This window comes from Homo sapiens, chromosome 8 (assembly GCF_000001405.40).
Source record: "Homo sapiens chromosome 8, GRCh38.p14 Primary Assembly".
NCBI lineage: Eukaryota > Metazoa > Chordata > Mammalia > Primates > Hominidae > Homo > Homo sapiens.
This window is the reverse complement of record NC_000008.11, coordinates 91,672,470-91,744,558: the sequence shown is the minus strand read 5'-3', so window position 1 is coordinate 91,744,558 and position 72,089 is coordinate 91,672,470. Positions and strand designations below refer to the sequence as shown.

The 72,089-nt window shown below is 36.4% G+C and overlaps 3 annotated features.

The window, feature by feature from the left end:
• Window positions 20,583–21,084: an enhancer, noted in NCBI's record as "NANOG hESC enhancer chr8:92735703-92736204 (GRCh37/hg19 assembly coordinates)". NCBI's record gives its function as "activates a minimal SCP1, AML or CMV promoter by ChIP-STARR-seq in primed H9 embryonic stem cells {active_cell/tissue: H9 hESC(primed)}" and the evidence as "EXISTENCE:reporter gene assay evidence [ECO:0000049][PMID:30033119]".
• Window positions 21,137–21,638: an enhancer, noted in NCBI's record as "NANOG hESC enhancer chr8:92735149-92735650 (GRCh37/hg19 assembly coordinates)". NCBI's record gives its function as "activates a minimal SCP1, AML or CMV promoter by ChIP-STARR-seq in primed H9 embryonic stem cells {active_cell/tissue: H9 hESC(primed)}" and the evidence as "EXISTENCE:reporter gene assay evidence [ECO:0000049][PMID:30033119]".
• Window positions 23,907–24,614: an enhancer, noted in NCBI's record as "OCT4-NANOG hESC enhancer chr8:92732173-92732880 (GRCh37/hg19 assembly coordinates)". NCBI's record gives its function as "activates a minimal SCP1, AML or CMV promoter by ChIP-STARR-seq in primed H9 embryonic stem cells {active_cell/tissue: H9 hESC(primed)}" and the evidence as "EXISTENCE:reporter gene assay evidence [ECO:0000049][PMID:30033119]".

The window sequence follows — 72,089 nt, the reverse complement described above, 5'->3', positions numbered from 1 at the left end:
CAAGAACTGTAAACCGTAGAAGCCAAAGCAGAAAGCAGATCCTCTAACAGGAATAGTCACAGGCAGCTGCTGCCCCACAAAGAAGCTGCAATTGCCCCTGCAGAAAGAAGCCTAGAGATGTCCAGTAGGAATAGTCACTGGGAGTTCACCAACAGTTTCATTGTTAAAATTTATCCATGGGAAAAGAAGATAGAGTGTCTGACTGAGGAGGCCATGCTTGGCCTTCTTATCCACTGCAGAATCACTACCCTGGTAGGGCAGTGTGAATGGCCTTCAAGGTTACTTACACTCAAGAGAGGTAGAGGTTGTATTTTTTTTTTTATTGCTTCTGTGACAAATTACCACAAACCTAGTGGTATAAATCAACAGGAGTTTATTGTCTGCAGGTTAGAGAGTCTGCAGTTCTGCAGGTTAGAAATTTGACTTGGGTATTACTGGCTAAAGTTAAGGTGTTGGCAGAGCTGCATCCTTTTTGGAGGCTCTAGGGAACATCTGTGTCCTTGCCTTTCCTAGCTTCTAGAATTTGCCTACTCTTGACACCCTTCCTCCATCTTCAAAGCCAACAGTGGTGGGTCAATTTCTTCTCCTATCTCATCAGTTGAATTTTTTTGTTTGTTTTCTTTTTTTTTTTTTTTTTTTGAGATGGAGTTTTGCTCTGTCACTCAGGCTGGAGTGCAGTGGCACAATCTCAGCTCACTGCAGCCTCTGCCTCCCATGTTCAAGAGATTCTCCTGCCTCAGCCTCCTGAGTAGCTGGGATTACAGGTGTCTTCCACCATGCCCGGCTAATTTTTGTGTTTTTTAGTAGAGATGGCATTTCGCCATATTGACCAGGCTGTTCTCAAACTGCTGACCTCAGGCAATCTACCTGCCTCAGCCTCCCAAAGTCCTGGGATTTCAAGTGTAAGCCTGGCCTCATCACTCTGAACTTCTGTAGCCACATCTCCCTCTGACTGACTCTCTGGCCTCCTTTTACTTACAAGGACCCTTGTGATTACACTGGACCATCTGGATAACCCAGGATAATCTTCCCTGTTTAGGATCTGCTGATGAATGAACAACTTTAACTTCATTTGAAACCTTTATTCCCCTTTGACATTTAACACATTCACAGGTTCAAGGGATTAGGACATAACCATCTTTGGGGGCAGGTGTCATTCTACCCACCACACCAGTCTTTTCATATAGGTATCATTGAAGAGAGAAGAAATATCCACCAAGAAAACTGACAAAAGAACCAGAGATTCTGGCTGAATGCTCCAGACAACTATAGACACTTTGAAGAATGACCTGTGCTAGATATGTTCTGGGCAATATAAAAAAACATGGCTCTACCCTCAGTAAGCCTGAAGGGAGGGGTTGAGAATAGATTCTAGTCACAGAATCCTATAAAAGATGTAAAATTTCACTTGTGACAAATGTCACAATGATGAGAGATGTGGTGTCTAAAAGAAGGATCAGTGACTCACTTAGAAAAGGCTTTTCTGAGGAAGTGTTGATTGAGTTTAGCTGTAACAAGAGAGTTAAACTAGATGGAAAGCAAGCAAGGGAGAGAAAGGATGATAACAGCCCTGGTCAAGGCAGGCACAGGGTTGAACAGAAAGAAGGATAGAGATTGTGAGGAGCATTGTATGTGAGGAAACTAGAGAGAAAAGCAGGGTCAGACCATGTGGGGCCTAGCAACCACATTCATTCATTTAACCTTTATCCTAAATTCAGCAGATTGTCATGGGTGTGTGCTAAACACAAGCCTGAAATAGAGTATGTGTATGTGATTATTTTGGCCTTTTGAAGATATCACTGTTGCTATAGTTTGAAGAATGGATTAGAAAGGATACGTCAGCAGGAGGAAGCTGAATGAGTAAGCAAGGATCAGTTGGGAGGCTGTGGCACGTTGCTGGTAAGAGAAGTTGGCTGGTTTGGATTACAGTAGAGACAGCATAAAGGGGAGGACAAAGGACATGTTGAGAGATCTGTCCGTGGCGAAATCATCAGGGCCAAAGGAAGGATTCAATATGGGGAGATAATGGAGAGCGACATGCTGAGTATTATCCTGGCTAAGGGATTTAGCCAGGTTGTTACTTGCTTGGCGCCTTCAGTTGTTGCTATTATTTCCAGAGCCTTGATACACCTGAGACTGCATCTGCCCACCTTCCCAGACCATCATCTCTAACTGTCTTAGAAGCTGTTTCTTGTTTTGGGCTTATGTTGAACTACCTCCTGGTCTTTAGGTTGGCCTCTGCTCACTCTGCTGTGGATAACCACATTTCATCTTTCTTGATGCCAAATTCTTGGGATTCCTGCTGTTATTTTTTCTTTTTGTGGACCCCACCCAGAAGACTTCTGATACAGAAAACACTTCTTCAGTGGTGACAGAAGATGATCTCCTAGGCCTCACTGTTGCAATCTTGCCTCAAGTTTCCCATTTGTTTATTGAATACCACATTTGAACTTTTCCAGTTTGCCTATGTCTATTCCTGCTATCTCTCTATGCTGTTTTTGGGATTGTGGCCCCCTTGCCACCTGATTGGCTTCAAGGTTTCGCAGTGTTCAGTATTACACTGCCTCCTTATTTTCCTTCTTCCTGTCCAAGGACATGCTGGCCAGGATGATTTGATTTTCCAATTGCCATTGTAATCATTGCATCATTGCACATTGTGGCCTGGTGAAAGCCTCTAGTTTGACTATGACAATCTCTAGTGTAAATCTGTTTTTCCGTGGGCTGCAATGATTTAAATTTTAACCAATATATCCTCAAAATAACTGATCAAGGACTTCCAATTAGCATTTTGCCTTCAAAGAACTTCATAGTCTTGTAAAAAAAAAAAAACAACCAGATTCCTTCAGGACTATAACTGCATAAAATAATCTGTAGTGATAGTAATTGATAGTATTGACTGTGTCAATAACTTTATAGGCATTTTTCCTTTTGCTTCACAACTCTGAGAAGATGTTATTATACCCATTTTGCAAAGGAGAAAACTGAAGCTCAGAGCAGTTAAAAATATGAAAGCTAAATATTATAACTTAGAGCAAGGCAAATCATTTTCCTAAAGTTACATAGCTCATAACTGATGGAGTGGATACCAAGGGTCTGTGTTTTTTAGCTGGGATGCTTTCCCTTAGGCTATATGTATACCTTTGGGTAATACTGAGACTATTTGATAGCCCTACCCTTGTTAAAGTCCTCAGTTCCTTTGGCACCAGAAAAATAGCTGCATGGGACCATGAACCTTAATGGGCCTAGGTTAGGCATGTTAGGTTGATACAAGTTTTGGTGCCCATTCTTTTAATACTGGAGCAAGTGGCTGAGCATGCGGCTGCTCCATCCAGAACTTGGAAGTGGCTGTTGGTGCAGCCATTGCACCAGGGATCTTCTCAGCTTTTATCCTCATAGTCCCTGCTTTCAGGCCTCTCCCCTTAGACCTACTGCCTCCATGGGCAATTCTGACCAAGACAGGCTCATGTATGGAATTGCTGAATGATCTTGGAGAAATACTCTTTCACTGATCCCAGCAGCCTTATTATTGTGCTTTGCATTTTGTTTAAATTGATTACTTCCCAGGTTTGTCCTCAGACCTGCTGAGTGAACATGTTTCTGATTACCTCCCCCAAGATTGATTAGTTGCACTTTTCTAAATGGAATCTAATTTTCCTCTTTTCTTTCTGTATTTGTAATCTCATTAGATCCATTTGTATTAATTCTTAGTCTCCTGGTGTGTGCAACAGCTTCCAAATTTGTAACATCTGCAAATTTTATTAGCTTGCTGTGTGCTCTGTCTTTCAGATCATTAATGCTAACCATCAATAATCCAGATGTTAGAGAAGACAAGAGCTTTACGCCAACCCCTGTGGCCCTCCACAAGAGATCGCTCCACACCCTGAACACTGTCATTTATCATCAACTATTATTTATGACCATTCTGCCAAACTGACATTCATGTGATCACAGGTTTTGCAAATCTACTGGTCATTTAAAAGCAGAAATTCAAAGTTTTATTTCATATTTTAAGGTCAGGAATGTAGTTTTTTGCATATTCTTGACTGTTCTATAGCAATTATTATTTAAAAAGTTTTCGCTCTGTGATAGTCTTCAAAAATATTAATAAGAAAGCATTTATGTAGCATTTTTTTATTCCTAACTTTTCTTGTTATCATTAAAACTCATTTATAATTACTCACTGATTTGGAGCAAGTATTTTTCAATGTAAAAAACCCAAAAATATCTAATATTTATTGAGCATCAATGTGCAAAATATAGAGGTCCCTAAATTTAGATGAATGAGAGCTGGGGTTTTATGAAATTTTAGTTGCATTCACTGGCAAGTTATCCCTTTGTGGTTTTTATATTCATTTTCTTGCTTAAATTTCTCTGCAAAAGATACTTAGTGGTTTTAAAATACTTTATTCGGACAATTATTCAAGTGTTGCTATCATATTTGTGATAACATTATTCATAGGGTAATTATGTTCACTTTAATGAGATCTATTCTTAATTAATAACTTTAATCCTGTATTTGGGAAAATTCTTCCTTCTTAAAAATCCTATCCTGCCCTTTGCCTGTCTCTATTTCTCTCCTTTTTCTCATTCTTGCTGTCTTTCTATTTTATCTTACTTCTAGAACTAATCTTTTTTTTTTCTTTTTGGTCTAATTCTGCTTAATTCTGGTGTCTACAGAAACCCACTGATTGCATTCATATTCATTACAAAAAAGTAATGCCATGTTCTGGAGGACTTTTACTCATAATTCATTAAAATGTTCATAACATTTTTCATATTGGAAGAGTCTTTAACAAATTTAAAATAGCAGGCAGTAATCAGAGCAAACTATTAATGCATTACTAATGATTGTATTTTATATGGAAATAGTCCCATTCTTCAAGTATGACTTTCCATATTTTTAACTCATTCTCACATGAGGCCTTTGGGTAGAATACCCATAAGAATGACTAATTTCATTCTAAATGGGAGGAAAATTAAATTTTAAAAGTTCAGCTTATTTGTCCAAAGCCTTGCCATGTGATATTTAAGAGGAAGCTAGAGACCTATAGTTGTGTGTGCTCATGAGTGAAGGCAATAGCTAAGATTCACTCTAATAAGGAAAATTTTTAACTTTTTCCCTAGGTCACAACTGACAACAAATACAGGTATTGAAGTAAGAATAAGATCAGGAACTAAATAATTTGGAAGTACATGTAATATAAACATTACTAGAACTGCCTATCGAAATGAGAATTGAGTTTTTCACTTTTGGAAATAAACAATTCCAGGCTGGTGTATCTGCTCAAGCAATTAAATAAGGACCCACATTTCTGGTAACTCCCTGCTCTGTCAGCTTTACTGAAAAATTTGCTACTCACAGTCACAAAACAATTGTTCTTTCTCTAAGCATCACATCTACATTTCAGATAGAAAAATGAAAGAGCAAAAGGCAGAAAGAAGTATAGCTAAGGCTGTCATCTTTCATCAGGAAAACAATGGCTTTTCCCAAAGCTTCACCCAGTAGACTGCTGTTTACATCTCCCTAGCTGAGATGAATACATTTAACACACCCCGAACAAGATCTAGTTTTAGTTAATAAGGTAAGAGGGAGAATGGTTTGGGATGGCAACAACCAAAGTCTACCCCAAGGAGTATGGCATGCCCATCATGTACCGCTTATATGACCTCTGCCTCTGGGAGTCGTAGCAAGCAAGGCACACCAATAGCTCCTTCTCTGAAAGCTCCAGTCACTCGTCTGTCCTAGTGAAGCATCGCCATGTCTTACATCATAGTCTCGGTGGTGTAGGCTTCTTACTGCACAGAATTTGAACTGGCTTTCTTGTCCTTCTAAATTAAAATTCTACAGAAGATCTCTTTAATTGTATGCATCAAATTAAATGGGATCAAGTTGGGTAGAAAAAGAATACAAAAGTCTTGAGCTGTGTCTCTCTGTTTATCCAGAAAGCCGTTAGGAACTCACAGGTTCAGAAAGCAGTAGTAGGCAGGGTTTAGGGGCATGAAACACTTGGGACTGAACCCTGCTCTGTCGTTTACTATCTCTGGGGACTTTGGCAAGTTAATTAAACTCTATGAGCTTCTATTTCATTTTCTCTAAGGTATAATAGGGATAATAATTCTTATCTTAAAGGGTTGTCTGGGAATTGAAGGAGATAATGTATGTAAAGAGTTTGGCACAAAGTAACTGATCAATAAATGACAAGAAATGACAGCAGTGTTCCAGCCTACCACCATCTCAGAGGTCAGAGGAAGAGGAATAGGCAGTTTATGATTTCTCCTCACATCTGCATCTCCAACAGAGCAGAGAAGTAAGTTCCAAGTCAGACTACTTATTACTTAATAATGTCTCATTTAAACTGAAGGCTGTCTATGGGCCAGGTGTGTTGTATTCATTATCTCCAATCCACAATAAGTTTAACCAAAGAAGAAACAGAGACTTTAAAAAACATTAAGAGCTGTTTAAATGCTCTTGAAAAGTTAGATTCTCTTACCCTAATCATAATTTAACAGTCTTGCCAAATCAAAGACATTTAGACAGAATGAATTGAGATTTCTCACTTCTTGAGTAGCTAATAGTGGAAGATTATGAAGAGTTTATTGAAAAGAAAACAGTTTATGGATGAATGGCCTTCAATACTCATCCATTTCTTCTTATATCTTGAATATGCTAGTCTATTGAATTAATAACACTATGTTAGCTGCAAACTCAGAAAAGATGGAAAAATAAAATTTTATCTACTGCCTAAAGATTATCTCTTTAATAAAATAAGCTACACATCAACCCCCATAGAAATTAATCTTATAGTTCACTCCTGTAACCCCAGCTACTCGGGAGGCTGAGGCAAGAGGATCACTTGAGCACGGGAGTTGGAGGCTGCAGTGAGCTATGTTCTCACCACTACACTCCAGCCAGGGTGACAGAGTGAGATACTGTCACTTAAAAAAAAAAAGAAAAGAAAAAGAAAGAAAGAAATTGATCTCATAAAAGAAATGAAATGAGAGCTCTTTGGCCTTTGTGAGGAGTGAAGAGATGTGACCTCAGAGTGTTCTCATGTTGTTTATAACACTGTGTAACATTCTGCTCACTTGTCAGTCATCCCCCATGAGACTGTGAGATATTTAAGGACAGGGATGGTATTTTATTTGAATCTTTGGCTTTTAGCACAGATTCTCCTATACTGTAGGTGTTTAAGAAATATTTAATTGAAGGAATTCATAAGCAAAATACAATAATAAATAACAGTGACTAGTATTTAAAAGAAAACAAAGTGGGCAATCTCTAAATAAGGCTTCATATTGCATTTCAGGCTTTACAATAGTTGAATTTTATGGAATTTTTATGAAACTCGCAAAGTTCAGTGACTATAAATGAAGCATGCTCCATAGAGCCACTTATAATGAAGAGTCTCCCCATTTACGTTCCAGAGCCTCCCCACTTCTTTCTCCTTTATCAGTCAACCCAGTCCATTGCAAATCATGCTTTCTTCATGAAGCTTTTCCTTTTTTTAAAAAATTTTATTATTATTATACTTTAAGTTTTAGGGTACATGTGCACATTGTGCAGGTTAGTTACATATGTATACATGTGCCATGTTGGTGTGCTGCACCCATTAACTCGTCATTTAGCATTAGGTATATCTCCTAATGCTATCCCTCCCCCCTCCCCCCACCCCACAACAGTCCCTGATGTGTGATGTTGCCCTTCCTGTGTCCATGTGTTCTCATTGTTCAGTTCCCACCTATGAGTGAGAACATGCGGTGTTTGGTTTTTTGTCCTTGCGATAGTTTACTGAGAATGATGATTTCCTATTTCATCCATGTCCCTACAAAGGACATGAATTCATCATTTTTTATGGCTGCATAGTATTCCATGGTGTATATGTGCCACATTTTCTTAATCCAGTCTATCATTGTTGGACATTTGGGTTGGTTCCAAGTCTTTGCTATTGTGAATAGTGCCTCAATAAATATACATGTGCATGTGTCTTTATAGCAGCATGATTTATAGTCCTTTGGGTATATATCCAGTAATGGGATGCCTGGGTCAAATGGCATTTCTAGATCTAGATCCCTGAGGAATCGCCACACTGACTTCCACAATGGTTGAACTAGTTTACAGTCCCACCAACAGTGTAAAAGTGTTCCTATTTCTCCACATCCTCTCCAGCACCTGTTGTTTCCTGACTTTTTAATGATTGCCATTCTAACTGGTGTGAGATGGTATCTCATTGTGGTTTTGATTTGCATTTCTCTGATGGCCAGTGATGGTGAGCATTTTTTCATGTGTTTTTTGGCTGCATAAATGTCTTCTTTTGAGAAGCGTCTGTTCATATCGTTTGCCCACTTTTTGATGGGGTTGTTTTTTTCTTGTAAATTTGTTTGAGTTCATTGTAGATGATGGATATTAGCCCTTTGTCAGATGAGTAGGTTGCAAAAATTTTCTCCCATTTTCTAGGTTGCCTCTTCACTCCGATGGTAGTTTCTTTTGCTGTGCAGAAGCTCTTTGTTTAATTAGATCCCAATTGTCAATTTTGGCTTCTGTTGCCATTGCTTTTGGTGTTTTAGACATGAAGTCCTTGCCCATGCCTATGTCCTGAATGGTAATGCCTAGGTTTTCTTCTAGGGTTTTTATGGTTTTAGGTCTAACGTTTAAGTCTTTAATCCATCTTGAATTAATTTTTGTATAAGGTGTAAGGAAGGGATCCAGTTTCAGCTTTCTACATATGGCTAGCCAGTTTTCCCAGCACCATTTATTAAATAGGGAATCCTTTCCCCATTGCTTGTTTTTCTCAGGTTTGTCAAAGATCAGATAGTTGTAGATATGTGGCGTTATTTCTGAGGGCTCTGTTCTGTTCCATTGATCTATATCTCTGTTTTGTTACCAGTACCATGCTGTTTTGGTTACTGTAGCCTTGTAATATAGTTTGAAGTCAGGTAGCGTGATGCCTCCAGCTTTGTTCTTTTGGCTTCGGATTGACTTGGAGAGGCGGACTCTTTTTTGGTTCCATATGAACCTTAAAGTAGTTTTTTCCAATTCTGTGAAGAAAGTCATTGGTAGCTTGATGGAGATGGCATTGAATCTGTAAATTACCTTGGACAGTATGGCCATTTTCATGATATTGATTCTTCCTACCCATGAGCATGGAATGTTCTTCCATTTCTTTGTATCCTCTTTTATTTCATTGAGGAGTGGTTTGCAGTTCTCCTTGAAGAGGTCCTTCACGTCCCTTGTAAGTTGGATTCCTAGGTATTTTATTCTCTTTGAAGCAATTGTGAATGGGAGTTCACTCATGATTTGGCTCTCTGTTTGTCTGTTATTGGTGTATAAGAATGTTTGTGATTTTTGTACATTGATTGAAGCTTTTCCTTTAACGCTATTAAATTGTGATGTTCTCGCTTGTTCTTGTATGTGTCTGTGTGTGTAACTCGTAGATTGTATTCAGACCAGAAATATATTTTAAATTGGCTCTTCTTATTTTCTAATTGGTTCATGTGTCTTGTCGCATTCATTCATTCATTCACTTCATAACCATTTATTGAATGATTTTATGTGCACACATTGTTCTAGGTGCCTGGAGTATAGTGATGAAGAAATGAACTAAGAAAACTTCAAATGCAAACTCAAGAAGTCAAATGTGGCTCTAGGCCGGGTGCGAAGGCTCATGCCTGTAATCCTAGCACTTTGGGAGGCTGGGGTGGGTGGATTGCCTGAGCCCAGGAGTTCGAGACCAGCCTGGAAAACATGGTGAGACCCAATCTCTACTAAAAGTACAAAAAATTAGCTGGGAATGGTCGTGCACACCTGTAATGCCAGCTACTTGGGCGGCTGAGGCACAAGAATCGCTTGAACCTAGGATGCGGAGGTTGCAGTGAGCTGAGATTGTGCTACTGCATTCCAGCCTGGGCGACAGTGAGACTCTGTCTCAAAAAAAAAGTGGCTCTAATATGCTATGCCAGAACCCACAAGTATGCTGCAGCCTGTTTTGTTGGACTGAATTGCATCATTACCTAAGAAAGCATATACCAAAGAGTAGGCACAAGGACTCCAGAGAGGACTCTCCTCTTTCACACCCATTGCTTATTTCTAGGCCTGTACTTGGCACCATATCTTGAAAGTCAAAGGCCTTGGGACTCATTCTCATTTGAGAATGCCCCAGATAATTGTAATTTGCTCTAGATCTTTCAAGGGGGTAGGAGTTATCCTAATGAGACATTTGAGGAAGACGGCTAAACATGATGATACCTATACAATTCATGATGGGTATGAAAACCTAGATTATCATGCCCTTTTTCGCATTTCTGACCAATACGCATAGTTGGCATTTATTTGTAGAGTGGTTACAGGGGACTATGCAATTTACATTTTCATGCAGCTTCTAGCAAACCGGAAAATCTGGAATTGATATAGTTGGGAACACATGCTCCATCACAAAGTTCAAGTACATGCACCAGATGCAGCCCTTCAAAATTGGGGTTTTCACTTTTCCTCTACCCAGCATGAAATACATAAACCAGTATTGGGAGGCTTCCTAACACACTGACATATAGCAAAAAAATAGTATCCCATGGTGGTTTAATTGCTAGACTCTCATTTAATATAACAAGAAGCAAGATAACACATTGAGAAAACCATAAAGTTCACAGGATATGGGGCCTCTTTGAATATAAACATCTTGAGGGTAAATAGTTTTTTCATGTTTGTTCCTGGAGCTAATGGGTAGCCATAAGTCTGTGACAGTGCATCAAGATTCATACACAAAGTGAAACAATTTGCCAAGTCCAAGGATCAAGTGTAAAGAAAATTTTCATTTGGAGCTTACAATAAAGAGTCAAGCAGGAAGCTGAAAAATTATTTAAAAATTATTTAGAGAGTGAAAACATTGCAATTAGTAAGGATACCTTCATGAGATTAAAAAGTTAAATTTTCTGTTTGCTGTTTATGGATTTGTCTTTAAAGTTCAATAGATACTTCAAAAACTAATGTCATTATAATTTAAACCTTGATGTTAAGTTATTTCTGAAGCTTATCAAGTCAGTTTATTGACTCCTTTTTACATGGAACCTACACAAATGTTCTGATAACTTGGCTATGGGAAATAAATGTGATAATTAGTAATTCTGAGTAAGCTGAATTTTGTAAATTGAATCACAATGTACTAGTTTTAGGAAAATTTTTTATCAAAATAAATCTCGATGAATATACTTACCACTGCCTTCACATTCTTTGTAGCATCAGAATCTGTGCAGTGAAAAGGACACATGTAAATAGGTATCAGATGGCCATGCGAATGCCATTGCTCCCAATTGTGGTTTCGAACTCTTTCTTGTGACTGTGTCAGGGCTAATTCGGTTTCTATATTTGAGAATAGCCAGACCCTGCTTATAGTTAATGTTTAAGATACAACCTTCCCAAATTACTTTTACATGCAACATGCATCAGGCATTATTCCTGGATTCCCTAAACTAAAATCAGGCAAGTCTGTGTGTATTTGAGGCTGGATTATATAAAAATTAGTTTTATGACTCTGATTAATATTCATTAGCGCTAAACTGGTCTCATTAAAAACAAAATATGAAAAACATTTCTAAGAAGTATGATACTTTACAACTATCAGTTAACCAATTTTTTCTCTATCATAAGATATAACTAAAATTAAACCTGTCTGGTTAATAATTTCTTTATGTGACTAATGTTAATAGAGAAATTTAATATTCTCAGCAGGTATAGTATTCATTTCTCATGATACTATATCTTGCCATTCCAAAGTAATTAATAACCACAAGTATTTTAATTTGGGTATATCTCTTACTTTATAAAGCAAAGATCCAGTTTTAGCCTACATGTTTATGCACATAAAACTATAAATAACACTTAAATCCTTACTTAAACTGTGATTATTATTCACTGTGAAATGTTTAACATTTTTTTCCAGTTTTGAATTAGTGGAGACCAACCTTTGATTATAGGAAAAATATGATTTCATGAGTTCCACTCATGAAATTGATTTGCCTTCTAAATAAATTGCTCAGCAAAAGTCTAGTATTTTCAACAAAACAATGACTCAGAACTTTAGGGAAAATGGATATTCTGTACCAGAACATCCTATTAACATCTTTACACTGACAGCAAATAAGTTATTGTCATGCTATTAGTAAAAACATCTGCTTAAAATATACATGGATTTTCTTTTTTTTAAAGAAGTTAGCGTGTATGGCATATAGTGAGAGTAGTGCCATAAAATTATTCAAAATTTAGAAATAGGCAAATGAGGTTACTGAGTATTCTTTCATTACAGTACTTGGCTTGACTTTCTCTTGGCTGGGCAATTTTCAGCATGAAGAACAGAGATTAACTTGTAGAGTCTTTGTTTTTTCATTTGACATGCAAATAAGGCCTGTCCAGTGAAACTACCAAAAATGTTGCAGTGTTTGGCCTGGTTGGGCACTAATCAGTTTTATATCTAACATTGCAATCATATCTAAAAATTTCTTTGTTAAATTGCCTATATATACTACCTTCTAAAAAATTTTGACCAGATTTAACATCTTATTAGTTCCCTTATTAATTTCTAAATTAAATCAATCTTTGATGTGTTTATTTCACAGTTGCCTGGTGTCATAATTTACATTTAAAAATTATAGTTTAACAATCAGCAAACACAATGACTAAGAACAGAGACAGGAGAGCTCTCATATTCCTTTTGTTATTTCCCTTTCATGGGAGTTTCTCTTTATTTCCAAGCTCTTATTCTATTTATAACTCTAATTTATTTTTTTCTCATTTCTAACTTGCATGTGAAGGATTCAGAAAGGATTCGCTTTCCCAAAATGATTTTTAAGATTTTATCTGCAAAGTGCTTTTATCTCTTTTTTTTTTTCTGTAAAAATTAAGATCAACCAAATGACTTATGACCACTGAGACCTAGCAGGGCACTTGAGCATGCAGGAGCATCAGTAAGGATTTTTCAGTCCAAAGTGGGCAGTATGTCAGCTTCTGGAAAATAGCTGAATCCCTGACTTCTTTTTTATTTTAAATATCCTTATAGCTCTAGCTTGAGTAATTCTGATTTCACTAAACCCAGAGCATTTACATGAAAATTGATAGCCAGGTCAGGTGAATGTCACATACCAAGAAGTCAAGTAAACAAAGGAAGTAGCTGAGCTGAGGCTGCTAAATCATATATGGAATGGATCCTTCAGCTAGACACTCCATCCCTAAACTTAACAGTTGGGGTACATTTGTTATCCATAAGATTCTCCTTTATCTAAGACTCTGGAACTAGTCTTGTCTCTAGTCTTGGGCATAGACAGAAGGAGCTCTGGGTGGGTGGTACAGTGATTTAGGTTCAGTAGGATTGGCTGCTGCTTCTAACAAGAAACTGGTACCCTATTCTCTGGAAATTGGGCCCTTGCTTAATCTTCTAATCCTTCTGTGATTGCTTTACATCTTAAGTCCTTCTTTTTTTTTTTTTTTTTGAGATGGAGTTTCGCTCTTGTTGCCCAGGCTGGAGTGCAATGTGCAATCTAGGCTCACCGCAACTTCTGCCTCCCGGGTTCAAGCGATTCTCCTGCCTCAGCCTTGCAAGTAGCTGGGGTTACAGACATGTGCCACCATGCCCTGCTAATTGTGTATTTTTAGTAGAGATGGGGTTCCTCCATGTTGGTCAAGCTGGTCTGAAACTCCCGACCTCAGGTAATCTGCCCGCCTCGGCCTCCCAAAATGCTGGGATTACAGGCATGAGCCACCACGCCCGGCCAAGTCCTTCCTTCTTATATGCCATCTCTGTGGAGGCAGGTTTCTACCCTACACTCTGGTTCTCCAGTGACTTATTTTTTCTCTTACTCTTCCCTGTATTTTAGCTGGTGAATTATCTGAGGAGCAAGTACCCAACATCTCTTGCTTCTAGTGACTGCATCCTGTCCCTGAAGTTCAGGCTTCACATTAGTCTTTAAGTTTTGACACTGCCATCTGCTTTCCTGTCCTTCTTCTTTTGGTTTTGGAAATTCATTGGTTGTTTTTATTACCCTAGCCTTCTATATTCTTTATCCACTTGGATTTTCCACTAAGTTTGAGACATGTTCTGATGGTGATATCCCTTCTTTGTCTGATTTTGTGACCTGTAATTGAACTCATATTCATGTGTGCCTGTCCTATCCTAAAAGCTGAACTCGTTTGAACTTTCAGAGCTGTCATTTTTGAAGAATGTTCTCTTCTCCATTCTCCAGTATCAATTATGACACTTTCCCAGAAATAGGAAAGGACAATTATATTTTTTATATTTTCTGCTTCTCCTGGTATGATGCATGAGTGGATACTTAGTTAAAAGAGTCCTCACTCTTGAGTCACAATTTGTGGCCCACAGAACTCCAAATAGTCTATTAGCAAACTCTTCTAGCATTTAATTTCATAGTATAGAAATACCTATAGTTCTTTGGGTATATACCCAGTAATGGGATGGCTGGGTCAAATGGTATTTCCAGATCTTGATCCCTGAGGAATCGCCACACTGACTTCCACAATGGTTGAACTTGTTTACAGTCCCACCAACAGTGTAAAAGTGTTCCTATTTCTCCACATCCTCTCCAGCACCTGTTGTTTCCTGACTTTTTAATGATCGCCATTCTAACTGGTGTGAGATGGTATCTCATTGTGGTTTTGATTTGCATTTCTCTGATGGCCAGTGATGGTGAGCATTTTTTCATATGTCTTTTGGCTGCATAAATGTCTTCTTTTGAGAAGTGTCTTTTCATGTCCTTCGCCCACTTTTTGATGGGGTTGTTTGTTCTTTTCTTGTAAATTTGTTTGAGTTCACTGTAGATTCTGGATATTAGCCCTTTGTCAGATGAGTAGGTTGCGAAAATTTTCTCCCATGTTGTAGGTTGCCTGTTCACTCTGACGGTAGTTTCTTTTGCTGTGCAGAAGCTCTTTAGTTTACTTAGATCCCATTTGTCAATTTTGCCTTCTGTTGCCATTGCTTTTGGTGTTTTAGACATGAAGTCCTTGCCCATGCCTATGTCCTGAATGGTAATGTCTAGGTTTTCTTCTAGGGTTTTTATGGTTTTAGGTCTAACATTTAAGTCTTTAATCCATCTTGAATTGATTTTTGTATAAGGTGTAAGGAAGGGATCCAGTTTCAGCTTTCTACATATGGCTAGCCAGTTTTCCCAGCACCATTTATTAAATAGGGAATCCTTTCCCCATTGCTTGTTTCTCTCAGGTTTGTCAAAGATCAGATAGTTGTAGATATGCAGCGTTATTTCTGAGGGCTCTGTTCTGTTCCCTTGATCTATATCTCTGTTTTGTTACCAGTACCATGCTGTTTTGGTTACTGTAGCCTTGTAGTATAGTTTGAAGTCAGGTAGCGTGATGCCTCCAGCTTTGTTCTTTTGGCTCAGGATTGACTTGGCGATGCGGGCTCTTTTTTGGTTCCATATGAACTTTAAAGTAGTTTTTTCCAATTCTGTGAAGAAAGTCATTAGTAGCTTGATGGGGATGGCATTGAATCTGTAAATTACCTTGGGCAGGATGGCCATTTTCACGATATGGATTCTTCCTACCCATGAGCATGGAATGTTCTTCCATTTGTTTGTATCCTCTTTTATTTCCTTGAGCAGTGGTTTGTAGTTCTCCTTGAATAGGTCCTTCACATCCCTTGTAAGTTGGATTCCTAGGTGTTTTATTCTCTTTGAAGCAATTGTGAATGGGAGTTCACTCATGATTTGGCTCTCTGTCTGTTGTTGGTGTATAAGAATGCTTGTGATTTTTGTACATTGATTTTGTATCCTGAGACTTTGCTGAAGTTGCTTATCAGCTGAAGGAGATTTTGGGCTGAGACAATGGGGTTTTCTAGATATACAATCATGTCGTCTGCAAACAGGGACAATTTGACTTCCTTTTTTCCTAATTGAATACCCTTTATTTCCTTCTCCTGCCTAATTGCCCTGGCCAGAACTTCCAACACTATGTTGAATAGGAGTGGTGAGAGAGGGCATCCCTGTCTTTTGCCAGTTTTCAAAGGGAATGCTTCCAGTTTTTGCCCATTCAGTATGATATTGGCTGTAGGTTTGTCATAGATAGCTCTTATTATTTTGAGATACGTCCCATCAATACCTAATTTATTGAGAGTTTTTCGCATGAATGGTTGTTGAATTTTGTCAAAGGCCTTTTCTGCATCTATTGAGATAATCATGTGGTTTTTGTCTTTGGTTCTGTTTATATGCTGGATTACATTTATTCATTTGCGTATATTGAACCAGCCTTGCATCTCTGGGATGAATCCCACTTGATCATGGTGGATAAGCTTTTTGATGTGCTGCTAGATTCGGTTTGCCAGTATTTTATTGAGGATTTTTGCATCAATGTTCATCAAGGATATTGGTCTAAAATTCTCTTTTTTGGTTGTGTCTCTGCCCGGCTTTGGTATCAGGATGATGCTGGCCTCATAAAATGAGTTAGGGAGGATTCCTTCTTTTTCTATTGATTGGAATAGTTTCAGAAGGAATGGTATCAGTTCCTCCTTGTACCTCTGGTAGAATTCGGCTGTGAATCCATCTCGTCCTGGACTGTTTTTGGCTGGTAAGCTATTGATTATTGCCACAATTTCAGCTCCTGTTATTGGTCTATTCAGAGATTCAACTTCTTCCTGGTTTAGTCTTGGGAGAGTGTATGTGTTGAGGAATTTATCCATTTCTTCTAGATTTTCTAGTTTATTTGCATAGAGGTGTTTGTGGTATTCTCTGATGGTAGTTTATATTTCTGTAGGATCGGTGGTGATATCCCCTTTATCATTTTTTATTGTGTCTATTTGATTCTTCTGTCTTTTTTTCTTTATTAGTCTTGCTAGCGGTCTATCAAAAGGACTATAAATCATGCTGCTATAAAGACACATGCACATATATGTTTATCACGGCATTATTCACAATAGCAAAGACTTGGAACTAACCCAAATGTCCAACAATGATAGACTGGATTAAGAAAATGTGGCACATATACACCATGGAATACTATACAGCCATAAAAAATGATGAGTTCATGTCCTTTGTAGGGACATGGATGAAATTGGAAATCATCATTCTCAGTAAACTATCACAAGAACAAAAAACCAAACACCGCATATTCTCACTCATAGGTGGGAATTGAACAATGAGAACACGTGGACACAGGAAGGGCAACATCACACTCTGGGGACTGTTGTGGGGTGGTGGGAGGGGGGAGGGATAGCATCAGGAGATATACCTAATGCTAGATGACGAGTTAGTGGGTGCAGCACACCAGCATGGCACATGTATACATATGTAACTAACCTGCACATTGTGCACATGTACCCTAAAACTTAAAGTATAGTAATAATAAATAAAAATAAATAAAAATAAAGATTTACTTAAGTCACATGAACTTGGAAAAAAAAAAAGAGAAATACCTATAGTTTAAATTCTGGTACAACAATATTTTCCTTGTAACATGCTTTATCACAGGCTTATTAGATGTGTTGCTCTCTTCCAAAGTCCTCTTACCCAGAAAGTTGGAGTGAGGAGCTCATGCAATCCATTGCTTTGATAAACTCATCTGTGTGCTTTAAAACACTGAAAACCGTGAATATAAGAATAGTCCTTCTATATTTCTTTTATCAAATAAAAAACTGGAACTACTTCTATGTACATTGTAACTAAGAGTTTATCAAGGTGTTCCTGAATTTTTTCCTGAATCTTGCCTCTGGTCTCTTTGCTTAATGTATTTTTGGTAGATACAATGATAATAAATTAATAGCTACCATTTAATGAACCAGATATTAAAGCACAAAATTAATACATATAATAACATTTAATTCTCAGGAAAACTTCTTTTTAAAATAAAAAAGCTAATTCTGAAAGAAGTGGGGCTGCTTCCCCACACTCACAGAAGCCAGAAGGTGGGAGCACATGTCCACATTCTCTCCACTATGCCAGACCACCTGCTTGCATGCATGTCTCATGGAGAAGCCTGTTAATAGTTTTCATAGGGGTGACATTTCCAGGAGGGTGGAATTAGCTTCCTCATTTTTACACTTCACAACTTCTCCTTTTTGTGCCTCATAGAAACACAGGGATCAGGAAAATAAGAAGCCATTCCCATGTCTTCACTTAGGAATAAGTATCAATAATCTAAAGAGATAAAAGTAATCTTCTGTCTAAAAACTTTTAAGAGTTTCCAGTATGTTCTAAACCTTTTTTTCCAGAAAATATCTTTATTATATTTCACTTGAGAAATTTCAAGTCTTGAGACCTTAATAGCGGTAGCAACAGCAGCAATACATGTACCATGCTTACTGTAAAGCTGGACTTCTTTTAAGGCTTTTACAAAATTGAATCACAGCTGGGCACAGTGAGCTCATGTCTGTAATCCCAACACTTTGGCAGGCTTAGGTGGAAGGCTCACTTGAGCCCAGGAGTTCAAAAACAGCCTGAGCAACATCTCTCAAAATCTGAGACCCCATCTCTGCAAAAAATACAAAATTAGCCAGTATGGAGGTATGTTCCTGTAGTCTCAACTTCTCAGGAGGCTGAGGCAGGAGGATTGCTTGAACTCATGAGTTTGAGGCTGCAGTGAGCCATGATCATGCTACTGCACTCCAGCCTTGGCTACAGAGCAAGACTACCTCAAAAAAAAGAAAAAAAAAAAAAGGATCCCATAGCCCTCATAACAACCTGGGGAGGTTGGTACCATTATTGACTTTGTTTTATATATTAGAAAACTAAAGCAGAGATAGTAGATAATGTGCCTAAAATCATACTGATCTGGGCAATTTGCTTTCTCTCTTTCATAAGTTTCCTTAGAAATAAGAATGGGCAGCATCTCTGTCTTAGGAATATTTATCTCTGGAGTAATATGGCAGCTCCTTGCTTTATTAATGTGAATTTGGTGATTACGTAAAATCTTTTTTAAAAAATGTGTTTTAATCTCATGACTTTATGAGACTGAAAATGCTAACTTATCTAACTGAATGGCTGAAAAGTGATATAATGCACCATTCAGTCTGTCTGAAAAACAAAAGATAGATATATAACCAATCACTTCTCTGTCTGTATCTATCACAGTGGTGCTGACCTCCATCCCCTTCCCCCATCTTGTTCACCTTTTATTACCATTTCCTGAATGTGTCCTCTCCACCCCCACCCTAAAGACCATCCCTGGTGTCCAGAAGGCCTTATGAATTATCTTCAACTGGACAGACTTAATTCTAAGGTCCATTAATACTTTGAATATTGGCTAATATGTTTGTCTGATCTTGCATTTGAATGCATTTCCCTAATATTGAATTCCCAAATTGTTTTAAATTCTCCATTAGGATCATTTGGGGTAGTTAAAAATGTATGAAGGTTTGATGCCTCCTGATGTGAACCTGTCAGTCACTGCTGATGGCTGCAGTCAGAGACTCAGGTGATGAGGATCTGAGTTGCTGCTGGACTTAAGTGGAGCACTGTAGAGTCTTCATGCCTGAGTAGTATCTTAACATGCCTCTAATTTAATGCTTTTATCAGCTAATTCAGTTTCCTATCTAGATTGTATTGTTTTCTTCTGTTACAGTAGATAGCTGGGATAAAATGGAGAAGCAGGATGAGACAAAGCATTTCTAAGCATAACTCTATCAGCTTCTGAAATGTGCACTAGAAATGAGCTTGGCCCCTAAAATGAACCCTTTTCAAAAGGGATTTGAAAAAAAAAATTGAGGAGAAATTATTGAGATAAAACTTTAAAAACCCCAAACCTCAGCATCATACAATATACCCAGGTACAAACATGCACATGTACCCCCTGAATCTGAAAGAAAAGTTGACATTTTAAAGACTAATAAAAATAAATAAATAAATCCAGAATTTAGTCTTTTAGAAAACATCCAGATAAACTCAACAAGAATTGAGGTGGTAGTGGTTGAGAAGAGTTTGGAAGTCTATTCTGAAAATCAAATGATGAGCCATGCTGGGCTGCAAGCTACTTCACTCTTCTTTTGAATTATAGCCATGGAGAACCAGACTGGACCAATCCAACAAACTGTGACATTTGTAAAATTTTCTTTAAAGAGAAAAGAAAAAAAATATATAGATCTTTATTTCCACTGCAGTATGAGACCGAAATCTTTCAGAGCCATTTACGACTCCCAAAATAAAGCAATCCCATTGGTAGCAATTCGTTGCTCACACATGCTGAGATAAGTTTACCAATGCAGGGTGTTTGGATTATATTGAAGTTTGAAGTATTTGTTTGGGAAAAAAAATGGTTCCAATACATGGTCTGAGTCAAAGATTTCAACCTATGTGGACCAAACGAATATTGTTTGTAACACTGTTACAATCATGTACACTTCTGTATGTCTAAAATTAAATGTATCACATGTTTAACATCTATCAGTTATCATTTAACATTAATATTCCAAATTGGCATTATTTAAATTAGCTCAAGATGGCTCCAATAGTCGCCATTTGTTGCCATTTTTATGGCATATATCTTTAAACATATATTTGTCAGTTAATATTTTGAAGCTGAGAAATCATCTAGCCATTATATATTTCTCATTTGAGCATAATGATTTTGAATTACTTTAAAATCAGATGATAAATTGGAATAATTAAACCAAAGCATTAAAATAATTGTGGGCAAAATACTTCTTTGTATTATTATTTTTTCACCCTCAAGAAATATCTTTCTATCTGACAGGAAAACGGAAGATAGTTTGGCTCAAGGCTTGGAGGAATTCAGTGAGGTTAGGCAGGAGAGGACTCCATGATTCTTGAGCCTATGCCGGTGCTCTGACCAGTGAAGGACACCCCTCCCTATGGCTCTCCTTTTAAAGAGAGACACTTCAGTGGGCACAATACAGCTCTCAGCCATGGGTTCAGGGTATTATAAGCCACAGCAGGACTCCTTTTCATCCTGCAGGGAAATAGGTTTCCATTATAACTCTCAACTCTCGGCAAGAACACAGTTAAGGACTGAATTAAGCTATTGCCCACAATTGCAAAAAATTGGATACAACGTCTTTTCGTTCCTTTTGAAGATATAATGACAATACATAAGGCTTACTTGAAGTGGAACAAATGTACTCAGCAGGCTGATGGGAGCATAAATCTGTCTGTGACAACTGTAATAGAGTTACGCAGGCTACTGCTTGTTAATCAAGAGTTTAAGTCTTAGGCTGAATAACCAAATTCTGTTGATTTTTGTTTTTGGAAGATCACATCAAAATTTAGTTTTCCACCACAGATTTGACACAGCTCATCTCCTGATTCTTTTTATCTCTCCTCATGTTTGCTCATCTTTAATGTAAATGTACCTTATGGATTGTTGAACTTTCTAGAGACTCCTGCTGTGTTGATTAATTGCTAATGAATGCTAATGAAGGAGTGAGGTGAATCTACACTATGATGTATTTAAGGGATGATTGATTAGATTTAGCACTGGCTGTCAGGAGAGTACTTACCACCAGAACAACAAGTCCATAAATATGCACGGAGTGGCTGGCAGTCTCCCTCTGTGACGCTCTCTGGCCTTTCAAGTCAAGTTCCTGGGTTCATTGCATCAGAGAAGAACTAACCTTTTAGCTTTTGTAACCAAAATACATTTTCTTATTAAGAAATATGGTAATTTTCCTAATGGGATTTAATGAAAAATTCATAATCAGTGTATATTTAATTGTTAAAATATTTGATGGAGTTTTTAAGAGATGAAATGAATTCCTAGTGAAAACAGGCTTTACCAAATACCATTGGAACCCTTGTACTTAAATAGCAAATTAACTTTACAAATATAATAATGTGTAGCAGTTGCTTAATAAATATTTTTATATTGGTTCATTTAAGAAAGGTACTATTGTCCTAAAATCAAATTCTATGACACGAATGAATTTGACACTAAAAGTGAATATCTATTTTTCCCCCCAGTCATGATCCTTATGCTTTTAGAACTTTCCTACATTTCTGGAACTTTTAAAATCTACTTGGTGGAAAAAGTACTTTCTTGAGTCCCTCTTCCCTCTTGCTGAAAATGTAACCGCCTGACGGGTTCATCTTGACCACTGCTCAGATACACTCAGTCTATCAAGACAGGGAAATTGCAATAGAGAAAAAGTGTAATAGAGGGCCCACTAAACGGAAGACCAAACTTTTATTATTACTCAAATCAGCATCCCTGAAAATTTGGAGGCTAGGGTGTTTTAAAGATGGTTTGGAAGGCAGGGGCTAGGGAATGGGTGCTGCTGATTGGTTGAGGATACAATCATAGGGGTATAGAAAATGGTCCTTGTGCACTGAGTCTGATTCCAGGTAGGGCCACAGGACTGGTTGAGTCTTGTCTTGGGTCCCAGAGGAGTCATTTGGTCCTCGGTAATGCAAAAGTCTGAATAGGCACCTTAAAAGGCCACTCTTAGGTTCTATAATAATGATGTTATAGAAATAATTGGGGAATTTACAAATCTAGTGACTTCTGCAAAAATGGCTGTTGTTTATGCCTACATCTTATCAAAATTCAGGCTCCTCTCAAAATTCTAAACATGTGGCCTTTTCTTAATTTATAAAGGCAATTTAGTTTTTAGAAGGGCTATTGTTATTTAAATTATAAACTACATTTTTCCTAAAGTTAGCTAGGCCCTCACCCAGGAATGATGAAGGGCAATTTGGAGTTAGAGGGAAGATGAAGTTTGTTAGGTCAGATCTCTTTCACTGTCATAATTTTCTCACTGTTAGAACTTTTGCAAAGGCAGTTTCAAAACAACCATGAAACAAACAAAAATGAATTGAGGGTTCAGAAATGGAATCTTGAGGAGAATAAATAAATTATAACATCCCCTTTTCCTGCCTACTTTCTGAATTATTTGAAAGATAAGATAGAAACATATCAGATGAAGAGCCCTCATTGCTCATAAAGCTGATATTGGATAATGTGATTTAGGTTTGTGGCAATAGTAGGCTTTATAATATTAGGTTGGTGAAAAAGCAAGTACGGTTTTTGCTTTTTTTTTTTGAGACGGAGTTTCGCTCTCTTTGCCCAGGCTGGAGTACGATGGTGCGATCTCGGCTCGCTGCAACCTCCACCTCCCAGGTTCAAGTGATTCTCCTGCCTCAGCCTCCCAAGTAGCTGGGATTACAGGCATGCACCATCACACCCAGCTAATTTTGTATTTTTAGTAGAGACTGGGTTTCTTCATGTTGGTCAGGCTGGTCTCGAACTCCTGACCTCAGGTGATCCACCTGCCTTAGCCTCCCAAAGTGCTAGGATTACAGGCATGAGCCACCATGCCCAGCCAGTTTTTGCCATTTGTTTACGGGAAAAACTGCAATTATTTTGCACCAACCTAATATAAACTACTAGACATAGTCTTCCAGGCACAGGGAGCATTGACAACTCTTGGTGTCCTCCAACAGGAGCCTTCTCTGTGTTTCTAGATTGTAGGAGAAAACTTGCTTCCTGTAGGCAGCTATTGCCCAAAGAAAAAGTGGGCAGCAAATGTTGAGACATGCAACCCTGATTAATCGCTCAAACATACTAATCAAATATGTCATATCTCCTACCCAAGGGAGATGACTGGGAGGTACCAAAATAAACAGGAGAATGAAGCTGCCTCCACGTGGAAGGGATTATTAGGAGGATATTTATGGGAAGAACATTACCCCAAATCAAGGAAAAATTGACATAATCTACCTCAAGCCAGTTGTAAACTAAACATAAAATTCTGGCCGGGCGCGGTGGCTCACACCTGTAATCCCGGCACTTTGGGAGGCTTAGGTGGGTGGATCACAAGGTCAGGAGATCGAGACCATCCTGGCTAACATGGTGAAACCCCATCTCTACTAAAAATACAAAAGAAATTAGCTGGGTGTGGTGGCGGGTGCCTGTGGTCCCAGCTACTTGGGAGGCTGAGACAGGAGAATGATGTGAACCCGGGAGGCGGAGCTTGCAGTGAGCGGAGATTGATCGTGCCACTGCACTCCAGCCTGGGCAACAGAGCAAGACTCTGTCTCAAAAAAAAAAAAAAAAAATTCTAAGCCCTCCAATCAACAGAATCTACCCCCTTCTCTGGGCAAAGGGGATTCCAAAGAAAACCTGAAAAACTAGTTCAGTCCATGATGGGAAGAGGGTTTTGGACATGCCCCATTCTACCCTCCTCCCTTTGGAATTTAGGCACAACAGATCACCATTAACATTAAAATAGAGATCTTAAGACTGACAAAACAGACACTTTGTAGCTATGTGATACCAAATTCCAACCTGACTTTAATATAGCATCACTTGACAGCAGCCCATGAAAGAAACTGAAGTATTTTTACCCCAAACTATATTTCTTTGACATATTTTTAAATGGTCCTGTAAAGCTGTCCCTTGTGGGGAATATCTTCATTCTGTAGAGAATCCCCTCCCCTTTTCAGGATAGATTTAACTAGGAGGCTGAAACATTTTAATGCCTGATAAAGAGGCATTTACCACCAATTCTACATAAGAAGAACCTTGGTCTCCACAACCCCTTATCTTAATCCAGACACTCCTTTCTATTGATTCTAGGTCTTTAAATAATAACTATCAACTAATGGCCAGTCAGAAAACTTTTGAATCTACCAATGACCGTTAAGACCCCCAATTTGAGCTGTCCCACCTTTCTGGACTGAACCACTGCATATCTTACATGTATTGTGTCTCCCTACAACGCAAAACCAAGCTGTAACCCAATCACTTTAGGCATATGTTCTTGGAACCTCTTGAGACTGCGCCTTGGGCCTTGGTCACTCACATTTGGCTCAGAATGAACCACTTTAAATATTTTACAGAGTTTTACTCTTTTTGTCAGCACAATTAAAACACACTTTTTAAAAAAGAGAAAATCTTTAAATATTACCATGACGGGAGAACAGATTTTCATGAAGAGTGATACCATGGACCAACAATATTAAGAATGATAATCTCAGGTGCATACATACCAGAGTTCAGAAATCTATAAACTAGAATATTCCTGGAAATGCATGTCAGGTAAAGACCAAAACAGGGAGGAGGCGGAAAGATGACACTTAAAATTTATGGGCAAGTGTTATCTACATGAGGTTAAGATGTGTAGATTTCTGACTCATAAGATATAACATATGGATTCAAACATGTAGATAATTGCTTTTTTTCTTTTCATTTAGCTATTTTGGTTTTGTGTTGTTATTCTACAGAAGACATTAATATTGCTTATTAATAACTAAATAGAGATTATGCAATTTAGAGCTGCATCCTATTTTGATGATTAGATTCAGTCAGTTGTACAATCAAATGTTTCTAAAAGTTTTACCTAGGGCACAGCTGTAATTTTCTTTTAATCCTGTAGGAGTAATTACATATTCTGTATTTAGTTGGTCGATCATGTTGCTTCAAAAGAAATAGCATATAAATTTTAGCTAATTCACTTTACAACATTTTTGCATTTATTTGCAAAGTTTATAGTGTCAACTAATAGAACTGGGCTATTGTTTGTTACAAGGAAGATTTGTAAAATACTGATCATTTTACATTTAGGTCTGTTTTAAAACCTATATTCTAAGCAATCTCTATTTCTGTTATTTTCTTTCTTGAGAAGGTCTCTCATATGGCATGTTTTGCTTTTCCATCTGTTATCTAACACTTTTATTCACAGAGTATGGCTATTTCTCTACAGCACTATGGGGGCGTAGACATGTAATTGCCACAACATTAGCATTATATTATAGATGATCATTTGGATGATGATGGGGTATTTATTTTTCAGATTAGTGGCTGAATTTCCTTTACCAAATGTTTTTAAGATCACATAGTCACTGCCTTAAGATAAGGCATTATAAATAAATATCCCTATTTTATATAATTGATCAAATTTCTCATGCATGTGTGTGTGTCTGATATCTTTTCTCATACAAACATGTGTCTATTTTTTCACTCGTTTCTCGGAGTACTTGCAGACCCTGATCTATACTTCTTTGGATCTTATCTAACTCATTTAGTATTGTGTTCTGCTACACACTTGGATCCTCATTACAGCTTAGCTTCACAAATGGGGAACTGAAATTTAATGACTTTATGGTTTAAAGTTTAGTGCCTTGTCCGTTGTTTAAATAATTAGTATTATAAGGAGGTAGAATACATCCATTTGAGAACTGTCTTAGGAGTTATTTAATGGATCATCTCCTGAAAGGACTTTTAATTGATTGCAAAAAAAATGATTAGGGTGCAAAATAAATGAAGCAGTAGAAAAGATAATGGAAAGACTGTATGCTACAGTTTAATAAAAGCTTATTCACCCTAAATTTCCCACCCTCCCCAAATAGTAATAACTACTGGAAAGGATAAGGAGTTTTGTTAATCCTGCCGGCTGGTTTTCTCAATAAGGACAAGGACAAACAGTTGTGTTATCAAACTCAAAAGGAATTCCACTATCTTGTTTTTTTAAACGTTTTTTTCTCGTTATTTTTTTGTCTTGTCAAAGATATAACCAAATATGGTTTATCACTGGGTACCCATGGATATAGATGACAACAATTGACACTGGGGACTGTGGGGAGGGAAAGAACTGAGGGGGCAATGGTTGAAAAACTAACTGTTGGCTACTATGCTCACTTCCTGGGTGATAGGTTCAGTCATACCCCAAACCTCTGCATCAAGAAGCATACCCATGTAACAAACCTGCACATGTGCCTGAATCTAAAATAAAAGTTGAAATTTTAAAAAAAGTGGGTGATCAAGCTTTTTAACAAAATGATTTTCTGTGCAAACTAGAAATAGAATAACCCATGGAGTATTCCATCTTTGTTAAGCTTTTAGGACAAATTTGAGAAACATTTAAATGTGTTTTGATTTCTATGTTTTATTATAGTATAATATATATAATCTAGAACTTACCATTTTAGCCATTTTTGAGTGTTCAGTGCTGTGGCTTTAAATACAGTCACAGCATTATGCAATCATAACCACCATTCATTTCTAGAACTTTTTCATCATTTCAAAGTGAAACTCCACACCCATTAAAGAATAATTTTTCCTTCCTTCCTCCCTCCAGCTCCCAGAAACTTCTGTTTTACTTTGTGTCTCTGTGAATTTGACTACTGTGGGTACCTGATATAAGTTGTGTTACGCAGTATTTGTCCTTTTATGTCTGACTGATTTTACTTAACATAATATCTTCAAGTTCGTCCATGTTGTATCATGTATCAGAATTTCATTCCTTTTTAAGGGTAAATAATAGTCCATTATAATATGCATATATCCCATTTTGTTTATTTATTTGTCTATCATTGAACATTTGTGTTGTTTTGACATTTTGGCTATTGTGGATAATTCTGCTATGAACATAGGTATAAAAATTTAATCCCTTTTAAAATGACTTTTGCTCTATCGATTCTTTACTTCTTCAGCTAAGACATCTCACAAAATGTTCCGTTTGGATTTTTCTCCCTGTACAATTAGTGTATATTTCCCTCTGGGTCCATCTCTACTCTTTTGTCCTGACCCGCCTCCCCTAGTAAAAAACCCCTAGTTGCCCCTGAATTGAAAACTGTGGAAGGGTATATTATACACAGACAGGACATGGAATTTTGTTAGCAGCAAAACTTGGATAACGCCTGTAATCCCTGCACTTTGGGAGGCCGAGGTGGGTGGATCACGAGGTCATGAGATCGAGACCATCCTGGCTAACACAATGAAACCCCCTCTCTACTAAAAATACAAAAAAAAAAAATTAGCCGGGCGTGGTGGCAGGCGCCTGTAGCCCTGGCTACTTGTGAGGCTGAGGCAGGAGAATGGCGTGAACCCGGGAGGCGGAGCTTGCAGTGAGCCGAGATAGCGCCACTGCACTCCAGCCTGGGCGGCAAAGCGAGACTCCGTCTCAAAAACAAAAAACAAAAAAAAACAAAAAAAAAACCTTGGATAACAAGTTTATCTCCTCATTATCCCATGTATCCCATTCTAGGGTGCTATTGTCCCAGACTTCTCATTAGCACCTCATTATTATGCTCCTCCATATATCATGTCTATTTTTAAGTTTCTCCAAAAGCCCTGCTAATAAAATGTCATGATATGAATTCTCAAGAACTTGTTATGCCATAGCATTGGAAATGTGTCTGAGATCTCTTAGAAAATGAATAGTTCAGCAATTAGCGGCCTGTAATGCCAGGTGGAACAAATAAACTGTAGTCAAGGAAAAATGACCAATGAATGCACATTAAGTTTATTTTCTTCCTTAGCTGCTTGTTAATCCCTAATTGCTAGCAGACAGGTAGGAGGATAAATTTTACAGCTATTGTCCTGGCAGAATATAATTTGAATGCCCGATTAATTATTAGTCTGTCAAGATGTTTAATTGAGATAAAGTGGCTCTTTAGTAAACTGTTGCTTTCCTGACACACAGACAAAAATTGTTTATACAAAAAAGATACACAATTCTGTGGATCCAAGGTCTAGTAATAGGCTTCACCTCACTGCTCTTTTACCCATCCCCCACTCCAAATGTAGAGCTAAAAATATATCTGAAGATCTCTGAACGGTTTCAATAATAACATCTCTAGAGACCAGGTAGGAGGATATGAATACAACCAGATGCACAGAGCTTTCTCCCCTTTCTAAATGTGACATAACCTGACAAAGACAATACTGGATCCTACCCAGATCAATTCTTCTAGAGTTGTTAATGGTGGATTTAAAAAGAAAGGCCTTCCAAAATTTCTGGGCATCTGTATTTTCTGAGAAGTTGCTGCAACATTGTTCTATTAATACTGTCAAAGGCCTGCATTAGATCAGAAAGAGCCACGTACCACAGATGGCACTTTTCACATGCCTTTTCCTGGAGCTTATGGAGAGTAAAGATCAAGTTGGCGGCAACACTTCCTCCTCTGCAGCCATGCGGGCTCTCTGGTAAAAGTGCATTTTAGCACATGAGGAAGCAGCCAGTTGAGAAAGATTCTTGCCAGAGCAGTATCAAGTGTAGATTGACAGGAGATCTCCCAAGCTATTTTCACACTCCAATCTGCCACCTTTGTCTTGTGTAGCGGCATTATAATTACAGCTTTGAATTCATTTGGCAGGATTTTATATCCCAAGAGATACAAATAATTGTTAAAGGCCTTGGGATCAAAAGGAAATATGCCATACAGGTGGTAATCTGGTCTAACCCCTCTGATTTCAGGTAGGTCAATGCCTACCACATGGAAGACTGCTCTTTTGTATCCACTTTTTAGATTATCCCTGTCCTGCTCCTACTGGAAACTGGGTAACCTATGGAACAAATTCTGGTCATTAAAGGTAAGAAAATAGAATTTTCTTTATGTCCTTCAAGATGTTTCAGTACAGCTTATAAACCTATAGTTTAGATCATTTGCTATAGGAGAAAACCTGAAATCCTTTTCAGTCACCATTCCTAAAATAATCATGACAAGAATGATTCCAGTTCTTTTTCACTTTCTTTGGTCACTTCTATCAATTGTAATTAATAAAAATAATCTACTACTACCCACTAATAGTTTACATTTAGCAGGTGCTTATTATACCAAGTTTTATGGTAAGCACTTTACTTGCATTTTCTCATTTTAAGCTACACAAAACCCTAGGGAGTCCCTGAAGATCAGAGGGTTAAAAGCTGCCCAAGGTCATAAGCACTAAGTGGCCAAGCAGTATTTGATGTAAGTAGCTTGAGTCCAAATCACACCCTCTTAGCCACTATGATTTACTGCTGATTAATAGCATAATATTTCCCGTAAACCAAACATCTTACAACTATTACAACAGTCTGTGACATTTTTCTTTTGTGAAAGTGCTCCAACGTCTACTGGACATTTCAGTCTTGTTCTACCATACATATGTTTCCTTCCATTGAACCTGTGTGTTATTTTCTTTTATTTATTTAATTTTGGCTTCTCTATGTTCTTATTGTCACCTAGGCAACTTTCTAAAGAAACCAAAGGTTTCTTATTTTACTGTTTTCTATCTCAAATGGATTCTAATGTGAATAGAATGCATAGAATTTCTGTTTACAGAATATAAATAATGTTAGGAGGATACATTTATGAATTTATAAATACTACTTTACATTTATTCTATTTGAAATGCATCCATTTTTGTGAAATATTTTTCTATTTTATAAGCAACCTTAAATTAATGTGTTATTTCCACAAATAAAAGTTGCAGAGTTTCTCAAATTTTTTTAAGTGACTGGGGGAAATAGTATGTAATTCTTGTTCTAAGATGTTAGAAAATATATTTTCCTCAGTGTAGACACAAATCTCTAGATATGTATTTATTTACTTACTTTATATTTTATTTTTTAAAATTTAGGGGGTACATCTGCAGGTTTGTTACATGGATATTTTGCATGATGCTGGAGTTTGGGCTTCTAATGATCCTGTCACTCAAGTAATGAACATAGTACTTGATAGGTGGTTTTTCAACCCTTACCTCTCTTCCTCCCTCCCTGGTTTTAGAATCCCCAGTGTTTATTGTTCCCATCTTTGTACCCATGTGTACCCAATGTTTAGCTCCCACTTATAAGTGAGAACATGTGACTAGGAATTTATAGTAATATAACCATGCACTTATGTTTCTCTGTACCCTTATTTGTTCTACATAGAAACATAGGTATATCTATCACACAGGAAAATAAATGTGTTTGATTTGCAGTCCTCTTAAATATCCATGTTTATTGCTGATCAGTACTAAGGTGGGACTTTAAAATTAATGTGTATCCGTCTTCCTAAATATATATGTTATTCTATCCCAAATTTATGTATTTTTGGAGACAACTGGTCAGAACTTAACTTGATTTTTAAGAGCAAAGAGCAGAAAAGGGTTAGAACACAGGAATGTGAGATTCCAGATCACGGAGAAGGCTGGAACAATGGAAGTCAAAGTCGAGATCTGTAAATGGCATCTATATTTTCGAATCTTTCTAAAACATGAGAAGTATGACAGCCTTTTGTGAAATTTGGGTACTTTGCCCCTGAGGAGTTTTCAGGAAGAATGACTAGTATGTTTGTGGTAAAAAGCTTTGAGTCCTTAGATAATGAAATCAGCCATACTTCTTAGGCATGTTATCAAATTCATGCTGACTTTAATACAAACTTTCTTCCTTTCTGCGTATTTATAAAATGATACTTTATCTGGTCGTTTAGCTATTGAGAAACATGTTAGAATTTTGACTCTATGCCCACACTTAGCAATTTTTCTTTTTGAAAAATACAAATGTTAGGAAAAACTAAAGTGGAAAAGTGGGATACTAAAGTTCAGACAATATTATAGTTTTCACAACGTAATATGATATCACACTTTCCTAGTACTTTGATATTACATAAGCCACTATAAGACTTTTCCTTTAAAATATCCATTTTTATTTTTATTTTATTTTTATAAGAAAAGTATGTTTCTTTAACTCATGGTTCTGAATAGTAAGAAGTCCAAGAGCACAGCACTGGCATCTGGGGATAGATAGCCTTCTTGCTGAGTCATAACGTGGTAGAGAGCATCACATGGTGAGAGGGCAAGAACATACCAACTCAGGTCTCTCTTCCTCTGCCATTTTGTTTTCAAGAGAGTAGATTTTTATTAATTTCATTTATTTTTTTCACATTGGGTGCAGTGTACACTGCTCAGGTGATGGGTGTACCAAAATCTCAGAAATCACCACTAAAGAGCTTATCCATGTAACCAAACACCAACCTGTTCCCCAAAAACTATTGCAATAATAATATTAATAAAAATATTTTAAAAAGAATTTATTTTTAATAAAATTTATTGAAATATAATTGACACTCAATAAGATGCACCCCATTTTAAGGGTGTAGTTCCATGAGATTTAACAAATGCATGCACTACCACCACCAAGTACAGAAACGCCACTCAACAATGTTTCCCCATGGCTTTTGTTCAGTTAGTCCCCTCTCTCCACCTTTGGTCTCTAGAAACCACAGATCTGCTTTATGTCATTAGACATTAGATTTCCCTTTTATAGAATTTCATATACATAGAATAAACCAGAATGTGTTTTTGGTTCAGCTTCTTTTGTTCAGCATAATGTTTTTATTTTTCATTTTTATTGCACGTATAAGTAGCTTACCTCTTTTAATACCTGAGTAATATTATGTATTATAGATATACTACAATTTTCTTACCCATTCACCTCTTGATAAACATTTAAGTTATTTATAGTTTTTGGCTAATATAAATGAAGCAGCTACAAATATTTTAATATGGCTTATAAATACACACTTTAGATCCTGTGCTACATAAGAAAACCTGAAACTCTTTATGTGGACATATACTTTAATTTATCTTGAGTAAATTCCTAGGAGTGAATTGATGGGAGGCATATTATGTTTATTTTCATTAATTTTACTGCCAAATATTTTCCAAAATTGTTTTAATATTTTACATTAACATCAGCAATGCGTGAAAGTTCCAGTAGCTCTACATCTCCTACAAAATTTTGTACTGTCAGTCTTCATAATTTTAGCCATTCCAGTGTGTGGGTGGCAGTACCTGGGTTGCAATTTGCATTTCCCTGATGCTAAGTAATGATGTTGAGTATCTTTGGCTGTGAAATGTCTGTTCAAACATTTTTCCATTTTATATTTCTTGCCTTATTATTCAGTTGTGTTATTTATTTTCAAAAAACTGGACATTCTAGAGACTTTACACTTTAATATAAAGTTGAAAACATGTTTATTAAATAAAGTTTATTAAATAAATAAGTTTATTAAATTTATACAAAAATCTGATGAGATCTTGTTAGTAATTATATTCAATCTCTATATCTATCTAGGGAAAATTAAAGTCTTAATATTTGATTAATTGAATCCATGAATATGTTTTTCTCTTCACTTTATTATGTCTATAATTTTTCTGTTCAAATTTTTATATTTTTTAATGTACAATATTTGCATATATTTGTTAAATTTTCCCTAAATATTGCATATTTTCATGCTATTGCAAATTTTAAAAATTTCTGTGTCCAGTTGTTTGTTATTAATACAGACTTAAATTAATTTTTGCATATTGACTATGCATTCTGAAACCTTGCTAAATTACCAAATAGTTCTAGTAGAATTTTAAAAAATCCTTTTTCTAACAGACATGTCATCTGTGGAACAATAGACACTTTTTCTTCTTCCTTTTCAATCTGCATATCATTACCTTCCTCCTTTTCCTCTTCCTCCTTCTTAGAATGCTTAGCCCTCCAACACAATGCTGAAAAGAAGTACTGAGAGCAAACCTCTTCGCCTTGCTTTTTATCTTAAGGGGAAAATATTCAACCTTTCTTCATTAAATATAATTTTAACAAACATTTTTCGGTAGGTATCCTTATTTTGTGTGGGAAGTTATTTACTTCTCAAGAATCGTTATCAGAAACAGTTGTTTGACTTTGTCAGTTGCTTTTTCTGTACCTATGGAGATAATATGATTTTTGTTCTTTATTAATTTATTTGGTGAATTACATTACATGATTTTTTCAGTGTTGGACTAAACTGCATTCCTGGAATAAACCCCACTTGGTCATAATGTATTGCTAAATTTTACTTTTGTAAAATATCTTTGCATTTGTGTTCATGGGAAATATTGGTCTGTAGTTTTCTTTTCTTCTGATGGCTTTGTTTTTTGACTTGGGGTAATGCTAACCTTATAAAACATAAAGGCTATTTCTCCTATTTTCATTGAAGAGTTTGTGTAGAATTGATATGCTTTCTTCTTGGAATATTTGATAGAAGTTGCCAATTGTGACATCTGTGCATAAATTTTTGTGTGTGTGGGAAGGGTTTCAACTACAAATTTAATTTATTTAATAATACAGGAATATTCAGTTTAACTATTTCTTCTTGAATTGAATGTGTCTTTCAAATAGTTTGTATATTTCTTTTTTTTTTTTTTTTAAAGACAGTCGTGCTTTGTCACCCAAGCTGGAGTGCTGTAGCCCCATTTGAGCTCACTGCAACCTCTGCCTCCCAGATCCAAACGAATCTCATGCCTCAGCCACACAAAAGTAGCTGGGATTACAGGTTTGTACCACCACATCCGGCTAATTTTTGTATTTTTAGTAGAGACAGGGTTTCACCATGTTGGCCAGGCTAGTCTTAAACTCCTGGCCTCAAGTGATCTGCCCACCTTGGCTTCTCAAAGTGCTGGGATTACAGGCATGAGCCACTATGCCTGGCCTATTTCGTCTGTTAACAAATGTATTGTCATAAGGTAGTTTATAATATTCCCTAATTCTTACAACATCTTTTGAGTCTATAGTGATGTCTTCTCTCTCATTTCTGTTAATAGTAATTTATTTCTTTTCTATTTCTCTCATTTTCTTTATCATTCTAGCTAGAGGTTCATCAGAGATACTGAGTTCTTCAGAAAACCAGTTTTTTATTTCATTGATTTCTGTATTGTATACTTGTTTTCAATTTTCTAGATTTTTGCTCCTATCTATCTTTATTATTTCTTCCTCTTCTTGTTCTGATTTATTATGTTCTTATTTTTCTAGTTTCTTGGGTGAAAAGAAGTGATTGTTTTTGAGATCTTTCTTCTCATCTAACAAAAATTCCCTCTAAGCACTGCTGTAGCTGTATCTCACAAAAATTTATGTAAAAACTTTTATTTTTGTTCATTAGAAATATTTTCTAATTTTTCTCTGATTTCTTTCTGACCCATGGGCTGTTTAGAAATGTGCTGTTTAACACACAAATATTTGGGAAACTTCCGGGTTTTTTTGGTTATTGATGTCTAGGTTAATTCTGTTGCTGTCAATTAACATACTTTGTATAAATTCAATTTTTGCGCTTAAAAATATATACTATGCCTATTAGGTCAATCTGGTTGTTCAAGCCCTTTATATTGTTATGATTTTCTCTCTGCCTATTATATTACTTGCTAATAAAGAGATGTTAATATATCCAATGATACTTTTGGATTTGTCTATTTCTCCCTTCAATTTATCAGTTTATGTTTTATGTATTTTGAAGCTCTGCTGTTGGATGCATAAACATTTAAGATTGTTATTTCTTCTTGACAAATTGACGCTTTCATCATTATATAATTATACTCTTTATATCTAGTAATATTTGTTTTTCTGAAGCCTGCTTTGTTTGATATCAATATTGCCACTCCAGTGTCATTTTGTTTCGTGTTTCTATGGTGTGTAGCTATATGCACATACACATATATATACTTTTTCTTCAACCTATGTTTGTTTGTTTTGTATTTAAAGGGTTTTCTTATAGAAGCTTATTTTGATTTTGAAAATACATTTAAAGATAAGAAAAATTCTTTATATTTACCTATATATTTATCATTTATTGGCTCTCTTTATTCCTTTTCATACCTCTAACTTTCTAGCTGGTATCATTTTCCTTCTGCTAGCAAAACTCTCTCAACATTTCTTTAACTCAGGTCTTCTGGCAATACATTTTCTCAGCTTCTGTTTGCCTGATGATATATTAATTTTGATTTTAATTTTAATAAATATTTTCAATGGATAAGGAAGTTAATTTGGCAGGATTTTTTTAGACTCTCTCTCCATTTTGTTCCGACTTGCATAGTTTTGACAGGAAGTCTGTTGTCGTTCTCATCTCTGTTTTCATGTTTGTAATGTTTCTTCTAGCAGCTTTAAATATTTTATCTTTATCACACAATTTCATTGTGGCATGCCTTGATGTGATTTTCTTCATGTTTCTTGTGTTGCTAGTTTGCTGAGCTTCTTAGACTTGTGAGTCTAAAGTTGTTATTACATTTAAAAGAATTTTGGCCAGATGTGGTGGCTCATGCCTTTAATCCCAGCACTTTGGGAGGCTGAGGCAGGCAGATCACTGAGGTCAGGAGTTTGAGACCAGCCTGGCCAACATGGTGAAACCACATCTCTACTAAAAATACAAAAATTAACTGGGTGTGGTGCCACATGCCTGTAATCCCAGCTACTTGGGAGGCTGAGGCAGGAGAATCACTTGAACCTGGGAGGCAGAGGTTGTGGTGAGCCAAGATTGCACCATTGCACTCCAGCCTGGGCAACAAGGGTGAGGCTCCATCTTAAAAAAAAGAAAAGAAAAGAAGAAAAGAAAATTAAAATAATTTTGGTCATTTGTTTAAATCTTCTGTGTTTTTTCCTGCCCACTGCCTTCCTTCTGGATATTTGGTTACAAATATATTAGAATGCTTTATGTTTTCTCATATGTCACTTTGGCTCTGATTATTCTTCTCAGTGTTTTTCTTTGTAGCTTCGGATTGAAGAGTTTCTACTGCTAAGTCCTGCAAATATAAGTTCACTGATCTGAAGCAATGGCATGAGCTATACATTGACCCCTTTTAGCCACAGCTGGAGCTGAAGTAGCTGGGTTGCAGGGCACCATGTCCTGAGGCTGCATAGAGCAGGGGGGCCCTGAGATCAGTTAATGAAACCATTTTTTCCCTCCTAGGCCTCCAGGACTGTGATTGGAGGGGCTGCTGTGAAGTTCTCTGACATGCTCTGGAGACACTTTTCCCATTGTCTTGGTGATTAACATTTGGCTTCTCATTACCTATGCAAATTTCTGCAGTCAGCTTGAATTTCTCCCCAGAAAATAGGTTTTTCTTTTCTATCACATAGTAGGCTTCAAATTTTCCAAACTTTATGCTCTGCTTCTTCTAGAATACTTGCTGCTTAGAAATTTCTTCTGCCAGACATCCTAAATTATCTCTCTCAATTCAAAGTTCCACAGAGTTCTAGAGCAGGGGGAAATGCTGCCAGTCTCTTTGATAAAGCTATAAAGAGTCACCTTTGCTTCAGTTCCCAAGTCTCTCATCTCCATCTGAGACCACCTCAGCCTGGACTTTATTGTCCATGTCACTATTAGCATTTTGGTAAAAGCCATTCCACAAATCTCTAGCAAGTTTCAAACTTTCCCACATCTTCCTGTCTTCTGAGCCCTCCAAGTCTCTAGGAAGTTCCAAACTTTCCCACATTTTCCTGTCTTCTTCCAAGCCCTTCAGATTGTTTGTTTCAGCCTCTTCCTGTTAGCCAGTACCAATGTCGCTTCCACATTTTTGGGATATCTTTACAGCAGCATCTCACTCTCTGTGATACCAATTTACTGCATTAGTTCATTCTCACGCTGCTATAAAGAACTTCCAAAGACAGGGTAATTTATAAAGGATAGAGGTTTAATTGAATCACAGTTCAGCATGGCTGGGAAGTCCTCAGGAAACTTACAATTATGGTGCAAGAGAAGCAAACACATGCTTCTTCACATGGCAGCAGGAGAGATACATGCTGAGCAAAAGAGAAAAGCCCCTTTTAAAACCATCAAGTCTCATGAGAACTCACTCACTATCAATCATGAGAACAGCATGAAGGTAACCACCCTTATGACTGAATTTCCTCCCACCAGGTCCCTCCCACAACATGCAGGGATTATGGAAACTACAATTAAAGATGATATTTGTAGGTACACAGCCAAACCGTATCAATAAATTTTTAAAATTAGCTTTTAATTTAATTCAATTTTGGTTAGAGGACATATTATACATTATTTTAACACTTTCAAAATCATAGAGACTTGTTTTATAGTCTAGCAAGCCTTCTATCTTGGTGAATATATTTTGTGCACTTGAAAATAATTAGTATTTTATGGTTGTTGGATGCAGTGTTCTATATATATTATTTAGTTCAATGTGGTTGATAGTGTTCTAAACATCTTCCATATCTCTATTATTATTATTATTATTTTGTGTGTGTGCATAGTTGTTCTATAAATTGCTGAAAGAGGTTTGTTAAGTGCCCAAATGTTTATACAATTTTTCATTTCTTCACTAAATTGTTAAGGTTTCCTTCATGTGTTTTAATGGTCCATTTTGATGCTACATATACATTTATAATTGTTGTTTTCGAGATGTTTTGATCTTTTTACCATTATTAAATGTCTTTTGTTTTCTTATATATGGTATATTTTGGTCCATCTATTTATTTTCAACTTGTCTGCATCTTCTTATTAAAAGTGAGTTTATTTTAGGTGGCATTCAGTTGAGTTTTGCTATTTTATTCATTCTTACATCTTTTTTGTTACTTCTCTCCAGTACTAGCCAAAATAATTCAGTTTATTAATAACATTAACTAGCATGGACCTGGCATTTGTTTGGGGGAGATTTTTATTAAAGCAATCTTAGATAATTTTTCATTCTTGAAATATAATCTTGTATGATTATAATTTGTGACATTTCCTGTGGGATGGTTTATATCTGCCCTGGTGAGAAGATATATTGACTAAAACCTGGGGCTTTCCATTGTTGTATTCTTCCATGCTTTTCACCAGTGCAGCACTTCTGTAAAGGCATTTGACCAATATTTTTGTGCTATATGAATAGGTACTCTGAAGAGTAGAAAAGTAATTTGGGTTTATGTCATTAACCAAGTGTCCACTGTTTCCGGGAGATTTTGAGTGAGCAAAGAAACAAAAACCAAAGCAAACAATTTTCCTTTTCATGCTGTAGAAACACAATAAGAACAAGTCCTGCTCCATTCTTTTTAATAGTCCAATTGCAGCTGCTACATCTCACAAAACTATAAGAGTCTCTAAGTACAAATCTCAATAACTTGAGACAGGTTATAGATGAAAGGAATTCAAGAATTCCCCAACCACTTTTATCATAATTCACAGATATCCTGAACTTTCAGATACCTGGCATAAAACAGAGATCTCATTTTTGTGAACTGACATAAGTAAATTTGGTCATTCAACAAATGTCAGGTCTAATAATCTCCAATCAGACCTAGGTAGGGAATATCCTTCACTACAACCTCACTATCAGATTTCTGTCTAAATTTTGCCACAAATACAAATATGTATTAATAGCCAGGCATGTATGCATGTGCACAAGAACATGCATCAGTACACAAAAACCACTCCTAACATGGTCTCATAAGTTTGGTTAACTCTCTGCTTGTTCTCTTTCTCCAGGCATTAAGATAAGCACCTTGAAAGGAAGGTTTCCTCCAAGACTGATGATATGCTGATGTCTGATCAGCCAGTATTCTGTTTGGTTAGGCTTTGGAGCCCTCCACTGAGAGAGACAGAGAGAGAGAGTGTGTGTGTGTGTGTGTGTCTGTGTGTATGCCTGCGAACCGAGTGAAACTGTAGATCTTGTACTCTGTCCTGAAGGTTCACTGAAGGAGAGTAGAGTTTATAGAATCTGGTCAAACATATATATATATATATATATATATATATATATATATAGTAAAAATATATATAAATATACATTTAAATATATATGTAAAAATATATACATGTATATTAAATATATACATGTATATATTTAATTTTATATATATATATACACACCCACACATATATGGTTGACCAGATTTTATAAACTCCACTCTCTCTCTCTCTCTCTATGTATATATATATATACACATTTTTTTTTTTTTAGACAGAATTTCACTCTTGTTACCCAGGCTGGAGTGCAATGGCACAATCTTGGCTCACTGCAACCTCCGCCTCCCAGGTTCAAGCAATTCTCCTGCCTCAGCCTCCTGAGTAGCTGGGATTACAGGCACCTGCCACCATGCCCAGCTAATTTTTTGTATTTTCAGTAGAGACAGCTAATTTTTTGTATTTTCAGTAGAGACAGGATTTCACTATGTTGGCCAGGCTGGTCTTGAACTCCTGACCTCAGACGATCCACCATCCTTAGCCTCCCAATGTGCTGGGATTACAGGCATGAGCCACCGTACCTGGCCAACCATATATCTTTTAAAAATGAACATTTACTTCATCAGTGAATATTATGTCTAACATCTCTTGCACTAATTAACAAATCCTCTGCTGATGATTTAGATAAAAGCACTTCTTATTGTCACCTCTGGATTTTTGATTCATGTACAACTAACTGCCCTGATATGGTTTGGCTCTGCGTCCCCACCCTAATCTTATCTTGACTTGTACTCCCATAATTTCCATGTGTTGTGGGAGGGGCCCTGTGGGAGATAATTGAATCATGGGGGTGGTTTCCCCTATACTGTTCTTGTGGTAGTAAATAGTCTCACAAGATCTGATGGTTTTATCAAGGGTTTCTGCTTTTGCGTCTTCCTCATTCTCTCTTTGCCTCCTGCCATCCGTGTAAGACCGAACTTGTTCCTCCTTGCCTTCCACCATGATTGTGAAGCTTCCCCAGCCATGTGGAACTGTAAGTCCAATTAAACCTCTTTCTTTTGTAAATTGCCCAGTCTCGGGTATGTCTTTATCAGCAGCATGAAAATGGACTAATACGTGCCCCTAGGGCATAAAGTTCAATTAAACACATACATACACTTTGCATTTTGAAGTAATTTTTTTAAGTAAATGCACTGACAGGATAACACTCATTCTACCACCTCCTCCTTTTGAGAGTCAAGGTAGATGTATAGAAGTTAATACTGCCAGGTGGTCTGGTGGTCTTGGGAATAAAGGCCTCCTAATTAACAACAAAAACAAAAAGCTGGCCTTGATTTTCTAAAACTTTATCTGGAGCACTAAATTCAGTTCAGGGGTCAACACTGAAGACATCTCATCAGCTGTGGGATGTTTTTCTTTTTTATGATAAGGGGACATCTTATTTCTATGCAAAGAAAGCCACAGCTTATAAATGGATTTAGTAGTCCTTTGCACACTTTGTGTTGTGTTAGTTCAGGTCCTCCTTGCAATACCTGCAAGATGGGATTAAAAGTAAAAAGAACACCTGAGGGGGAAGCAGAGCAACACTGTGGAATACAAAGCTCCATCAATCATTCCCACCACCACCACAAAGTCACCAAGTTAACAACTGTCTACACACACACAAAAAAAACCTTCTCAAGAACCAAAAATCAGCTTAGCACTCATAGTACCTAGTTTTAACTCATATGGCTGAAAGAGGCACTGAAGAGATTTAAACACACACATACACACACACACACACACACACACACACACAATAAGGGCCAAAGTCCTCTCTGTCTCTAAGTTTGAAAGGCAGTCTAGGCCATAAGGACTGCAACTCTTTGGCGAGTCTTAGTGCTGAACTAGATCCAAAGACAGTGTACTAGTGGGGTACACAGCACACTGAGACACCAGCTGGGGCAGCCAAGGGAGTGCTGGCACTACCCCTCCCATAGCTCCAGGTTGCACAGCCCATAGCTCCAAAAGGGTCTCCTTCCTTGGGCTCAAGGAGAGGAAAAGGAAGAGTGGAGAAGACTTTGTCTTTCATCTTGGATACCAGCTAAGCCATAGCAGGATAGGGCACCAGTCAGAGTCCCGAGGCCCCTATTTCAAGCTCTAGCTCCTAGACAACACTTCTAGAAACAGAAGGAAACCTTGGGCCAGAAGGAAAAGACCTAGTCCTGCAAGCATTCATTACCTGCTAACTGAAGAGCCCTTGGGCCCTGAATAACTAGCAGTGATACCCAGGCAGAACACTGAGGGCCTTGGTGAGCCTCCGAGACTTGCTAGCTTCAGGTACCAATAACACTATGGAAGGGTAGAACACCAAGCAGGCTTTTGGAGTCCCTGATTCCAGAACTTCACTCTTGGATAGCATTTCTGGACTTGCTCTGGGCCAGCAGGGACTCCATTGCCCTGAAGAGTGAGTTCCAGGCCAAGCAGCATTCACCATGAGCTTACTTAATAGCCCTTGGGGCTTAAGGAACATTGGTGGTAGTCTGGCAGTACTCCTTATGGCCAGGGTTGATCGTGGCTATGGGGTGAGGCTCCTCTGCCTTTGGAAAGAGGAAGAAAAATGGGAAAAGTTGCATCATGTGGTTTGAGAGCCATCTCAGCCACAGTACAATAGAATAACAGGTAGACTTCTAAGCTTTTTGTCTCTAGTCCCTGACTCTTAGATGACACTTCTGGACCCATCTGGGGCCTGGGGGACATTGCCACCCTGAAGGGAGAGACACAGGCCTGGCTGGCTTTGCCTTTTGCTGATTGTAGCACCTCGGGGCCTTGAGTGAACATAGGTAGTAGCCAGTGTGTGGTTACAGCAAGCCTTGGGTGGGACCCAGCACTTTTCTGGCTTCAGGTCTGACCCAGCACAGTCATAGTGGTGGTGGCGGCCAGAGGGGTGCTTATGTCACTCCACTCAGAGTGACATAGGTGGCTCAGAACAGAGAGAGAGACTATGTTTTGGAGAAAGTAAGGGAAGAGAACAAGTGTCTCTGCCTAATATTCGGAAAATTCTCTCAGATCTTGTCCAAGACCATCAAGATAGTACCTCTATAAGTCTGCAAGAACCACAGCATTACTGGGCTTGGGATGCTCCCTAAAGCACAAATAGCTTAGATCACAAAGCTAACTTTGATTATTAAGGCTTTCCAAAGTCCCTTCAAATGTCTGGAAAGCCTTCCCAAGAAGGGCAGCTGCAAATAATTTCAGACAGTGAAGACTATGGTAAATACCTAACTCTTAAATGTTCAGACACCAAAGAATATCTACTAGCATCAACATCATCCAGGAAAACATGACCTAACCGTATGAACTAAATAAGACACCAGGGATGAATTCTGGAGAAATGGGGGTATGTGATCTTTCAGGCAGAGAATTCAAAGTAGCTGTGTTGAGGAAGCTAAAGGAAATTCAAGATAAAACAGAGAAGGAATTCAGAATGCTATCAGATAAATTTAACAAAGAGATTGAAATAATTTCAAAGAATCAAGTGGAAATTCTGGAGATGAAAAATGCAACAAGCATCAGAGTCCCTTAACAGCAAAATGGATCAAGTAGAAGAAAGAACTAATGAACCTGAAGACAGACTATTTCAAAATAAACAGTCAGAGGAGACAAAAGAGAAAAGAATTAAAAAAAAAAGCCAGAGAATTTAGAAAATAGCCTCAAATGGGCAAATCTAAGAGCTATTGGTCTTAAAGAGGAGGTAGAGCAAGAGACAGGAGTAGAAAGTTTATTCAAAGGGATAGTAACAGATAACTTCCCAAACCTAGACAAAGGTATCAATATCCAAGTACAAGAAGGTTATAGAACACCTAGCAGATTTAACCTGAAGAAGAGTACTTCAAGACATTTAATAATCAAACTCTCAAAGGTCAAGGATAAAGAAAGGTTCCCAAATGTAGCAAGAGAGAAGAAACAAATAGCATACAATGGAGCTCCAACACATTTGGCAGCAGACTTTTCAGTGGAAACCTTATAGGCCAGGAGAGAGTGGCATGACATATTTAAAGTGCTGAAGAAAAAAAAAAAAACATTTACCCTAGAATATTATATTTAGCAAAATATTCTTCAAACATGAAGGAGAAATAAAGACTTTCCCAGAAAAACAAAGGTGAGGGATTTTATCAATACCAGACTCATCCTACAAGAAAGGCTAAAGGGCATACTTCAATCAGAAAGGAAAGGACATTCATGAGAAGCACATAATCACCTAAAGGTAAAAAACTTACTGGCAATAGTAAGTGCACAGGAAGACACAGAATATTATAATACCATAACTGTTGAATGTAAACAACTCTTATCCTAAGTAGACAGATTAAATAATGAATCAATCAGAAATAATAACTACAACAGCTTTTCAAAACATAGCCAGTACAATAAGATAGAACTAGAAACAACAAAAAGTTAAAAAGCAGGGAAATGAAGTTAGGGTGAATTTTTTTTTCTTTTGCTTGTTTATGCAAGTAATGTTAAATTAACAGGTTAAAATAAAGGGTTATAAATAAAGGGTTATAAGATAGTATTTGCAAGCCTCATGGTAACCTCAAACCCAAAAGCATACAATGGATATGTAAAAAATAGATAGCAAGCAACTAAATCATACCACCAGAGAGAATCATCTTTACTAGAGAAAGACAGGAATGAAAGAAAGAAGGAAGAGAAGATCACAAAACAACCAGAAAACAACAAAATGGCAGGGGTAAGTCCTTACTTATCAATAATAACAGTGAATGTAAATGGACTAAACTCTCCAATTAAAAGACATAGACTGGCTGAATGGATGAAAAACAAGACCCATTGATCTGTTGTCTACAAGAAACACTTCACCTAGAAAGACACACATAGACTAAAAATGAAGGGATGGAAAAACATATTCCATGCCAATGGAAACAAAAAAGTAGCAGGAGTCACTATGCTTATATCAGACAAAATAGATTTCAAGACCAAAACTATAAGAAGAGACAAAGAAGGTCACTATATAATGATAAAGGAGTCAATACAGCAAGAGGACTTAACAATTTTAAATATATATGCACCCAACATTGGAACACCCAGATATATAAAGGAAATATTATTGGAGCTAAAGAAAGAGATAGGCCCCAATAGAATAATACCTGGAAACGGCCGGGCGCGGTGGCTCACGCCTGTAATCCCAGCACTTTGGGAGGCCGAGGCGGGTGGATCATGAGGTCAGGAGATCGAGACCATCCTGGCTAACAAGGTGAAACCCCGTCTCTACTAAAAATACAAAAAATTAGCCGGGCGCGGTGGCGGGCGCCTGTAGTCCCAGCTACTCGGGAGGCTGAGGCAGGAGAATGGCGTGAACCCGGGAAGCGGAGCTTGCAGTGAGCCGAGATTGCGCCACTGCAGTCCGCAGTCCGGCCTGGGCGACAGAGCGAGACTCCGTCTCAAAAAAAAAAAAAAAAAAAAGAATAATACCTGGAAACTTCAACACCCCACTTTCTGTGTGGCCATATCTTCCAGACAGAAAATCAACAAAGAAACATCAGACTTAATCTGCACTATAGACCAAATTGAAATTTACAGAACATTTCATCCAAGAGCTGCAGAATATACTTTTTTTTTTCTCAGTTCATGGCTCATTCTCAAGGATAGACAATATGGTAGGTCACTAAACAAGTCCCAAAACATTCAGAAAATTAAAATAATATCAAGCATCTTCTCTGGCCACAATGAAATAAAACTAGAAATTAATAATGAAGAATTTTGGAAACTATATAAATATATGGAAATTAAACAATATGCTCCAGAATGACCAGGTCATTAAAGAAATTAAAAAGGAAATTGAAAATTTTCTCTAAACAAATGATAATAGAACACAACATACTGAAACCTATGGGATACAGCAAAAGCAGTACTCAGAGGGAAGCTCATAGCTACAAATGCCTATATGTAAAAAGAGGAAAAACTTCAAACAATCTAATGATGCATCTTAAAGAACTAAAAAAGCAAGATCCAACTGAACCCAAAATTATTAGAAGAAAATAGTAATAAAGATTAGAGCAGAAAGAAATGAAATTGAAATGAAAAAAATACAAAAAATACAAAATATCAATAAAACAAGTTAATTTTTGTAAAGTTCAACAAAATAGACAAACCTTATCCAGACTAAGAAAAAAGAGAGAAGATCCAAATAAATACAATCAGAAATAGAAAAAGAGACATTACAACTGATACTGTATAAATTCAAAGGATTATTAGTGGCTACTATGAGCAACATATGCCAATAAATTGGAAAATCAAGAAGAAATGGACAAATTCCTAGAACATACAACCTACCAAAATTAAACTAGGAAAAAAATGCAAAACCTGAACACACCAATAACAAGTAATTAGATAGAAGGTGTAATAAAAAGTGTCTCAATAAAAAAGAAGCCCAGGACTTGGTGGCTTCACTGCTGAATTCTACCAAATATTTAAGAAAGAACTACTACCAATCCTACTCAAACTATTCCAAAAACTAGAGGAGGAGGGAATACTTCCAAACTCATTCTATGAGGCCAGAATTACCCTGATACCAAAACCAGAAAAAGACACATCAAAAAAAGAAAAATATAGGCCAATATCTCTGATGAATATTGATGCAAAAATCCTAAATGAAATACTAGCAAACCGAATTCAACAATACATTGGAAAGATCATTCATCATGACAAATGGGATTTATATCAGGGATGCAAGGATGGTTCAACATATGCAAATCAATCAATGTGATACATCACATCAACAGAATGAAGGATAAAAACCATATGATCATTTCAATTGATGCTGAAGAGGCATTTGATAAAGGTTTAACATCCCTTCAGAATAAAAACTCTCAAAAAACTGGATATAGAAGAAGCATACCTCAACACAATAAAAGCCATAGAGGACATACTCTCAGCTAATATCATACTGAATGGGGAAAAATGGAAAGCCTTTCCTCTAATATCTGGAAAACAATAAGAATGGCCACTGTCACCACAGTTATTCACAATAGTACTGGACGTCCTAGCTAGACCAATCAGACAAGAGAAAATGTAAAGCTCATCCAAACTGGAAAGGAAGAAGTCAAATTATTCTCGATTGTAGATCATATAATCTTATATTTGGAAAAACCTAAAGCTCCTCAAGAAAATTATTAGAACTAATAAACAAATTTAGTAAAGTTGCAGGATGCAGAATCAACATGCAAAAATCAGTAGCATTTCTATATGCCAACAGTGAACAATGTGAAAAGAAATAAAAAAGTAATTCCATTTACAACAGCCACACATAAAATTAAATACCTAGGAATTAACTTAATTGAAGAAGTGAAAGATCTCTATAATGAAAACTATAAAATACTAATAAAATAAATTGAAAAGGACACAATAAAATGGAAAGGTTTCATGTTCATGGATTGGAAGATTCAATATGGTTAAAATGTCCATATTATCCAAACCAATCTAAAGAGTCACTGCAATCCCTATCAAACACCAATGACATTCTTCCACATAAATAAAAAAATCCAAAAATTTATGTAGAACCACAAAAGACCCAGAATAGCCAAAGCTATCCTAAACAAAAGGAATAAAATAGGAAGAATCACATTACCTGACTTCAAATTATACTATAGAGCTATAGTAACCAAAACAGCATGGTGCTGGCATTAAAACAGACACATAGAACAATGGAACAGAATAGAGAACCCAGAAACAAATCCACACACCTACAGTTAACTCAATTTTGACAAAGGTGCCAAGAACACATACTGGGGAAAAGTGTTCTGTTGAATGAATAATGTCTCTTCAATAAATAATGCTGGGCAAAATGAATATCCACATGCAGAAAAAAAAACACTATATCCCTATCTCTCAACACATACAAAAGTCAAATCAAAATGATTAAAGACTTAAATCTAAGGTCTCAGACTATGAAACTACTACAAGATAACACTGGGGAAACTCTAGGACATTGGTCTGGGCAAAAATTTCTTGAGCGACATCCCACAAGCACAGGCAACCAAAACAAAAATGGACAAATGGGACCACATGAAGTTAAAAAAACTTATACGCAGCAAAGGATACAATCAACAAAGGGAATAGACAACTTACAGAATGGGAGAAAATCTTTGAAAACTACCCATCTGACAAGGGGTTAATAACCAGACTATATACGGAGCTCAAACAACTCTATAGGAAAAATCCTAATAATCTGATCAATAATCTGGCAAAAGATTTAAACAGACATTTCTCAAAAGAAGACATACAAACAGAAAATAGGTATATGAAAAGGCACTCAATATCACTGATCAGCAGAGAAATGCAAATCAAAACTACAATGAGATATCATCTCACCCCAGTTAAAATGGCCTATATCCAAAAGACAGGCAATAACAAATGCTTGTGAGGATGTGGAGAAAAGGGAACCCTTATACACGGTTGGTGAGAATGTAAGTCAGTACAGCCTCTATGGAGAACAGTTAAGAGGTTCTTCAAAAAACTAAAAATTGAGATACCATATGACCCAGCAATTCCACTGCTGGGTATATACCCAAAGGAATGGAAATCAGTATATTGAAGAGATATCTAAACTCCTATGTTTATTGCAGCACTGTTTACAAAGCTAACATTTGGAAGCAACCTAATTGTCCATCAAGAGATGAATGGATAAAGAAAATGTGGTACAGATACACAATTGAGTACTATTCAGCCATAAAAAAGAATGAGATCTAGTCATTTGCAACAACATGGATGGAACTGGAGGTCATTATGTTAAGTGAAATAAGCCAGGTACAGAAAGACAAACGTCATATGTTCTCACTTATTTTTGAGATCTAAAAATCGAAACAATTTAACTCATGGACATGGAGAGTAGAAGGATGATTGTCAGAGGCTGGGAACAGTAGTGGGAAGCTGGGGAGGAGGCCGGGATATAATGGGTACAAAAAAATTAGAAAGAATGAATAAGACCTACTATTTGATAGCATAACAGAGTGACTATAGTCCATAATAACTGTACATTTTAAAATAACTTAAAGGGTGTAATTGGATTATTTGCAACTTAATGGATAAATGCCTGAGGGGTTGGATATCCCATTCTTCATGATGTGCTTATTTCACATTGGATGTCTATATCAAAACATCTCGCATACCCCATAAATATATACACCTATTGTGTATCTATGCAAATTAAAAATAAAAAAATACCTGAGAATAATGGAAGAAGAAGTAGGAGAAGGGAGAATCTTCAGATTGTGGGGCAGAATTGATGCCTGTGAAAGGAGAGCTAGCAGGAAGGATTAGAAAAGAGTTTCAAATTGCAGCACAGTTTCAAGAACAAGTCAGTCAGGAAAATAGAAAAGCTACTGTCACCCATTGGGAGAGTCCCCCATCTCTCAAGAACCTTTGTTTCTTGCCACACACAGTTCTCTGGAAGCAGCCCCTGGGAAGTGTGGCCTTGGTGTATATGCAGCAACAGATTCAGCTTGCAGCAGCAGAGGCCATCAAAAAATTACAACTCAGCAGCAGGAGCTCTGAGTAAGACATTCTCTCAACTGCCCCCAATTTCTTTGAGTGGTTGGGAATTATGTTTCTTTCATAAAACCATGCTCCTTGATTGAGTCAAGTGCTTTTTATAAGGAAATCAACAGTACATCTTTTATTTGATGTAATTTTGTAAGTTATTCATGTCATATGAGTAAAAATAATGTCATGCATAGTTAAAACATTAATTTTGGCTTAGACGTTCTCATTAGGAGAGGATTTAAAAGGATGATAATTGTATGCATCTTGCTTATAATGACTTAAGGGCTTTGCAGTGAAGTGGAAGGGGTAGCAAACTGGATGTCACATGTCTTGAATCTGCCTCTTGCTTGTCACACGGCTGGGAGCAGGTTTCGTGACACAATTTTCTCTCAATTTCTTCATAGGTAAAAGAAAGAGTTTTCTTCTAGCTTTAAATATTGTAACTTTCTGAAGAAGAAAAAACTATATTATCAAAGAAATACATGTAAAAAAAGATACAATGATTAAAGACATTTTTATGCTGAGTATATGTGTGTGAGTTTAATAATAAGCATGTTCATACCATCTTGCTATTTAAAAGTGTAAATAGGTGTCACTTTTCTTGAAGCTAATTTGACAATATGTTTCAAGACTCCTAAGAAATAGTCATTTGAGACACTTATCCCAGAGTTTCACAGAGATTCCAGCCAAGATTCATGCAGAACAATCCTTCAACACAGCACTATTGAAAATAGTGCAGAATAAAAGAATTTAAATGCCCACCATAGTGGAATTGTCTTAAAAATAATGATACAATCATATGAACTATTCCAGAGCCGTATATTGAAGTATGTTTTCAAAGAAAACAATGATATATGGTAATGTTATATGAGAAAAGAGACATTAATAGCTATATTCATTATTATCCAAAATGTTCTAAAAATGTGTAAACCAGTAAAAACTTCAAACACAGTATTTCATGCCTGAGAGTAGTGTGATTATAAATATATTTTATTTTCTTCTTTATGCATATTTTTATTTCCCCAATTTTTATAACCAATGATTATTGCTTTAAAATTATTTTTAATAAGCAGTTACTGTAATTAGTGATTAATATGATCAAGAAATATTGTTTCAAAGATAAAATAATTTGTTGAGAAAACAAGCTGAAACAAATAAAAAATGAGGATTCAAGAAAGAAATGGCAAATTTAAATTTTACCTTGAAAAGTAACTCATAAGCAACTTCAGCAAAGCTTCAGGATACAAAATCAATGTGCAAAAATCACAAGCATTCCTATACACCAACAATATACAAACAGCCAAATCATGAGTGAACTCCCATTCACAATTGCTACAAAGAGAATAAAATACCTAGGAATACAACTTCCAAGGGAAGTGAAGGACATCTTCACGGAGAAGTATGAACCACTGCTCAACAAAATGAGAGAGGACACAAACAAAAGGAAAAAGATACCATGCTCACAGATTGGAAGAATCAATATCATGAAAATGGCCCTATTGCCCAAAGTAATTTATAGATTCAATGCTATTTCCATCAAGCTATCAGTGACTTTCCTTACAGAATAAAAAAAAAAAAAACTTTAAATTTCATATGGATCCAAAAAAAGAGCCTGTATAGCCAAGACAATCCTGAATAAAAAGAACAAAGCTGGACATCTCGCTCCCTGACTTCCAACTATACTACAAGGCTACATTAACCAAAACAGCATGGTACTTGTACCAAAGCAAATATATAAACCAATGGAACAGAACAGAGACCTCAGAAATAACACCACACATCTACAACCATCTGATCTTTGACAAACATGACAAAAACAAGCAATGGGGAAAGGACTCCCTCTTAAATAAATGGTGCTGGGAAAACTGGTTAGCCACATGCAGAAAACTGAAACTAGACCCCTTTCCTAAACCTTATACAAAAATTAACTCAAGATGGATTAAAGACATAAATGTAAAACCCAAAACCATAAAAACCCTAGAAGAAATCTAGGCAATTCCATTCAGGACCTATGCATGGGCAAAGTCGTCATGACTAAAACATCAAAAGCAGTTGCAACAAAAGCCAAAGTTGACAAATGGGATCTAATCAAACTAAAGAGCTTCTGCACAGCAAAAGAAACTTTCATCAGAGTGAACAGGCAACCTACAGAATGGGTGAAAATTTTTGCAATCTACCCATCTGACAAAGGTCTAATATCCAGAATCTACAAGGAACTTAAACAAATTTAGAAGAAAAACATAACCCCATCAAAAAGTGGGTGAAGCATATGAACAGACACTTCTCAAAAGAAGACATTTATGCAGCCAACAAACATATGAAAAAAGTTCATCATCACTGGTCTTTAGCGAAATGCAAATCAAAACCACAATGAGATACTATCTCATGCCAGACATAATGGCGATTATTAAAAAGTTAGGAAACAACAGATGCTGGAGAGGATGTGCAGAAAAAGGAATGCTTTTACACTGTTGGTGGGAGTGTAAATTAGTTCAACCATTATGGAAGACCATGTGGCAATTCCTCAAGGATCTAGAACCAGAAATACTATTAGATCCAGCAATCCTGTTACTGGGTATATACCCAAAGGGTTATAAGTGGTTTTACTATAAAGACACATGAACACATATATTTATTGCAGCACTATTTACAATAGCAAAGACCTGGAACCAACTCAAATGCCCATCAATGACAGAATGGATAAAGAAAATGTGGCACATATACACCGTGGAATACTATGTAGCCATAAAAAAGAATGAGTTCATGTTCTTTGCAGGGACACAGATGAAGCTGGAAGCTATTTACAATAGCAAAGACCTGGAACCAACTCAAATGCCCATCAATGACAGAATGGATAAAGAAAATGTGGCACATATACACCATGGAATACTATGTAGCCATAAAAAAGAATGAGTTCATGTCCTTTGCAGGGACACAGATGAAGCTGGAAGCCAACATTCTCAGTAAACTAACACAGGAACAGAAAACCAAACATTGCATGTTCTCACTCATAAGTGGGAGTTGAATAATGAGAACACATGGACACAGGAAGGGGGAACATCACACACCAGGGCCTATTGAGGGGTGGGGAGCAAGGGAAGGGACAGCATTAGGACAAATACCTAATGCATGCAGGGCTTAAAACCTAGATGTCGGGATGATAGGCACAGCAAACCACCATGGCACATGTATACCTATGTAACAAACCTCCATGTCTGCACATGTATCCCAGAACTTAAAGTAAAATTTAAAAAAAAATAACTTAAGCACTTCAGAAATAATGAAATAAACTATTATGAACCATTCATGTCCCATGAATGTCACATTGATTTTGCTACACACAGTAACTAAAATCTGTTTTATTTGCCTAGAGTTTGCACTGGAGATTGTTTGAGAGCAGTATATCAAAGTGAGGCCTATTTAATTTTTTCCTGTTTTCTTAATTCAGTCTTCCAGTGCCAATACTCCCTCTTTGGATCAACCCGGTGGCCACCATGCTTATGGGATATCATTTCACATACAGAGCACCAGTCCCTGGATTATTTATATTCTATTTTTAAATTATTAATGACTCATTCTGCATTACTCTGTCACTATACAACCTCATGTAGAATGATATTTCCTAATCTTTTATACTCTGTATGTCCAAATGGAAAACAAAAGTTTAGGAAACCCTATATGAACACACAACAATTTAAGAAATGCAATGTCTCAACTCATTTTACTGAAATATTTAATCTCCCATCACCCGCCATCAAAGTACCTCACTGTGCAAGCAAGTATACTTTTAAATATTAAAAGATTAGTATTGTGTTATGATAACTGGTCGATGTGTAGAGAATGAAGCATAAGAGTTTATCTGAGGCAACCTGGGTTTCATTTTCTGTGTTGAGACTGTGACTGTGCTTAAACTGTGTTTCACCTGTGACATCAGACTCCTCTGTGACTGAGGTTGTAAATGATGGTTTGGTTCTTGAAGTAGGTGATGACGGTTTCTCTGACCTTTAGTTTTTCTTAATGCTGGGCTATGAGGCAGCACCATGAAACAATCACTGCCAGTGATTGCTTTGCAGCACAAGGACCCAGCAATAATCAATGTGATCAAAATCTTGACCTCTTGCCTATTTCCTTTGTGTGTTCCAGATTAAAGACAGGAATATGTGTTCTTGGGCAAATAACAACCAAATGTTAAATGTCTTCAAATCAAGAAGTGAAAAGTCTCTCTAGCTTAACCTGGTCCCACCTAGCCTCTAAGAATGTAAAACTAAAGTGGCCCAGGAATTTCCTTGTGTCAACAATAAGGCTTTAATAAATAGTTAATGCTAAGTAGTCCATATATGAAGGTGAATCATTGTTTCCTAGGCATGTGTTCAGAAATCCAAGTTCTCATTTCAGTGGCATTCAATTGGTCTGAAGCAAGAGGAAGAACTAGGACACTAACATCCATCTGCAAGGCCTCTGCTACCAGCTTTCTATGTGTTTTCTCATTTACATCTCCAAACAGCTTCGTGTGGTAATTATTATTGTTTCTTTTTTTTTTTTTTGAAATGGAGTGTTGCTTTTTTGCCCAGGCTGGAGTGCAGTGGCGCAATCTCGGCTCACTGCAACCTCTGCCTCTCAGGTTCAAGTGATTCTCGTGTGTCAGCCTCCCAAGTAGCTGGGACTACAGGTGTGTGCCACCACACCAGGTTAATTTTTGTATTTTTAGTAGAGAAGGGGTTTCACCATATTGGTCAGGCTGGTCTCGAACTCCTTAAGTGGTCAGATTACAGTCCTGAGCCACCACGCCTGGCCCATGTTTCTACTTTTAACAATGAAGAAACTATGACTCAGATAAGTTGCCTGTTTATGGCCAAAAACATAATTAGTAGCAAAGATGAGATATAAACTCACATTTCTCTGGCTGCAACCCCATACCACATTCAATAGACATTTGCTCATTTTTGTTGTTAATGGCTTTGAGTCAAAACTAAAGAATTTGAAATGTATGTTTTATGAAGTCATTAGCACCATAGAAGTAAGTGTTCTCTCGTTTTGATTGGAGTAAAAGATGGTAAAAGATAATGAGCACAGGCTTCTAGGTCTTATTCCTACCACTCAACTATTTCTTTTTTTATAATGAATTTTATTGTGTGTATTTGAGGTTTATGACATAGTTTTATGGGATACATATAGATAGTAAAATGGTTACTATAGTGAAGAAAATTACCATATCTGTCATCTCACATAGTTACGTTTTGTGGCAAGAGCAGCTAAAATCTACTTTAAAAAAGTCTCAAATATAATAAAATATTATTGGCTATAGTCCTTATATTGTACATTAGATCTCTAGACTTGTTCATTCTACATATCTACTACTTTTATCCTTTGATCTACATCTCTCCATTTCTTCCCTCCTGTAACCATAGTTTTATTCTCTATCTCTGTATATTATGCATTTTTCTAAAACTTCCACATGTAAATGAGATCATACAATGTTTTTCTTTCTGTGTCTGGCTTATTTCACTTAGTATAATGTCCTCCAGGCCTGTCTGTTTTGTAGCAAATAGCAGAATCTTCTTTTTAAAGGCTGAATAATATTCCATTGTGTATACACCATATGTTCTTTACATCTGTTGATGACCACTTAAATTTCATATCTTGGCTATTGTGAATAATGCTGGAATGAACATGGGAATACAGATATCTTTACAAAGTAGAGATTTCATCTTAGTGTATATACCCAGAAGAAGGATTGTTGGGTCACATGATGGTAGTTCTATTTTTATTTTTTTTAGGAATCTCCATACTGTTTTCCATAATGGTTGTACTAATCTAACTTTCCATCAACAATGTACAAAGGTTCCCTTTTCTCCTACCTTTACCAACATTTGTAATCTATTGTCTTTTTAGTAATAGCCATCCTGATGCGTGTGAAGTGATATCTCACAGTAGTTTTAATTTGCATTTTTAGTGGTTAGTGATGTTGAGCACTTTTTTTCTATTTCTGTGGTGATCTTTATGTCTTCTTTAGAAAAATGTCTGTTTGCATCTTTTGCCCATTTTAAAAATCAGGTTATTTGTTTTCTTGCTATTGAGTTATAATTGTTCTTTATAAGTTTTGGATATTAACGCCTTATATATCTGTGGTTTGCAAATATTTTCTCCCAGTTTGTAGATTGATTTTTTGTTTTTTTCTTTCTTCATTTTTTAATTTTTCATAAGTTATTGGGGTACAGGTGGTATTTGGTTACATGAGTAAGTTCTTTAGTGGTGATTTGTGAGATTTTGGTGCACCCATCACCTGAACAGTATACACTGCATCATATTTGTAGTCTTCTATCCCTTGCCTCCCTCCCACTCTTCCCACCAAGTCCCCAAAGTCCATTGCATCATTCTTATGCCTTTGTGTCCTCATAGCTTAGCTCCCACATATCAGTGAGAACATAACAATGTTTTTTTCCATTCCTGAGCTACTTCACTTGGAATAATAGTCTCCAATATCATCCAGGTCACTGCAAATGCTGTTAATTTATTCCTTTTTTTGGCTGCATAATATTCCATTATATATATATATATGACAGAATCATATATATATCATAGTTATATATATCATCATACATATATATCATCATATATATGTATGTACATGTATACATATATGTATGATGATCATCATACTATATATTATTGTGTATACACACACACACACACACACACACACACACACACACACACACACATATCATAGTTTCTTTATCCACTTGTTGGTTGATGGGCCTTATGGTTGGTTCCATGATTTTGCAATTGTGAATTGTGCTGCTATACATATGCATGTGCAAGTATCTTTTTTGAATAATGACTTCTTTTCCTCTGGGTAGATACCCAGTACTGGGATTGCTGGATCAAATGGTAGTTTTACTTTTATTTTTTTTTTCTTTTGATTGTTTCCTTTGTTGTGCAAAAGTTTTTTAGTTTGATGTAGCCTCATTTATTTGTATTTAGTTTTGTAGCCTGAGCTTTTGGAGTAATGTCAAAAAAATCATTGTAAAGACCAATGTAAAGGAACTTTTCACCTATGTTTCCTTCTAGGAGTTTTATGGTTTCAGATCTTATATTTAGGCATTTTATCTACTTTTAGTTGACTTTTTTGGTATAGTATCTATAATTTTGTTAAATATTTATTTGGTCTTTGTGTTTCCTGGCATACAATTCCTAAAATTCATAGAATCTCCAAAGTGATGTCTTTTTGTAGTTAATTCTTGATGGCTGGCCGCCCCTAGGTAGCTTCAAGACAGGGGCAGATCAATAGAAAGTCCAAGACATGATTAAAGGATTGGGACTTTCAACCCCATCTCCAACATCCAGGGTAAAGGGAGGAACTGAAGGCTAAATTGAACACCAATGGCCAATGATTTAATCAGTCATGCCTACATAATGAAGCCTCCATAAAAACTCAAAAGAACAGCTTAATAGCTCAATATATGAGGTTCCTGGAGACCTGTATGCCTGGGGAGGACATGGAAGCTTCACACCCCATTCCAAACCTCAACTACGCATCTCTTCATCTATATTCTTTGTAATATCTTTTATGATAAATTGGTAAATGTGTTACCCTAAGTTCTGTGAGCCACTCTAGTAAATTAACTAAACCCAAGAAGGTAGTAATAGGATTACCAATTTATAGCCAGTTGATCACAAGCACAGGTAAAACAACCTGGGGCTTTCAATTGGCATTGGAAGTGGGGCACAGTCTTGTGGAACTGAGCCTTCACCCTGTGGAAACTGATACTATCTCCAGGTATATTGCATCAAAATGGAATTGGATTGAAGGACACCCAACTTGTGTCCTTTGCAAAATTAATGTTTGCTTGTTGCAGGGAGAACTCCCAACACATTTTGTCATAGAAGTATTCTGTGTTAATTATTGGGTGAGAGAATAAAGAAATGCACTTTGAATTTGAGTGAGTATTTGCCCTGTCAGAGTGTAAAAATAAAAGTTCAATTTGATTTTTTTGTATGTGGATATCCATGTTGAAAAGACTGTCTCTTCTCCATTGTGCCTTCTGGTTGCTTTTGTTTAAAATTTGTTGACTGTCTATGTTTAGATTTACTTCTGGGCTCTCTATTTTGTTTTATTGGTCTATGTTTTTGGTTTTAATTTTGGTACCATACTGTTTTGATCACTATAGCTTTGTAACATAATTTCAAATCAGGAATTGCTATGCCTCCAACTTTATTTCTGTCAGTATTGCTTCAGCTATTTGAGGTGTTTTTTTGTGGCTTCATACAAATTTTGGATGTTTTTTCTATTGTTATAAAGAATGGCCTTGGAATTTTGAAAATAATTGTGTTAAATTGATATGTGGTTCAGGGGTTGTATGTGCATTTTAACAATATTAAACCTTCTGATCTATAAACACAGTGTATTTCTAATTTATTTGTGGCTTCAATTTCTTTCATCAATATTTTATAGTTTTTAGTGTACTAATCTTTCACCTCTTTAGTCAAATTTACTCCTAAGTATTTTATTTTAGTTTTTGATCTTATCATAAATGAAATTGTTTTCTTGATTTATTTTTCATGTAGGTAATTATTTATGTATAGAAATGTTACTGATATTTCTATGTTGATCTTATATCCTGTGACTTTACAGAATTTATTACTTCTAACAGATTTTTTGTGTGTGTGAAATCTTTGGTGTTTTCTATATATAGATTTATGTCTTCCACAAACAGAGATAATTTTACTTCTTTTTTTTTTTATTTGGATGCCTTTCATTTCTTTTTCTTGTCTTATTGCTTGGCCAGTACTTCCAGTACTGTGTTGAATAGAAGTGGCAATAGTGGACATCCTTACCTTGAGCTGAATCTTACTGGAAATGGTTTCAGTTGTTCCCATTGATTGTAATGTTAGCTCTGGATTTTTTTATAATTTGCCTTTATTATATTATGGAACTTTTCATTTATATCTGAACGGTTAACAGTTTTTATCAAGAAAGGATACTAAACTTTGTCAATTGTTTCTTCTACATCAATTGAAATGATCACATGGTTTTTATCTTTTATTCTGTTAATAGGATACAGCACATTGATTGATTTGTGTATTTTAAACCAGCCTTGGATGCCAGAGATAAATCCGACTTGGTCATGACATAATCTTTTTGATATATTGTTGAATTTGGTTTGCTAATATTTTTAGGATTTTTGCATCAATGTCTATCAGAGAGAGACATAGCTCAGAGATAGAGATAGCTCAAAACACAGATATTGACCTGTGTTTTTTTTTTCTTTATCAGGATTAAGGATCAAGGTCATGCTGGCCTCCTAAAATGTACTTGGAAGTATTCACTCTAGCACTATTTTTTGGAAGAGTTTAAGAAGTGCTGGTCATAATTTTTCTTTGATGGTTTGGTAGAATTCAACTGTAAAGTCATGTGGTCCTGGGCTTTTTTTGTTGTTGTTGGAAGGTTTTGAGTTACTTCTCCAATCTATTTGTTATCAGTTGTACAAGCTTTCTATTTTCTCCTGATTCAATCATGATAGGTTATATATTTTTTAAATTTATCCATTTACTTTATTTGATCAAATTTTTGGCACATCATTGTTCATAATAATTCCTTATGACCTCTTTTATTTATGAGGCACCTGTTGAAATGTCCCTAGTTCATTTCTGATTTTATTTATGAATATTCTTTCTTTTTTTAGTCACTCTAACTTGGGGTTTGTTGATTTTGATTATTTTTATAAATAACTAAATCTTGGTTTTATTAATTTTTTTCTATGGCCTTTCTGTTCTTGACTTTATTATTTTCTTCCTTCTGCTAACTTTAGTGTTAGCTCATTCATCTTTTTTCTAGTGCCTTGAGGTGTAATGTTAGGCTATTTATTTGGATTTTTTTCTGTTTTTTTTTTTGTTTGTTTGTTTGTTTGTTTGTTTGTTTTTGAGATGGAGTCTCGCCCTGTCACCCAGGCTGGACTGCAATGGCACAATCTCAGCTCACTGCAACCTCCTCCTCCTGGGTTCAAGCAATTCTCCTCCCTCAGCCTCTGAGTAGCTGGGATTACAGGCATGCACCACCACACCCATCTAATTTTTTGTATCCTTAGTAGACATGGGGTCTCACCATTTGGCCAGGCTTGTCTTGAACACCTGACCTCGTGATCCACCTGTCTCAGCCTCCGAAAGTGCTGGGATTACAGGTGTACCTGCGCCTGGCCTCTTTTTTTCTGTTTTAATGTAGGCACTTATTGCTATAAAATTCACCCATAAAACTGCTTTTCCTTCATCCCATAGGTTTTGGTATGTTGTGTTTCCATTTTTGTTTGTCTCAATATTTTCATTCATTTATTTTTTATTTCTTCTTTGGCCCACTGGTTGTTCAGCAGCATGTTGTTTAATTACCTCATATTTGTGAATTATTAAAGATCTTCTCCTATTGATTTCTAGTTTCATACCATTGCAATTTGCAAATATAATTGATACAATTTTAATCCTCTTAAATTTGTTTAGACTTATTTTGTGGCCTAACATATGATCTATCCTGGAAAATACTCTGTGTGCACTTGAAGGTTTATTCTGCTTCTGTTAGATGGAATGTTCTGTATGTGTCTTTTATGTCCATTTGGTCTAAAATGTAGTACAAATTCAATGTTTCCTTATTAATTTTATGTCTAATTGATCTATTCATTGTTAAAAGTAAAATATTTATGTACTCTATTATTATTGTATGGCAGTCTATCTGTCCCTTCAAATCCTTTAATATTTGTTTTGAATATTTAGGTGACCTGAGGTTGGACACATATGTATTCATAATTGTTATGTACTCTTGCTAAACTGACCCTTGATAATTAAATAATGACATTATTTGTTTTTCATAACAGTTTTTGAAAGTCTATTTTATCTAATATAAGTAAAGCCATTTCTGCCCTCTTTTGATTACTATTTTTATGAAATATCTTCTTCCATACCTTCACTTTCAGCCTATGTGTGTCCTTACAATTTAAATGGGTGTCTTGTAGGCAGCATATAATTGGAATTTTTGAAAAATCCATTCAACCACTTCATGTCTTTTAATGGAAGAGTTTAGTCTATTTACATTTAAGGTAATTTTGATTGGTAAGAAGTTATTCCTGCCGTTTTGTTAACTGTTTTCTTATTTTGTACATTCTTCCTTCTGTTCTTCCTCTCTTGTTGTCTACCTTTGTGATTTGGTGATTTTATGTAACGTTCAGTTTTCATTCTTTTCTCTTTTTCATTTGTGTATTTGCTATAGTTTTTTGTTTTGTGATTACCATGTGACTTACATTAAAATTCTTATAGTTATGGAAGACTATTTTCATCTGATAACAACTTAGCTTCAGTTGCATACAAATACTCCAGACTTTTACTTCCACACACACAATTTATAGTTTTGTTGTCACGGTTTGCATGTTTTTGTATTGTGCTTTCCTTAATTAAATATTGTAGCTAGGGTTATTGTTAGCCATTTTGATTTTTAACCTTCCTACCAGGTTTTGGAAAGATTTACACACCACCCTTACAGTAATGGAGTATTCTGAAATCTGGTATTAGTTTAATGGAGAGTCCCTTGTATTTCACTTGATGCTTTTCTCTTGCTGCTTTAAAAATTCTGTCTTTGACTTTTGAAATTTTGAAATTATACTCTACCCTTGGTGAAGGCCTCATTGGGTTGAGCCTGTTTGGGAAACTTTAAGCTTCATGGATCTGAATGTCCATATCTCTTCTAAGAATCCAGGGTAATTTTCAGCAATTATTCTATCAAATAATCTTTATGTGCCTTCAATTCTTGTGTCTCTGGAAATCTCATAATGCAAATATTTATTTGCTTTATGATGTCCCATAAGTACCATATACTTTATGTATTCTTTTTCATTTTTTCCCTTTGACTGAGTTAATTCAAAATACTTGTATTCAAGTTCAGAGATTCTTTCTTTTGTTTAATCTAATCTGTTGTTGAAGCTCTCAACTGTATTTTTTATTTTACTCATTGAATTCTTCAGCTCCAAGATTTTTGTTTGGTTCTTCGTTATGATATCTATCTTTTTGTTGAATTTCTCATTCAGATCGTGCATTAGTTTCTTTGTTCAATTTTATTGTTTTAATCAATACATTATATACATATTTTTAAGGTACATGTGATCATTTAATACATTCATATGATTTATAAAGATCAAATCAGTTTAAATGGTATATCCATCTCACATCATAAACTATTTTTCTGGTTTCATTGAATTGTTTATTATTTTGTATCTCATGGAGTTTCCTTAAAATTAGTATTTTGAATTTCTTTTCAGGCCATTTATAAATTTCCATTTATTTGGGGTCAGTTACGGGAAAATCATTGTGTTCCTTTGGTTGTGTCATGTTTCCTTGTATTGCATTCTCATGTTTCTTCAGTCACTGTGTTAATGTGTATGGATCTGGTTAAACAGTCTTGTCTTCCAAACTTTATGGTATATCTTATTTTAGAAAAAGACTTTCACCTTCAGATGGGTCTTAGGGTAACAGTTGGTAGGGATGCAATGGCTCTGATACCAAGTGGATGCAGTGGTATAGCCTCCATGCCAGCTTCTTTAGCCGTGATCAAAATCAGCAATGATTATGGGTGATTCATTGCCCTTGGCTACAGGAGTTTATGGCAGTGGTAGTGGCAGCTTGTGCTGTTAGCATTCTCAGTGGCAAGGGTTTCTGGGGTCTTCTTGTTCTCACTTTTCCCACAGTGGGGTGTCTTAGCTGAGAGGAAGCCTCTGCATTGATTGCATCTGTCATAGGCTACAAGAATCTGCAACAGCACTAGGTTCTAGGACACAGGTGCTGTGGAGTCAGGGTCTTGGCATCAGGGTCTCACCAACCAACTATGGCATCTAGGATTTTGAGTGCAGGTTCACGCTGAGGCATGGGTAGATGCAGATTGCCAACAAGCTGGGATCTGTTACTCTATCAGCTTGTATTTTGGAGGAAGGTGGCACAGAAGTTTGGCCCAACAAGATAGAGTTTAACTGCAGTTTGATTCATGGATGGTGAGCCAACATGGGGGGTGGTGCAGCTGTGACAGAGCCTCAGGGATGGAAAGATGCAATGGCTACTTGCCCTCAGGGCAGGACACGTGCCAGTGGTGGTTCCAATTCCAAGCTAGCACAGTACAGTAGGCCATGGTGGGGGTGAGGTACAGTGTTGGCTTCTTCTCTCTAGGAAGTACAGATGTATGGACTCCAAGCAACTTCTTCAGCTGAGTGTAGCACCTGTGATAACTCCAGGGGTCCACAGTGGCAAGAACTGTAGGTGACTGAAGTGGGTGATGGGGGCTGCTGCATTACTTTTACCTGCAGCGAGAAGTTGCTCCAGATTTCAAGCTGGTCCAAATGGGGGATAGGCTCACAAAGGCAGATGTTTTTTCCCTTCTTTATGCAGAAATCCTGGGTTGTTATGCTCTACAGGATTTCTGCTACTCTTTTTGTGTACTCTGGTGCTCTCCTTTAGTTATTTTCATCGAAATATAGTTTTTTATTTGTTGCTTTGCCTGTTTATGTCAGGGAGATAAGTGCAAGGGGCTTCTAGTAAGCCATATTGCTGATGCCACTCTCTCCTATTTATTATAAGGTTTATCACCTCATTCAGCTTTTCTGAATCTTAATTCAGAAAAGACAAAGCCTGTTTCCTAATCTGTAAAATAAGCATATTACCAAAATCTCTCTCACTCAACTACTTACATTGACTGTGATAATATGAGTGCTTTCTAACATATGAAACAGTACATAAATACTTATGGGTTCACTGATTTAGCTTATAACAGGTATATTTGTTTCTTACAGCTGCCATTAACAAAGTAGCAAAAAACTAGATGGCTTAAAATAAGGGAGATTTATTGTCTCATAGATCTGGAAATTAGAAGTCTGAAATAAAGGTGTTATTAGGGACATCCTCTTTCTAATATCCCTAGGGGAGAATCTTTCTTTGCTTCTTCCAGCTTCTGGTATTTTCCAGCAATCTTTGGCATTCCTTGACTTGTAGAGACATCCCTCCAGTTACATGGATACCTTTGTGTATCTTCACATCATCTTCCTTCTGTATAGGTCTATCTCTGTGTCCAAATTTCCCTTTTATAATGATCAGAGTCCATCATAATGACCTATTTTAACTTGATTACCTCTGTAAAGACTCTATTTTCAAATATGGTCAAATTTTTCTTATTAGGGGTTAAGACTCCAACATATTTTTGAGTGTCAGTGGGGGGTGGCAAAACTCAACCCATAACAATGGGGTAGTGCTAAAAGGAATGCTTAGGGAAGAGAATGAAAAGAAAGAAATAGAAAAGCAGTAAAGAGCAAGTAATATCAGGATAATAAAGGAAAATCTTTTATGACAAACCTCATTGATAGTCAGGATTCCTCCTACCAAAATATTGTTGGGTTGTTCTGTCCCATTTTGTAGCTGTTCTGAAGCTGGCAGTATCATCATGCTCAGTAATTAAATGATAATATGTTTGAGGCCTCAGAGGACACCAGAGGTTTTCCAGAGACATAACAAAGTTACTAAGATAATATGATTTTACCTTTGGATCCCTCACAGAGATCTCCATGGTAAATGAGGCAGATTATTTCATGTGGAGCTGGGCATGCTGTGACCTACCATTATAATTTTATTCAGTGGTTCTCAAAGTGTGTTCCTCAAACAAGCAGTATAGAATTTATTAGACATGTATTTTTAGGTCTCATCCCAGAGCCTCTGAATCAGAAACTGTGGGGCCCAGCAACAGCAATCCAAGTTTAATAAGTTCTGGATTATAATGCATGTTCAAGTTTTAGAATCACAGAATCAAGTTCTTCTTAATCAGTGGTGCACATCTGTTAAATATATATATTTGTCCTTGTATCTGCCCCAGAGCTTCTGAATTAGAGGATCGGAAGTAGGACATGTGAATTGGTTTTAAAAGCTCCACATGATAAACACTGTGCTTCAGCACCATCAAAGATCTGCAGAAGTGTACAAGAGTCAGGCCTGGTAGTAACTTTGAATGACCTGTGAAGCCCTATGGAAGTTAAGGATCTCTGGGGCACGTGGTGCTGTCCTTGGTGCTGATTTTGCTCTGAGACTTCCTTTTTAGAATCTGCTTATGGATTCTACCAAGTTCTCTGCTCTGATATTTTTGAACTGTTTGTTGGCATTTATCATGATGGATTTGCCTGACCCTGAGATTTCAATTCAAACATTTTGGCTGGCCTATCCTTGGCTGAGTTTAGTCTCGGTGGCACTTAACACTGAACAGAATTAGACCTAATTTAAGAGTAATGACAAGATGTACAAATAGCTAAAAAATCATAATTGCTGTATAAGGAACCTCAGTATAAATAAATGAATAGTAGGACATATGAGAATCGCCTGTGGATATGTTAACAACAATTAGAAACCGGGGCCACAACCTTAGGACTGGGAATAGTAGGGAAGAGGTGGTTTTAAAAGTTCAATGAATAATTTTGATGTGCACCACTGGTTAAGAAATGATTATTTAACAATTATTGACTGCTGAGTATGGGTCTAGCTTCCACGGAATTTAGGTATGTTTATCAAAGGGGGAATCTGTTTTCTAGGTAGATATGTGCTTTAACTAGGATTTTTTTTTTTTAAGCAAAGACATACAGCATACACACTGTCTTTTTTTTATTTTTCCTGGTGTTTGTTTTTGATGAGCAATTTGATGGATTAAATAGTTTTAGTTTCTGCTGCTAAGTTGTTAGAGATAAGGAGAACTGAAAACAGCTGAAAGATATCTGCTAATTCAGAGGAGGACAATTATCTTGACACAGCTCTCAGCTTTCCTTAGCTCTCAGGCAAGAACCCACCTGTCCTGTTATTTTTGGAAGCAAAATTTCAACTGTGTTCATAAAATTAAATGTCTTACCATTGTATGTTAAATCACACAGCTTTGTCATTAATAGGTATAACAAACATCAGTGCATTGTAAATCCAGGGCTTAAATCTCAAATCCCAAAGCTCTTTTTGTTAGGTGCAGAGCAATGAAACTGGGATGTGTCCTTGGCTGCCATAGACATAGGAAATGGCCTGAACCCTTTAAAAATTATTCACTGGAGTCTCTGTTAAATTGATTAAGTAGTCTCAGACATAGTAGGAAGCTAAATTTTTTTTTTCAAAACATCTCAGATTATCACCATACAACCTTAGTACACCTATTTAAGCTTTACAAAGAGCTACAATTGCAGCTACACTGAACTTAACAGGTGTCTCTTTACAGGAGCATCCGTCCAGTAACTCATGTTAATTGAAAGCAGAAGAGAGACAGTGCTATTAACAACGTAGCATTGAATGCCTGAAAAGTGAAGCTGACAAAGACACTACAGCTACATACAGAGTTCAGATTCTGAAATTCCATTTCTTCTCAGTTTCAGGAATACAAGGAGATGGTATTACCCCTGCTTTTGAAAAGTCACCTAAAAATAATATTCTTACATTTTAGACACAATGAACTCTAACTGTGGTATTGCCTCAAGGTATCTGAAGGTATGGAGGAATTCAGCCTTGTCGGTTGTTATAAAGTTTTCCAGCCTGTTAAAGCAGGTGTTCTTGCTTTATCACCTTTCACCTCCTCTACTCTTGCCTGGGTTTCAAACTTCATATACCCATAGTTTAAACTACTAACTCCATTTGCTGGTTGGCACTCCTAGCTATTCATTCCACAAGGAGCACCAACCCAGGGCTTAGAAAAAGCTTGTTATTTAGTGCAATACTTTCCCAGATGGATTCAATATGGAATAAATAAATGAAGACTACATAGGCACTAAATTGGCGTTTTGGCACAATCTTATCAAATTACTTGTTTTGTGTTCCTTTTCTATGGAGACTGTGATTTCCGAATAGTTGGATAAGAGAAGTGTAGGTTTATCTTTCAGTGGGGTGTTGTAAATCTGTCATATATTATTGGGCTAAAAACTTGTAATTCAATAGCTAAAGCAACCTAAGTAATATTTTTCCTATCCCCTTTCCTTCAGGAAAGCAAAAGGGGAAGACATAAAGGGATATGGTGAAATGCATTCCCCTTTCCTCTCTTTCTGGAATCTGGAAAGGTGCTCAGAACATTTCTATTTAGTTCATTTTGAAATCACTTCTTTTAATCCAAGCCAGCTGTTTTCTCTGAAGAGCAGCCTGGAAAAGAAATATTGTTTGGATAATCCTTTCCCAAGCCCATACATTCTTGGGGTTAGAACTGACTGAACCCATGAATGATTTACACTCCTGTTTATTCCAAGAGCTTTATAGTTTCCCATTAGTCTCTTCCCCAGACCCCAAAGGGCTTCTCTAGCAGCAGCAGATTCACAGGGTACACAGCTAATTTAATCACATTGGGCAAATAGACATTTTTTAGAATAGGAAAGTTTTTGTTAGTATCTTCTCAGTTTGAGGTAAAATTGGGGAAAGAAGCCCACGATAGAGCTTACTATATATTGCTTATTTTTCTATTACATGTAAATGTTCTAATTGCTTCCCTCAGAGTGAAACAAATTCTATAATTATAAATAATTAATGTTTCTCTACAGCGATACTAAATCTAGTCCTCATTTGGGGATACAAACATGCAGTAGCACCTAATAAAATATATGCCTTAATATCATTTTTACATCAACGCCAATGTGAAATCTCCAAAGGATTCAGGCATCAGGGAAATACATGATATAAGTGATGGACTAGAGAAAAGGAAGGATAGATGGAATTTTTTATTGTGAGACTCACTAATGCACGTTTCCAATCATGCAGCAAAATCAATATGTATAGGATCCCGCCAATTTTTGCTTAAATAGGTAGCATATTTCATATCACTACTGTAGCTAATGGTAATCTTGCATATAGAAAATTGCAATACACTTTATATTTAACTTAGGTAAGTTTCCCAGGGCAAGTTGTCTAAAATTAATCTAACAGCACACTTTCTTACCTGACAGAGGCCTTTCCTCAGTATCTTGTGTGTGTTGTGCACTTTTCATTCTGATTCATGTAAGAAAAGCAGAACAGCAGTCACGTCCATTATTTCTAGATCTTGAAAAATACGTACATACCAAATAGCAAATTACTAGCATGTTTTTGGGTTAAATCAAACACTGGACAGCTAGAGTTGTAAAAAGGGTAATAAAGTTTTTATAACAAGCAATAAATACAAATCTCTGTTAGAACTGATTGAAGAAGCCAGTTCTTTATCACCCGTATTTGGTTTATTTCGGGATTCTCTATCTCCTCCCTACAAGTACATGCAGGAGGTGCTTTGCTCTGTTTAGAATTGTTGAGGGCAATTATTCTGTTACAGGCTCACTGCTAGGTGGGAAGTTATTAGCTGCAGCTTTATATCATAGAGTAGGTTACAGGGAGATTTTTAAGTTTTTGTGGGTAGTTGTTAAACCTTCCACTTATTTAATTAGCTACAGTGAGTCTGTAACTACAGGTGACAAATGTAGTGCCCTGCCTTTAACAGCCTAAGGCTTTTATTAGTCCTTCATTCATTCACTCCTACTACTAGGCATACTAAGTGCTAGAAAAATGATACTAAAAAGTGCTAGACTTGAGGCTACAGTAATGAACATGACTGTTTCTGCTTTTATGTAACTTACACATTAGTTCATTTATTTGCCTATTCACTCATTCATTCAATCATTCACTTAGCAAATACAGTTGACCATTGAGCAACTCAAGAATTAGAACACTGACCCCTATGTAGTCAAAAATTTCTGTATAACTTTTGACTCCCTAAAAACTTAACTACTAATAGTCACCATTGACTGGAAGCCTTACTGATAACATAGTCAGTTAACACATTATTGTGTATGTATTATATACTGTATTCTTACAATAAAGTAAGCTAGAGAAAATAAAATGTTAATAATGAAATCATAAGGAAAATATATGTAGTATTCATTAAATTGGAAGTGGGTAATCATAAAATACTTTATCATCTTCACTTTAAATAGGCTGAGGAGGAGGAAGAAAAAGAAGTGTTGGACTTGCTGTCTTAGGGATGACAGAAGAGGAAAAGGTAGAGGAAATAGAAGGGGAGGCAGAAGAGGCTGGCATACACTTTGCAACTTTTATTGAAAAAAATCTGTACCTAAGTGGACCTGCATAGTTCAAACCTAAGAGTCAACTGTAGTTCTAGCGAATCTACTTTGTGTCAGGAAATTTTTTCTAAGCATAGGAAGTATGAAAACGCATGCAGTCATTCTTATATTATTGTAGGAGGTACTACCCTACTAATTATTCTTGAATGTCCCTTGTGTAGCTATAATATATCTATCCTTCTGTTTAGACTCATATGTTGCTTGGAAGGCAAAAATAATATAAATATGTGCAAAAGTATTAATTATCATCCAGGGTTTAACGTCAGACAAGCCAGGTTAAGATTTTCCAGGGATCCTCCCCTGCTAAAGAATTTACATAGTGTTATTTTCAAAACTTGGACCCAATTAATTCCAGAACTCTCATGGCTGTCCACAATTGAGTAGAAAACCTGGTGAAACTTGTCAACCTGGTTTCCCACAGATTTAGTAAAAGCTTCCATGGGATCAGTCCTTCCTTGGTTACAAAATAATGAGTGAAACTTTTACTGTATTAAATGTTGCTTGTCAATTAAAAAGAAACAGTCTAATATCTTGGATTTTTAAAGTATCACTCTTGATCAGGTGAGTTAAATGGAGAAGTCACTGATACCTTTTCTGAGACACTGCCCATAATTAGGGCAGAATGATAGAGGTGCTCTGAAATCTATCCCAAAAGCAGAAAAAATACTTTATGATGACTCCTGCACCTGAGTGCATGATAATTTTATTTCTCACTGTTGGTATCAGTAAAAGGATCCATTTGCATATCTACTTTTCATCTTTGTCCTCCTCACCTCTAAAGGTGTTACCCTCTAAGAGTGTGGGCATAGATCTGTATAGGCTGCACCCTTAGACAAGGAAAGTGGGGTCTACTGAGAGCAGGCACTACTGCTCTGGAAAAATAAGCCCTGAGTAGATCCAGGTGCTCAACAGACTTGCCACTCAGGGCAGAATGTGATTCGACACTAGGCTGAGTTTCTAGAAGATGCTTGAAGAAAATGCCTCTGGAGCTCTATAAGATGCCATAAAAACATAATGCATCCATTAAAAAAATTAGATATTCTTTGAAAGTGATTGGCAAAAGCTGCAATTGCCTTTGCACCAACCTACTAACTTGTTGGTATATTTAGCTTCAAAATAGTTTGCTGTCCATGGATACAATTTTGTTGTTGTAGATACAGGAAGCATGTATGTCATGGTTAGGGGTTATTTGACTTCAAAAATAAACTCACTCAAACAATGTAGAAAAATAATTGAAAATATATTGGAAAGATACGTGGGAATCTCATAGAATCTAGGGCACAGAAGACATCTGATGCAGTATACAGCTCTTTTATTTTTCCCCTTTCAGTGTCCCAAGCTTTCTTACCTCTTTTTTTTTTTTTTTTCTGAATATCTACTTTCACTTCATCTCTAAACTGACTTTCTCTTCTTTGTCATGTACTTGGGATACAAAGGACAACTCCATCCCTTTACTTGCCTTTACAGCTTCTGCACTTCTGATCAACCCACTAGTGTCCCTGTATACCAAGTTTAAATTCCTAATCTAAAGAAGCTGATTGATTTAGTTTAGCCAATTGATTGACTCTCTTCAGTCAGATACCGTATCACTAATATTCAGAAATTGAGCATTTTTCTTAGGTTAACATAATTCACAGACATTTTTCCCACTAAAGTATCCCCAAAGGACAGCAACCTTAATGTTCTGTGTCTTTCTTTGAACTTACTCTCTTTATATACGATAATTTTTATTTTATGTAGATATTTTTTCTGTCTGGATTTACATAAATATTCCAAATAAAAATTCCAAATAAAAAATTTAAAATTTAAAAATAATTAAAGTCTGCTAAGAGTCAATGATAATACATTACTTTGAGCAAATCTTTTTCCTACTAAAATGAAGCATTTTGTTATCATCTACCATCTCATCACTTACCACATGAATATCTCTAATGATGACTCATAGTTTAACAAAACTCAGTCCAATATATTTTTGTCTAAAGTATTTTTCTTTTAGCTGTTTTCATCAGCTTTAATTAATTACATTTTATAAATTAATTTTAGCTTTTGATCAAATAATTTTAAGCTCTCAAATGATATCTGGTTCATTGAAACCAGTCAAGGAGTCAAGAAAGAACTTAATTAAATAATTATTCTACTGCATACAGATTAGGTTCATAAATATGTCTTTTATCTTATTACTGGATTTAGTAATTTTCTCTTTCTCCAGTCTTTTCCAAGTGCAATTCAATCTGCACACTTCAGCAAGAGTTGTTTTTAAACAAAGATCTTCCAGTAACATTTTTTCTTTTTTTAAAATATTAAGCTATTTTGCTTAAAGAGTAAAGCCCAACCACATTCTTAGACTAACACCAAGACCCTTAAAGACCATTCCCAAGCTAATCTAACTTTCTTTCCTGTCATTCCTATTCTAATGTCTATAATAGAGCCAAGCTGTTGTTTCCCAAATGCTTCATGCTATTTTATACTCTGCCTGAGATAGCCTTCCTTCTAACCTACTCCATCTGGTAAACACCCTCTCTCCCATCTCCTTACTTATCAGGGCTTAGATAAGATGTCAATTCTTTGAGAAGCTTTTCCTGATGGCCTTAGGCAGAGTTATTCACCTCCAAATTAAAGCAAGAGTAATTGTGTATTATAATTAGTTGGTTATGTGCCTGGAACCCCCACTAAATTGCAATCTACCTTGAGGGCAGTGACCTGGTTTGAAGTATTTTATCTCCAGCATCTAGCACAAGATGTGCATGTGCTCAATAAATGCTAACCCAAATGTGTGCATAAATTGATAAATGAACATAGAAAATAAATAAATAAATAAATGCATGAATAAATGAAAGAAGGGTTCTATTAAAGATCACTTACTCTACTTTGTCAGGTCACCTGGATATTTTGTAGGGTTCTAATTTCCAATGATTAAAGAAGTTATTATGCTATTCTTACAGCTATTCCTGCAATATGGCCCTTGATATAGTAATTTTTTTTCAATAAGCTTTTTCAGGTCAAGCTTTTCAATTTTTTGTTTATCTCCCATTCAATTATTTGGTTTATTTTTTTCTTAGGCACAATTGAAAAGAGACTGAATTCCTTTTGTTCAACCATGTTCCATAAAATAGTCTTTGCACTAATAAAATAGTATAGTTTTATACTTTCTTGTAAATTTCTGACTCTTAAGAACCAGGAGTACTTTCCCTTTTTCATTTTACTGTTACTTCAAAAGTAGAGTCCTCAGATTTCTTTTAATGTTTTACCCTGTGTTGATTCCTTGATTACTTACATGATAAAAGAGTACAATTTGCCAAATTCTCAAAAAAGCCATGAAGGGCAGGGCTCCAAGGAGGAGCAAGATATCAACTGGCAAATTGATTTTGAGAATATTTTATCAGGAAAAATAATTATATGTTCTTGAGCCCATGAAAATTTATCTATACATCTTCATTTATTCTACCTTAAAACCAATAACTTGGGGTGATGTCAGTTGGTGGCCTTTGCAATATTTCAAATCACAATGTAGTTTAATATTAATATCAGTCATGCAGCCAGTTGGATAGTTTTGCAATGTGCACAGATCAGTGTGATGACCCAATAACCTAATTAGTTCATTCATTTCAATAGTTCACTATTGTTTCACATGGTGTTATTTTCATGGCAAAGTCACCTACAATATTTCCAATTAGAGCCAAGGATGATTATGGAACATTTCTAATCCTATGTATATTTCTTCAAATTCTAATTATTCATATTCAGCTTCTAGTTTTCATAGGGATCTGCTAATTTTGACTAATTGAAGTGTTAAAATACTCAAGGAATTGTTCACATTGTCTCTTCCTGCCCTCACTGAACTTCTGTGCCAGAATTTTAATGAATTCTGGAATGTGTATGCAAATATGATTGGTTATATGAGGTCAATCTTGACACCGGGTACTTTCTAAGTTAGTAAAGTACACATTCTGGAATGTGTATGCAAATATGATTGGTTATAAAAGGTCAGTCTTGACATCAGATACTTTACAAGTTAGTTGGGGAAATGGAACACCAAGTAACCACAGTATCCTTATAAGGGAGTATAAAACAATGACCTGTGAAACAATGAGGTAAGAAAATAGTTTTAGTTCTGAATAAGAGTAGTCTTTATGGCATAATTGGCAGACAGAAACTGCCTTTATTAACGACTTACTATGTGCCTATCATGAAGAGAACACTGCATAAACCAATGTATTTATTACTCACGACATTCCTGTAAGGTAGGAATGATCATTCCCATTTTTTCTAGGTAAGAAAACAGATTCAGAGAGGGTAAGCAATCTATTTCAGATC